The sequence below is a fragment of the Electrona antarctica genome, assembly GCF_951216825.1.
Source record: "Electrona antarctica genome assembly, contig: scaffold_43, whole genome shotgun sequence".
NCBI lineage: Eukaryota > Metazoa > Chordata > Actinopteri > Myctophiformes > Myctophidae > Electrona > Electrona antarctica.
Genome location: NW_027637030.1, coordinates 57240 through 129328, shown reverse-complemented (window position 1 = coordinate 129328; position 72089 = coordinate 57240).

Here is a 72089-nt window from a genome sequence, read left to right as displayed (position 1 = left end):
ATAGCCCATGGTCTCGAACGGCATGCTATAGTATTCCGTTTTGCATCATTTTTGAGGATTTGAAAAAAAGACGAAAATCACTCCGAGACCATGGGCTATAGCCCATCGTCTCGGAGTCATTTCCGTCTTTTTTTCAAATCCTTGTTTTTCATAATTTATGACCATGGCGATGGGCTATAGCCCATGGTCTCGAACGGCATACTATAGCATGCCGTTTTGCATCATCTTTGAGGATTTGAAAAAAAGACAAAAAATCACTCCGAGACCATGGGCTATAGCCCATCGTCTCGGAGTCATTTTCGTCTTTTTTTCAAATCCTCGTTTTTCATAATTTATGACCATGGCGATGGGCTATAGCCCATGGTCTCGAACGGCATACTATAGCATGCCGTTTTCCATCATTTTTGAGGATTTGAAAAAAAGACGAAAATCACTCCGAGACCATGGGCTATATATAGCCCATCGTCTCGGAGTCATTTTCGTCTTTTTTTCAAATCCTCGTTTTTCATCATTTATGACCATGGGGATGGGCTATAGCCCATGGTCTCGAACGGCATACTATAGCATGCCGTTTTCCATCATTTTTGAGGATTTGAAAAAAAGACGAAAATCACTCCGAGTCGAGACCATGGGCTATAGCCCATCGTCTCGGAGTCATTTTCGTCTTTTTTTCAAATCCTTGTTTTTCATCATTTATGACCATGGCGATGGGCTATAGCCCATGGTCTCGAACGGCATACTATAGCATGCCGTTTTCCATAATTTTTGAGGATTTGAAAAAAAGACGAAAATGACTCCGAGACCATGGGCTATAGCCCATCGTCTCGGAGTCATTTTCGTCTTTTTTTCAAATCCTCGTTTTTCATAATTTATGACCATGGCGATGGGCTATAGCCCATGGTCTCGAACGGCATACTATAGCATGCCGTTTTCCATCATTTTTGAGGATTTGAAAAAAAGACGAAAATCACACCGAGACCATGGGCTATATATAGCCCATCGTCTCGGAGTCATTTTCGTCTTTTTTTCAAATCCTCGTTTTTCATAATTTATGACCATGGCGATGGGCAGCCCAGTATCACAATTAAAAGTCAAACCTCGACTTTTTTACAGACCCCGGGAAAAGTCACCGTTTGACTTTTCAAAAGTCAAATACTGACTTTGCGATGGGCTATAGCCCATGGTCTCGAACGGCATACTATAGCATGCCGTTTTCCATCATTTTTGAGGATTTGAAAAAAAGACGAAAATGACTCCGAGACCATGGGCTATAGCCCATCGTCTCGGAGTCATTTTCGTCTTTTTTTCAAATCCTCGTTTTTCATCATTTATGACCATGGCGATGGGCTATAGCCCATGGTCTCGAACGGCATACTATAGCATGCCGTTTTCCATCATTTTTGAGGATTTGATAAAAAGGCGAAAATCACTCCGAGACCATGGGCTATAGCCCATCGTCTCGTAGTCATTTTCGTCTTTTTTTCAAATCCTTGTTTTTCATCATTTATGGCCATGGCGATGGGCTATAGCCCATGGTCTCGAACGGCATGCTATAGTATTCCGTTTTGCATCATTTTTGAGGATTTGAAAAAAAGACGAAAATCACTCCGAGACCATGGGCTATAGCCCATCGTCTCGGAGTCATTTTCGTCTTTTTTTCAAATCCTTGTTTTTCATAATTTATGACCATGGCGATGGGCTATAGCCCATGGTCTCGAACGGCATACTATAGCATGCCGTTTTGCATCATCTTTGAGGATTTGAAAAAAAGACAAAAAATCACTCCGAGACCATGGGCTATAGCCCATCGTCTCGGAGTCATTTTCGTCTTTTTTTCAAATCCTCGTTTTTCATAATTTATGACCATGGCGATGGGCTATAGCCCATGGTCTCGAACGGCATACTATAGCATGCCGTTTTCCATCATTTTTGAGGATTTGAAAAAAAGACGAAAATCACTCCGAGACCATGGGCTATATATAGCCCATCGTCTCGGAGTCATTTTCTTCTTTTTTTCAAATCCTCGTTTTTCATCATTTATGACCATGGGGATGGGCTATAGCCCATGGTCTCGAACGGCATACTATAGCATGCCGTTTTCCATCATTTTTGAGGATTTGAAAAAAAGACGAAAATCACTCCGAGTCGAGACCATGGGCTATAGCCCATCGTCTCGGAGTCATTTTCGTCTTTTTTTCAAATCCTCGTTTTTCATCATTTATGACCATGGGGATGGGCTATAGCCCATGGTCTCGAACGGCATACTATAGCATGCCGTTTTCCATCATTTTTGAGGATTTGAAAAAAAGACGAAAATCACTCCGAGTCGAGACCATGGGCTATAGCCCATCGTCTCGGAGTCATTTTCGTCTTTTTTTCAAATCCTTGTTTTTCATAATTTATGACCATGGCGATGGGCTATAGCCCATGGTCTCGAACGGCATACTATAGCATGCCGTTTTGCATCATCTTTGAGGATTTGAAAAAAAGACACAAAATCACTCCGAGACCATGGGCTATAGCCCATCGTCTCGGAGTCATTTTCGTCTTTTTTTCAAATCCTCGTTTTTCATAATTTATGACCATGGCGATGGGCTATAGCCCATGGTCTCGAACGGCATACTATAGCATGCCGTTTTCCATCATTTTTGAGGATTTGAAAAAAAGACGAAAATCACTCCGAGACCATGGGCTATATATAGCCCATCGTCTCGGAGTCATTTTCTTCTTTTTTTCAAATCCTCGTTTTTCATCATTTATGACCATGGGGATGGGCTATAGCCCATGGTCTCGAACGGCATACTATAGCATGCCGTTTTCCATCATTTTTGAGGATTTGAAAAAAAGACGAAAATCACTCCGAGTCGAGACCATGGGCTATAGCCCATCGTCTCGGAGTCATTTTCGTCTTTTTTTCAAATCCTCGTTTTTCATCATTTATGACCATGGGGATGGGCTATAGCCCATGGTCTCGAACGGCATACTATAGCATGCCGTTTTCCATCATTTTTGAGGATTTGAAAAAAAGACGAAAATCACTCCGAGTCGAGACCATGGGCTATAGCCCATCGTCTCGGAGTCATTTTCGTCTTTTTTTCAAATCCTTGTTTTTCATAATTTATGACCATGGCGATGGGCTATAGCCCATGGTCTCGAACGGCATACTATAGCATGCCGTTTTGCATCATCTTTGAGGATTTGAAAAAAAGACACAAAATCACTCCGAGACCATGGGCTATAGCCCATCGTCTCGGAGTCATTTTCGTCTTTTTTTCAAATCCTTGTTTTTCATAATTTATGACCATGGCGATGGGCTATAGCCCATGGTCTCGAACGTCATACTATAGCATGCCGTTTTCCATCATTTTTGAGGATTTGAAAAAAAGACGAAAATCACACCGAGACCATGGGCTATATATAGCCCATCGTCTCGGAGTCATTTTCGTCTTTTTTTCAAATCCTCGTTTTTCATAATTTATGACCATGGCGATGGGCAGCCCAGTATCACAATTAAAAGTCAAACCTCGACTTTTTGACAGACCCCGGGAAAAGTCACCGTTTGACTTTTCAAAAGTCAAATACTGACTTTGCGATGGGCTATAGCCCATGGTCTCGAACGGCATACTATAGCATGCCGTTTTCCATCATTTTTGAGGATTTGAAAAAAAGACGAAAATGACTCCGAGACCATGGGCTATAGCCCATCGTCTCGGAGTCATTTTCGTCTTTTTTTCAAATCCTCGTTTTTCATCATTTATGACCATGGCGATGGGCTATAGCCCATGGTCTCGAACGGCATACTATAGCATGCCGTTTTCCATCATTTTTGAGGATTTGAAAAAAAGACGAAAATCACTCCGAGACCATGGGCTATATATAGCCCATCGTCTTGGAGTCATTTTCGTCTTTTTTTCAAATCCTCGTTTTTCATAATTTATGACCATGGCGATGGGCAGCCCAGTATCACAATTAAAAGTCAAACCTCGACTTTTTGACAGACCCCGGGAAAAGTCACCGTTTGACTTTTCAAAAGACAAATACTGACTTTGCGATGGGCTATAGCCCATGGTCTCGAACGGCATACTATAGCATGCCGTTTTCCATCATTTTTGAGGATTTGAAAAAAAGACGAAAATGACTCCGAGACCATGGGCTATAGCCCATCGTCTCGGAGTCATTTTCGTCTTTTTTTCAAATCCTCGTTTTTCATCATTTATGACCATGGCGATGGGCTATAGCCCATGGTCTCGAACGGCATACTATAGCATGCCGTTTTCCATCATTTTTGAGGATTTGAAAAAAAGACGAAAATCACTCCGAGACCATGGGCTATATATAGCCCATCGTCTTGGAGTCATTTTCGTCTTTTTTTCAAATCCTCGTTTTTCATAATTTATGACCATGGCGATGGGCAGCCCAGTATCACAATTAAAAGTCAAACCACGACTTTTTGACAGACCCCGGGAAAAGTCACCGTTTGACTTTTCAAAAGTAAAATACTGACTTTGCGATGGGCTATAGCCCATGGTCTCGAACGGCATACTATAGCATGTCGTTTTCCATCATTTTTGAGGATTTGAAAAAAAGACGAAAATGACTCCGAGACCATGGGCTATAGCCCATCGTCTCGGAGTCATTTTCGTATTTTTTTCAAATCCTCGTTTTTCATCATTTATGACCATGGCGATGGGCTATAGCCCATGGTCTCGAACGGCATACTATAGCATGCCGTTTTCCATCATTTTTGAGGATTTGAAAAAAAGACGAAAATCACTCCGAGACCATGGGCTATATATAGCCCATCGTCTTGGAGTCATTTTCGTCTTTTTTTCAAATCCTCGTTTTTCATAATTTATGACCATGGCGATGGGCAGCCCAGTATCACAATTAAAAGTCAAACCTCGACTTTTTGACAGACCCCGGGAAAAGTCACCGTTTGACTTTTCAAAAGTCAAATACTGACTTTGCGATGGGCTATAGCCCATGGTCTCGAACGGCATACTATAGCATGCCGTTTTCCATCATTTTTGAGGATTTGAAAAAAAGACGAAAATGACTCCGAGACCATGGGCTATAGCCCATCGTCTCGGAGTCATTTTCGTCTTTTTTTCAAATCCTCGTTTTTCATAATTTATGACCATGGCGATGGGCTATAGCCCATGGTCTCGAACGGCATACTATAGCATGCCGTTTTCCATCATTTTTGAGGATTTGAAAAAAAGACGAAAATCACTCCGAGACCATGGGCTATATATAGCCCATCGTCTTGGAGTCATTTTCGTCTTTTTTTCAAATCCTCGTTTTTCATAATTTATGACCATGGCGATGGGCAGCCCAGTATCAAAATTAAAAGTCAAACCTCGACTTTTTGACAGACCCCGGGAAAAGTCACCGTTTGACTTTTCAAAAGTCAAATACTGACTTTGCGATGGGCTATAGCCCATGGTCTCGAACGGCATACTATAGCATGCCGTTTTCCATCATTTTTGAGGATTTGAAAAAAAGACGAAAATGACTCCGAGACCATGGGCTATAGCCCATCGTCTCGGAGTCATTTTCGTCTTTTTTTCAAATCCTCGTTTTTCATAATTTATGACCATGGCGATGGGCTATAGCCCATGGTCTCGAACGGCATGCTATAGTATTCCGTTTTGCATCATTTTTGAGGATTTGAAAAAAAGACGAAAATCACTCCGAGACCATGGGCTATAGCCCATCGTCTCGGAGTCATTTTCGTCTTTTTTTCAAATCCTTGTTTTTCATAATTTATGACCATGGCGATGGGCTATAGCCCATGGTCTCGAACGGCATACTATAGCATGCCGTTTTGCATCATCTTTGAGGATTTGAAAAAAAGACAAAAAATCACTCCGAGACCATGGGCTATAGCCCATCGTCTCGGAGTCATTTTCGTCTTTTTTTCAAATCCTCGTTTTTCATAATTTATGACCATGGCGATGGGCTATAGCCCATGGTCTCGAACGGCATACTATAGCATGCCGTTTTCCATCATTTTTGAGGATTTGAAAAAAAGACGAAAATCACTCCGAGACCATGGGCTATATATAGCCCATCGTCTCGGAGTCATTTTCTTCTTTTTTTCAAATCCTCGTTTTTCATCATTTATGACCATGGGGATGGGCTATAGCCCATGGTCTCGAACGGCATACTATAGCATGCCGTTTTCCATCATTTTTGAGGATTTGAAAAAAAGACGAAAATCACTCCGAGTCGAGACCATGGGCTATAGCCCATCGTCTCGGAGTCATTTTCGTCTTTTTTTCAAATCCTCGTTTTTCATCATTTATGACCATGGGGATGGGCTATAGCCCATGGTCTCGAACGGCATACTATAGCATGCCGTTTTCCATCATTTTTGAGGATTTGAAAAAAAGACGAAAATCACTCCGAGTCGAGACCATGGGCTATAGCCCATCGTCTCGGAGTCATTTTCGTCTTTTTTTCAAATCCTTGTTTTTCATAATTTATGACCATGGCGATGGGCTATAGCCCATGGTCTCGAACGGCATACTATAGCATGCCGTTTTGCATCATCTTTGAGGATTTGAAAAAAAGACACAAAATCACTCCGAGACCATGGGCTATAGCCCATCGTCTCGGAGTCATTTTCGTCTTTTTTTCAAATCCTCGTTTTTCATAATTTATGACCATGGCGATGGGCTATAGCCCATGGTCTCGAACGGCATACTATAGCATGCCGTTTTCCATCATTTTTGAGGATTTGAAAAAAAGACGAAAATCACTCCGAGACCATGGGCTATATATAGCCCATCGTCTCGGAGTCATTTTCTTCTTTTTTTCAAATCCTCGTTTTTCATCATTTATGACCATGGGGATGGGCTATAGCCCATGGTCTCGAACGGCATACTATAGCATGCCGTTTTCCATCATTTTTGAGGATTTGAAAAAAAGACGAAAATCACTCCGAGTCGAGACCATGGGCTATAGCCCATCGTCTCGGAGTCATTTTCGTCTTTTTTTCAAATCCTCGTTTTTCATCATTTATGACCATGGGGATGGGCTATAGCCCATGGTCTCGAACGGCATACTATAGCATGCCGTTTTCCATCATTTTTGAGGATTTGAAAAAAAGACGAAAATCACTCCGAGTCGAGACCATGGGCTATAGCCCATCGTCTCGGAGTCATTTTCGTCTTTTTTTCAAATCCTTGTTTTTCATAATTTATGACCATGGCGATGGGCTATAGCCCATGGTCTCGAACGGCATACTATAGCATGCCGTTTTGCATCATCTTTGAGGATTTGAAAAAAAGACACAAAATCACTCCGAGACCATGGGCTATAGCCCATCGTCTCGGAGTCATTTTCGTCTTTTTTTCAAATCCTTGTTTTTCATAATTTATGACCATGGCGATGGGCTATAGCCCATGGTCTCGAACGGCATACTATAGCATGCCGTTTTCCATCATTTTTGAGGATTTGAAAAAAAGACGAAAATCACACCGAGACCATGGGCTATATATAGCCCATCGTCTCGGAGTCATTTTCGTCTTTTTTTCAAATCCTCGTTTTTCATAATTTATGACCATGGCGATGGGCAGCCCAGTATCACAATTAAAAGTCAAACCTCGACTTTTTGACAGACCCCGGGAAAAGTCACCGTTTGACTTTTCAAAAGTCAAATACTGACTTTGCGATGGGCTATAGCCCATGGTCTCGAACGGCATACTATAGCATGCCGTTTTCCATCATTTTTGAGGATTTGAAAAAAAGACGAAAATGACTCCGAGACCATGGGCTATAGCCCATCGTCTCGGAGTCATTTTCGTCTTTTTTTCAAATCCTCGTTTTTCATCATTTATGACCATGGCGATGGGCTATAGCCCATGGTCTCGAACGGCATACTATAGCATGCCGTTTTCCATCATTTTTGAGGATTTGAAAAAAAGACGAAAATCACTCCGAGACCATGGGCTATATATAGCCCATCGTCTTGGAGTCATTTTCGTCTTTTTTTCAAATCCTCGTTTTTCATAATTTATGACCATGGCGATGGGCAGCCCAGTATCACAATTAAAAGTCAAACCTCGACTTTTTGACAGACCCCGGGAAAAGTCACCGTTTGACTTTTCAAAAGTCAAATACTGACTTTGCGATGGGCTATAGCCCATGGTCTCGAACGGCATACTATAGCATGCCGTTTTCCATCATTTTTGAGGATTTGAAAAAAAGACGAAAATGACTCCGAGACCATGGGCTATAGCCCATCGTCTCGGAGTCATTTTCGTCTTTTTTTCAAATCCTCGTTTTTCATCATTTATGACCATGGCGATGGGCTATAGCCCATGGTCTCGAACGGCATACTATAGCATGCCGTTTTCCATCATTTTTGAGGATTTGAAAAAAAGACGAAAATCACTCCGAGACCATGGGCTATATATAGCCCATCGTCTTGGAGTCATTTTCGTCTTTTTTTCAAATCCTCGTTTTTCATAATTTATGACCATGGCGATGGGCAGCCCAGTATCACAATTAAAAGTCAAACCACGACTTTTTGACAGACCCCGGGAAAAGTCACCGTTTGACTTTTCAAAAGTCAAATACTGACTTTGCGATGGGCTATAGCCCATGGTCTCGAACGGCATACTATAGCATGCCGTTTTCCATCATTTTTGAGGATTTGAAAAAAAGACGAAAATGACTCCGAGACCATGGGCTATAGCCCATCGTCTCGGAGTCATTTTCGTATTTTTTTCAAATCCTCGTTTTTCATCATTTATGACCATGGCGATGGGCTATAGCCCATGGTCTCGAACGGCATACTATAGCATGCCGTTTTCCATCATTTTTGAGGATTTGAAAAAAAGACGAAAATCACTCCGAGACCATGGGCTATATATAGCCCATCGTCTTGGAGTCATTTTCGTCTTTTTTTCAAATCCTCGGTTTTCATAATTTATGACCATGGCGATGGGCAGCCCAGTATCACAATTAAAAGTCAAACCTCGACTTTTTGACAGACCCCGGGAAAAGTCACCGTTTGACTTTTCAAAAGTCAAATACTGACTTTGCGATGGGCTATAGCCCATGGTCTCGAACGGCATACTATAGCATGCCGTTTTCCATCATTTTTGAGGATTTGAAAAAAAGACGAAAATGACTCCGAGACCATGGGCTATAGCCCATCGTCTCGGAGTCATTTTCGTCTTTTTTTCAAATCCTCGTTTTTCATAATTTATGACCATGGCGATGGGCTATAGCCCATGGTCTCGAACGGCATACTATAGCATGCCGTTTTCCATCATTTTTGAGGATTTGAAAAAAAGACGAAAATCACTCCGAGACCATGGGCTATATATAGCCCATCGTCTTGGAGTCATTTTCGTCTTTTTTTCAAATCCTCGTTTTTCATAATTTATGACCATGGCGATGGGCAGCCCAGTATCAAAATTAAAAGTCAAACCTCGACTTTTTGACAGACCCCGGGAAAAGTCACCGTTTGACTTTTCAAAAGTCAAATACTGACTTTGCGATGGGCTATAGCCCATGGTCTCGAACGGCATACTATAGCATGCCGTTTTCCATCATTTTTGAGGATTTGAAAAAAAGACGAAAATGACTCCGAGACCATGGGCTATAGCCCATCGTCTCGGAGTCATTTTCGTCTTTTTTTCAAATCCTCGTTTTTCATAATTTATGACCATGGCGATGGGCTATAGCCCATGGTCTCGAACGGCATACTATAGCATGCCGTTTTCCATCATTTTTGAGGATTTGAAAAAAAGACGAAAATCACTCCGAGACCATGGGCTATATATAGCCCATCGTCTTGAAGTCATTTTCGTCTTTTTTTCAAATCCTCGTTTTTCATAATTTATGACCATGGCGATGGGCAGCCCAGTATCACAATTAAAAGTCAAACCTCGACTTTTTGACAGACCCCGGGAAAAGTCACCGTTTGACTTTTCAAAAGTCAAATACTGACTTTGCGATGGGCTATAGCCCATGGTCTCGAACGGCATACTATAGCATGCCGTTTTCCATCATTTTTGAGGATTTGAAAAAAAGACGAAAATGACTCCGAGACCATGGGCTATAGCCCATCGTCTCGGAGTCATTTTCGTCTTTTTTTCAAATCCTCGTTTTTCATCATTTATGACCATGGCGATGGGCTATAGCCCATGGTCTCGAACGGCATACTATAGCATGCCGTTTTCCATCATTTTTGAGGATTTGAAAAAAAGACGAAAATCACTCCGAGACCATGGGCTATATATAGCCCATCGTCTTGGAGTCATTTTCGTCTTTTTTTCAAATCCTCGTTTTTCATAATTTATGACCATGGCGATGGGCAGCCCAGTATCACAATTAAAAGTCAAACCTCGACTTTTTGACAGACCCCGGGAAAAGTCACCGTTTGACTTTTCAAAAGTCAAATACTGACTTTGCGATGGGCTATAGCCCATGGTCTCGAACGGCATACTATAGCATGCCGTTTTCCATCATTTTTGAGGATTTGAAAAAAAGACGAAAATGACTCCGAGACCATGGGCTATAGCCCATCGTCTCGGAGTCATTTTCGTCTTTTTTTCAAATCCTCGTTTTTCATAATTTATGACCATGGCGATGGGCAGCCCAGTATCACAATTAAAAGTCAAACCTCGACTTTTTGACAGACCCCGGGAAAAGTCACCGTTTGACTTTTCAAAAGTCAAATACTGACTTTGCGATGGGCTATAGCCCATGGTCTCGAACGGCATACTATAGCATGCCGTTTTCCATCATTTTTGAGGATTTGAAAAAAAGACGAAAATGACTCCGAGACCATGGGCTATAGCCCATCGTCTCGGAGTCATTTTCGTCTTTTTTTCAAATCCTCGTTTTTCATCATTTATGACCATGGCGATGGGCTATAGCCCATGGTCTCGAACGGCATACTATAGCATGCCGTTTTCCATCATTTTTGAGGATTTGAAAAAAAGACGAAAATCACTCCGAGACCATGGGCTATATATAGCCCATCGTCTTGGAGTCATTTTCGTCTTTTTTTCAAATCCTCGTTTTTCATAATTTATGACCATGGCGATGGGCAGCCCAGTATCACAATTAAAAGTCAAACCTCGACTTTTTGACAGACCCCGGGAAAAGTCACCGTTTGACTTTTCAAAAGTCAAATACTGACTTTGCGATGGGCTATAGCCCATGGTCTCGAACGGCATACTATAGCATGCCGTTTTCCATCATTTTTGAGGATTTGAAAAAAAGACGAAAATGACTCCGAGACCATGGGCTATAGCCCATCGTCTCGGAGTCATTTTCGTCTTTTTTTCAAATCCTCGTTTTTCATAATTTATGACCATGGCGATGGGCAGCCCAGTATCACAATTAAAAGTCAAACCTCGACTTTTTGACAGACCCCGGGAAAAGTCACCGTTTGACTTTTCAAAAGTAAAATACTGACTTTGCGATGGGCTATAGCCCATGGTCTCGAACGGCATACTATAGCATGCCGTTTTCCATCATTTTTGAGGATTTGAAAAAAAGACGAAAATGACTCCGAGACCATGGGCTATAGCCCATCGTCTCGGAGTCATTTTCGTCTTTTTTTCAAATCCTCGTTTTTCATAATTTATGACCATGGCGATGGGCAGCCCAGTATCACAATTAAAAGTCAAACCTCGACTTTTTGACAGACCCCGGGAAAAGTCACCGTTTGACTTTTCAAAAGTAAAATACTGACTTTGCGATGGGCTATAGCCCATGGTCTCGAACGGCATACTATAGCATGCCGTTTTCCATCATTTTTGAGGATTTGAAAAAAAGACGAAAATGACTCCGAGACCATGGGCTATAGCCCATCGTCTCGGAGTCATTTTCGTCTTTTTTTCAAATCCTCGTTTTTCATCATTTATGACCATGGCGATGGGCTATAGCCCATGGTCTCGAACGGCATACTATAGCATGCCGTTTTCCATCATTTTTGAGGATTTGAAAAAAAGACGAAAATCACTCCGAGACCATGGGCTATATATAGCCCATCGTCTTGGAGTCATTTTCGTCTTTTTTTCAAATCCTCGTTTTTCATAATTTATGACCATGGCGATGGGCAGCCCAGTATCACAATTAAAAGTCAAACCTCGACTTTTTGACAGACCCCGGGAAAAGTCACCGTTTGACTTTTCAAAAGTCAAATACTGACTTTGCGATGGGCTATAGCCCATGGTCTCGAACGGCATACTATAGCATGCCGTTTTCCATCATTTTTGAGGATTTGAAAAAAAGACGAAAATGACTCCGAGACCATGGGCTATAGCCCATCGTCTCGGAGTCATTTTCGTCTTTTTTTCAAATCCTCGTTTTTCATAATTTATGACCATGGCGATGGGCTATAGCCCATGGTCTCGAACGGCATACTATAGCATGCCGTTTTCCATCATTTTTGAGGATTTGAAAAAAAGACGAAAATCACTCCGAGACCATGGGCTATATATAGCCCATCGTCTTGGAGTCATTTTCGTCTTTTTTTCAAATCCTCGTTTTTCATAATTTATGACCATGGCGATGGGCAGCCCAGTATCACAATTAAAAGTCAAACCTCGACTTTTTGACAGACCCCGGGAAAAGTCACCGTTTGACTTTTCAAAAGTCAAATACTGACTTTGCGATGGGCTATAGCCCATGGTCTCGAACGGCATACTATAGCATGCCGTTTTCCATCATTTTTGAGGATTTGAAAAAAAGACGAAAATGACTCCGAGACCATGGGCTATAGCCCATCGTCTCGGAGTCATTTTCGTCTTTTTTTCAAATCCTCGTTTTTCATCATTTATGACCATGGCGATGGGCTATAGCCCATGGTCTCGAACGGCATACTATAGCATGCCGTTTTCCATCATTTTTGAGGATTTGAAAAAAAGACGAAAATCACTCCGAGATCATGGGCTATATATAGCCCATCGTCTTGGAGTCATTTTCGTCTTTTTTTCAAATCCTCGTTTTTCATAATTTATGACCATGGCGATGGGCAGCCCAGTATCACAATTAAAAGTCAAACCTCGACTTTTTGACAGACCCCGGGAAAAGTCACCGTTTGACTTTTCAAAAGTCAAATACTGACTTTGCGATGGGCTATAGCCCATGGTCTCGAACGGCATACTATAGCATGCCGTTTTCCATCATTTTTGAGGATTTGAAAAAAAGACGAAAATGACTCCGAGACCATGGGCTATAGCCCATCGTCTCGGAGTCATTTTCGTCTTTTTTTCAAATCCTCGTTTTTCATAATTTATGACCATGGCGATGGGCTATAGCCCATGGTCTCGAACGGCATACTATAGCATGCCGTTTTCCATCATTTTTGAGGATTTGAAAAAAAGACGAAAATCACTCCGAGACCATGGGCTATATATAGCCCATCGTCTTGGAGTCATTTTCGTCTTTTTTTCAAATCCTCGTTTTTCATAATTTATGACCATGGCGATGGGCAGCCCAGTATCACAATTAAAAGTCAAACCTCGACTTTTTGACAGACCCCGGGAAAAGTCACCGTTTGACTTTTCAAAAGTCAAATACTGACTTTGCGATGGGCTATAGCCCATGGTCTCGAACGGCATACTATAGCATGCCGTTTTCCATCATTTTTGAGGATTTGAAAAAAAGACGAAAATGACTCCGAGACCATGGGCTATAGCCCATCGTCTCGGAGTCATTTTCGTCTTTTTTTCAAATCCTCGTTTTTCATAATTTATGACCATGGCGATGGGCTATAGCCCATGGTCTCGAACGGCATACTATAGCATGCCGTTTTCCATCATTTTTGAGGATTTGAAAAAAAGACGAAAATCACTCCGAGACCATGGGCTATATATAGCCCATCGTCTTGGAGTCATTTTCGTCTTTTTTTCAAATCCTCGTTTTTCATAATTTATGACCATGGCGATGGGCAGCCCAGTATCACAATTAAAAGTCAAACCTCGACTTTTTGACAGACCCCGGGAAAAGTCACCGTTTGACTTTTCAAAAGTCAAATACTGACTTTGCGATGGGCTATAGCCCATGGTCTCGAACGGCATACTATAGCATGCCGTTTTCCATCATTTTTGAGGATTTGAAAAAAAGACGAAAATGACTCCGAGACCATGGGCTATAGCCCATCGTCTCGGAGTCATTTTCGTCTTTTTTTCAAATCCTCGTTTTTCATAATTTATGACCATGGCGATGGGCTATAGCCCATGGTCTCGAACGGCATACTATAGCATGCCGTTTTCCATCATTTTTGAGGATTTGAAAAAAAGACGAAAATCACTCCGAGACCATGGGCTATATATAGCCCATCGTCTTGGAGTCATTTTCGTCTTTTTTTCAAATCCTCGTTTTTCATAATTTATGACCATGGCGATGGGCAGCCCAGTATCACAATTAAAAGTCAAACCTCGACTTTTTGACAGACCCCGGGAAAAGTCACCGTTTGACTTTTCAAAAGTCAAATACTGACTTTGCGATGGGCTATAGCCCATGGTCTCGAACGGCATACTATAGCATGCCGTTTTCCATCATTTTTGAGGATTTGAAAAAAAGACGAAAATGACTCCGAGACCATGGGCTATAGCCCATCGTCTCGGAGTCATTTTCGTCTTTTTTTCAAATCCTCGTTTTTCATCATTTATGACCATGGCGATGGGCTATAGCCCATGGTCTCGAACGGCATACTATAGCATGCCGTTTTCCATCATTTTTGAGGATTTGAAAAAAAGACGAAAATCACTCCGAGACCATGGGCTATATATAGCCCATCGTCTTGGAGTCATTTTCGTCTTTTTTTCAAATCCTCGTTTTTCATAATTTATGACCATGGCGATGGGCAGCCCAGTATCACAATTAAAAGTCAAACCTCGACTTTTTGACAGACCCCGGGAAAAGTCACCGTTTGACTTTTCAAAAGTCAAATACTGACTTTGCGATGGGCTATAGCCCATGGTCTCGAACGGCATACTATAGCATGCCGTTTTCCATCATTTTTGAGGATTTGAAAAAAAGACGAAAATGACTCCGAGACCATGGGCTATAGCCCATCGTCTCGGAGTCATTTTCGTCTTTTTTTCAAATCCTCGTTTTTCATAATTTATGACCATGGCGATGGGCTATAGCCCATGGTCTCGAACGGCATACTATAGCATGCCGTTTTCCATCATTTTTGAGGATTTGAAAAAAAGACGAAAATCACTCCGAGACCATGGGCTATATATAGCCCATCGTCTTGGAGTCATTTTCGTCTTTTTTTCAAATCCTCGTTTTTCATAATTTATGACCATGGCGATGGGCAGCCCAGTATCACAATTAAAAGTCAAACCTCGACTTTTTGACAGACCCCGGGAAAAGTCACCGTTTGACTTTTCAAAAGTCAAATACTGACTTTGCGATGGGCTATAGCCCATGGTCTCGAACGGCATACTATAGCATGCCGTTTTCCATCATTTTTGAGGATTTGAAAAAAAGACGAAAATGACTCCGAGACCATGGGCTATAGCCCATCGTCTCGGAGTCATTTTCGTCTTTTTTTCAAATCCTCGTTTTTCATAATTTATGACCATGGCGATGGGCTATAGCCCATGGTCTCGAACGGCATACTATAGCATGCCGTTTTCCATCATTTTTGAGGATTTGAAAAAAAGACGAAAATCACTCCGAGACCATGGGCTATATATAGCCCATCGTCTTGGAGTCATTTTCGTCTTTTTTTCAAATCCTCGTTTTTCATAATTTATGACCATGGCGATGGGCAGCCCAGTATCACAATTAAAAGTCAAACCTCGACTTTTTGACAGACCCCGGGAAAAGTCACCGTTTGACTTTTCAAAAGTCAAATACTGACTTTGCGATGGGCTATAGCCCATGGTCTCGAACGGCATACTATAGCATGCCGTTTTCCATCATTTTTGAGGATTTGAAAAAAAGACGAAAATGACTCCGAGACCATGGGCTATATATAGCCCATCGTCTCGGAGTCATTTTCGTCTTTTTTTCAAATCCTCGTTTTTCATAATTTATGACCATGGCGATGGGCAGCCCAGTATCACAATTAAAAGTCAAACCTCGACTTTTTGACAGACCCCGGGAAAAGTCACCGTTTGACTTTTCAAAAGTCAAATACTGACTTTGCGATGGGCTATAGCCCATGGTCTCGAACGGCATACTATAGCATGCCGTTTTCCATCATTTTTGAGGATTTGAAAAAAAGACGAAAATGACTCCGAGACCATGGGCTATAGCCCATCGTCTCGGAGTCATTTTCGTCTTTTTTTCAAATCCTCGTTTTTCATAATTTATGACCATGGCGATGGGCTATAGCCCATGGTCTCGAACGGCATACTATAGCATGCCGTTTTCCATCATTTTTGAGGATTTGAAAAAAAGACGAAAATCACTCCGAGACCATGGGCTATATATAGCCCATCGTCTTGGAGTCATTTTCGTCTTTTTTTCAAATCCTCGTTTTTCATAATTTATGACCATGGCGATGGGCAGCCCAGTATCACAATTAAAAGTCAAACCTCGACTTTTTGACAGACCCCGGGAAAAGTCACCGTTTGACTTTTCAAAAGTCAAATACTGACTTTGCGATGGGCTATAGCCCATGGTCTCGAACGGCATACTATAGCATGCCGTTTCCATCATTTTTGAGGATTTGAAAAAAAGACGAAAATGACTCCGAGACCATGGGCTATATCCCATCGTCTCGGAGTCATTTTCGTCTTTTTTTCAAATCCTCGTTTTTCATAATTTATGACCATGACGATGGGCTATAGCCCATGGTCTCGAACGGCATACTATAGCATGCCGTTTTCCATCATTTTTGAGGATTTGAAAAAAAGACGAAAATCACTCCGAGACCATGGGCTATATATAGCCCATCGTCTTGGAGTCATTTTCGTCTTTTTTTCAAATCCTCGTTTTTCATAATTTATGACCATGGCGATGGGCAGCCCAGTATCACAATTAAAAGTCAAACCTCGACTTTTTGACAGACCCCGGGAAAAGTCACCGTTTGACTTTTCAAAAGTCAAATACTGACTTTGCGATGGGCTATAGCCCATGGTCTCGAACGGCATACTATAGCATGCCGTTTTCCATAATTTTTGAGGATTTGAAAAAAAGACGAAAATGACTCCGAGACCATGGGCTATAGCCCATCGTCTCGGAGTCATTTTCGTCTTTTTTTCAAATCCTCGTTTTTCATCATTTATGACCATGGCGATGGGCTATAGCCCATGGTCTCGAACGGCATACTATAGCATGCCGTTTTCCATCATTTTTGAGGATTTGATAAAAAGGCGAAAATCACTCCGAGACCATGGGCTATAGCCCATCGTCTCGTAGTCATTTTCGTCTTTTTTTCAAATCCTTGTTTTTCATCATTTATGGCCATGGCGATGGGCTATAGCCCATGGTCTCGAACGGCATGCTATAGTATTCCGTTTTGCATCATTTTTGAGGATTTGAAAAAAAGACGAAAATCACTCCGAGACCATGGGCTATAGCCCATCGTCTCGGAGTCATTTTCGTCTTTTTTTCAAATCCTAGTTTTTCATAATTTATGACCATGGCGATGGGCTATAGCCCATGGTCTCGAACGGCATACTATAGCATGCCGTTTTCCATCATTTTTGAGGATTTGAAAAAAAGACGAAAATCACTCCGAGACCATGGGCTATATATAGCCCATCGTCTCGGAGTCATTTTCTTCTTTTTTTCAAATCCTCGTTTTTCATCATTTATGACCATGGGGATGGGCTATAGCCCATGGTCTCGAACGGCATACTATAGCATGCCGTTTTCCATCATTTTTGAGGATTTGAAAAAAAGACGAAAATCACTCCGAGTCGAGACCATGGGCTATAGCCCATCGTCTCGGAGTCATTTTCGTCTTTTTTTCAAATCCTTGTTTTTCATAATTTATGACCATGGCGATGGGCTATAGCCCATGGTCTCGAACGGCATACTATAGCATGCCGTTTTGCATCATCTTTGAGGATTTGAAAAAAAGACACTAAATCACTCCGAGACCATGGGCTATAGCCCATCGTCTCGGAGTCATTTTCGTCTTTTTTTCAAATCCTCGTTTTTCATAATTTATGACCATGGCGATGGGCTATAGCCCATGGTCTCGAACGGCATACTATAGCATGCCGTTTTCCATCATTTTTGAGGATTTGAAAAAAAGACGAAAATCACACCGAGACCATGGGCTATATATAGCCCATCGTCTCGGAGTCATTTTCGTCTTTTTTTCAAATCCTCGTTTTTCATAATTTATGACCATGGCGATGGGCAGCCCAGTATCACAATTAAAAGTCAAACCTCGACTTTTTGACAGACCCCGGGAAAAGTCACCGTTTGACTTTTCAAAAGTCAAATACTGACTTTGCTATAGCCCATCGTCTCGGAGTCATTTTCGTCTTTTTTTCAAATCCTCGTTTTTCATAATTTATGACCATGGCGATGGGCTATAGCCCATGGTCTCGAACGGCATACTATAGCATGCCGTTTTCCATCATTTTTGAGGATTTGAAAAAAAGACGAAAATCACTCCGAGACCATGGGCTATATATAGCCCATCGTCTTGGAGTCATTTTCGTCTTTTTTTCAAATCCTCGTTTTTCATAATTTATGACCATGGCGATGGGCAGCCCAGTATCACAATTAAAAGTCAAACCTCGACTTTTTGACAGACCCCGGGAAAAGTCACCGTTTGACTTTTCAAAAGTCAAATACTGACTTTGCGATGGGCTATAGCCCATGGTCTCGAACGGCATACTATAGCATGCCGTTTTCCATCATTTTTGAGGATTTGAAAAAAAGACGAAAATGACTCCGAGACCATGGGCTATATATAGCCCATCGTCTCGGAGTCATTTTCGTCTTTTTTTCAAATCCTCGTTTTTCATAATTTATGACCATGGCGATGGGCAGCCCAGTATCACAATTAAAAGTCAAACCTCGACTTTTTGACAGACCCCGGGAAAAGTCACCGTTTGACTTTTCAAAAGTCAAATACTGACTTTGCGATGGGCTATAGCCCATGGTCTCGAACGGCATACTATAGCATGCCGTTTTCCATCATTTTTGAGGATTTGAAAAAAAGACGAAAATGACTCCGAGACCATGGGCTATAGCCCATCGTCTCGGAGTCATTTTCGTCTTTTTTTCAAATCCTCGTTTTTCATAATTTATGACCATGGCGATGGGCTATAGCCCATGGTCTCGAACGGCATACTATAGCATGCCGTTTTCCATCATTTTTGAGGATTTGAAAAAAAGACGAAAATCACTCCGAGACCATGGGCTATATATAGCCCATCGTCTTGGAGTCATTTTCGTCTTTTTTTCAAATCCTCGTTTTTCATAATTTATGACCATGGCGATGGGCAGCCCAGTATCACAATTAAAAGTCAAACCTCGACTTTTTGACAGACCCCGGGAAAAGTCACCGTTTGACTTTTCAAAAGTCAAATACTGACTTTGCGATGGGCTATAGCCCATGGTCTCGAACGGCATACTATAGCATGCCGTTTCCATCATTTTTGAGGATTTGAAAAAAAGACGAAAATGACTCCGAGACCATGGGCTATATCCCATCGTCTCGGAGTCATTTTCGTCTTTTTTTCAAATCCTCGTTTTTCATAATTTATGACCATGACGATGGGCTATAGCCCATGGTCTCGAACGGCATACTATAGCATGCCGTTTTCCATCATTTTTGAGGATTTGAAAAAAAGACGAAAATCACTCCGAGACCATGGGCTATATATAGCCCATCGTCTTGGAGTCATTTTCGTCTTTTTTTCAAATCCTCGTTTTTCATAATTTATGACCATGGCGATGGGCAGCCCAGTATCACAATTAAAAGTCAAACCTCGACTTTTTGACAGACCCCGGGAAAAGTCACCGTTTGACTTTTCAAAAGTCAAATACTGACTTTGCGATGGGCTATAGCCCATGGTCTCGAACGGCATGCTATAGTATTCCGTTTTGCATCATTTTTGAGGATTTGAAAAAAAGACGAAAATCACTCCGAGACCATGGGCTATAGCCCATCGTCTCGGAGTCATTTTCGTCTTTTTTTCAAATCCTTGTTTTTCATAATTTATGACCATGGCGATGGGCTATAGCCCATGGTCTCGAACGGCATACTATAGCATGCCGTTTTCCATCATTTTTGAGGATTTGAAAAAAAGACGAAAATCACTCCGAGACCATGGGCTATATATAGCCCATCGTCTCGGAGTCATTTTCTTCTTTTTTTCAAATCCTCGTTTTTCATCATTTATGACCATGGGGATGGGCTATAGCCCATGGTCTCGAACGGCATACTATAGCATGCCGTTTTCCATCATTTTTGAGGATTTGAAAAAAAGACGAAAATCACTCCGAGTCGAGACCATGGGCTATAGCCCATCGTCTCGGAGTCATTTTCGTCTTTTTTTCAAATCCTTGTTTTTCATAATTTATGACCATGGCGATGGGCTATAGCCCATGGTCTCGAACGGCATACTATAGCATGCCGTTTTGCATCATCTTTGAGGATTTGAAAAAAAGACACTAAATCACTCCGAGACCATGGGCTATAGCCCATCGTCTCGGAGTCATTTTCGTCTTTTTTTCAAATCCTCGTTTTTCATAATTTATGACCATGGCGATGGGCTATAGCCCATGGTCTCGAACGGCATACTATAGCATGCCGTTTTCCATCATTTTTGAGGATTTGAAAAAAAGACGAAAATCACACCGAGACCATGGGCTATATATAGCCCATCGTCTCGGAGTCATTTTCGTCTTTTTTTCAAATCCTCGTTTTTCATAATTTATGACCATGGCGATGGGCAGCCCAGTATCACAATTAAAAGTCAAACCTCGACTTTTTGACAGACCCCGGGAAAAGTCACCGTTTGACTTTTCAAAAGTCAAATACTGACTTTGCTATAGCCCATCGTCTCGGAGTCATTTTCGTCTTTTTTTCAAATCCTCGTTTTTCATAATTTATGACCATGGCGATGGGCTATAGCCCATGGTCTCGAACGGCATACTATAGCATGCCGTTTTCCATCATTTTTGAGGATTTGAAAAAAAGACGAAAATCACTCCGAGACCATGGGCTATATATAGCCCATCGTCTTGGAGTCATTTTCGTCTTTTTTTCAAATCCTCGTTTTTCATAATTTATGACCATGGCGATGGGCAGCCCAGTATCACAATTAAAAGTCAAACCTCGACTTTTTGACAGACCCCGGGAAAAGTCACCGTTTGACTTTTCAAAAGTCAAATACTGACTTTGCGATGGGCTATAGCCCATGGTCTCGAACGGCATACTATAGCATGCCGTTTTCCATCATTTTTGAGGATTTGAAAAAAAGACGAAAATGACTCCGAGACCATGGGCTATAGCCCATCGTCTCGGAGTCATTTTCGTCTTTTTTTCAAATCCTCGTTTTTCATAATTTATGACCATGGCGATGGGCTATAGCCCATGGTCTCGAACGGCATACTATAGCATGCCGTTTTCCATCATTTTTGAGGATTTGAAAAAAAGACGAAAATCACTCCGAGACCATGGGCTATATATAGCCCATCGTCTTGGAGTCATTTTTGTCTTTTTTTCAAATCCTCGTTTTTCATAATTTATGACCATGGCGATGGGCAGCCCAGTATCACAATTAAAAGTCAAACCTCGACTTTTTGACAGACCCCGGGAAAAGTCACCGTTTGACTTTTCAAAAGTCAAATACTGACTTTGCGATGGGCTATAGCCCATGGTCTCGAACGGCATACTATAGCATGCCGTTTTCCATCATTTTTGAGGATTTGAAAAAAAGACGAAAATGACTCCGAGACCATGGGCTATAGCCCATCGTCTCGGAGTCATTTTCGTCTTTTTTTCAAATCCTCGTTTTTCATCATTTATGACCATGGCGATGGGCTATAGCCCATGGTCTCGAACGGCATACTATAGCATGCCGTTTTCCATCATTTTTGAGGATTTGATAAAAAGGCGAAAATCACTCCGAGACCATGGGCTATAGCCCATCGTCTCGTAGTCATTTTCGTCTTTTTTTCAAATCCTTGTTTTTCATCATTTATGGCCATGGCGATGGGCTATAGCCCATGGTCTCGAACGGCATGCTATAGTATTCCGTTTTGCATCATTTTTGAGGATTTGAAAAAAAGACGAAAATCACTCCGAGACCATGGGCTATAGCCCATCGTCTCGGAGTCATTTTCGTCTTTTTTTCAAATCCTTGTTTTTCATAATTTATGACCATGGCGATGGGCTATAGCCCATGGTCTCGAACGGCATACTATAGCATGCCGTTTTGCATCATCTTTGAGGATTTGAAAAAAAGACAAAAAATCTCTCCGAGACCATGGGCTATAGCCCATCGTCTCGGAGTCATTTTCGTCTTTTTTTCAAATCCTCGTTTTTCATAATTTATGACCATGGCGATGGGCTATAGCCCATGGTCTCGAACGGCATACTATAGCATGCCGTTTTCCATCATTTTTGAGGATTTGAAAAAAAGACGAAAATCACTCCGAGACCATGGGCTATATATAGCCCATCGTCTCGGAGTCATTTTCTTCTTTTTTTCAAATCCTCGTTTTTCATCATTTATGACCATGGGTGTCGAGTTTATTCCGTGAGTGCCGGCCCAGCTTATATTTGTAACTTCATGTTGTGTCATTTATGTATAGAATGTTGGTGCTATTATGAAGTTCACTGCCTATACAGTAAATACTCTGTGTTATATAAGAACAGAGATCCTCTTATCAACCAATTACAGTATGTCTCAGGGATGTAGATATTAATACAGCTAATTGGGGGGTAAATGTGTTACCAATACTATATACCAGGAATGCGAGTTCATACTAGGACATGATGTGGGGATAGGAAGTGTCGGGTGACAGAGGAAGGGGCGAGCTATACCAGGGCACGATGTGTTCATTCACTCTTTCAGAAACAATGTAGCAAACGGGATGACGCGTTTAAGTAAGTCCTTTTAATGTGTTATATGTTCGTTAAATGCTCTAAATTCAGTCATAAATGATGCATCTATGCAGTCGCTATATCTGTGAATTAATAGTATGTATCTTGTGTTTCTCTTGTTGTGTTTGCAGTTATTACCTAAACGCCACAGTCTCAGATTCCTTTGTTGTAATGATCATCTGCTATTGTACTAGATCTAACACGGGCCAGACAAGGCAAATAAGGCTTTATACTGTACACAAGTTTAGTAGAAGTATGTTTGTACGTGTGTGAGTGTGTTATGAGATAATAGTAATAAAATGGCCAAAATCAAGTGATTGTTTACGGGCATTATTGCAACGTCGAGGCTATGTATGTTTGAGTAATATAAATGTTACAAGTGGTGTGTGTTAAATCACAGTTACCAGACCTGTTTGTTATAACCCCTTTGCGGAGGGTCTGAATCAGTAATTAAGCAAAGCTATGGAACAGCAAAGTTTAGTTATATCCGTACAGTAATAATTAATTGCGGTGTAACTCACCAGTAATAATTAATTGCAGTGTAACTCACCAGTAATAATTAATTGCGGTGTAACCCACCAGTAATAATTAACCGTGTGTAATCACCGGTGAGTAATAATTCATTGCGGTGTAACCCACCGACGGATTGCTGAAGCAACGGTACTTAATTCACCGTGGCTAAGTAATACGAGCATTGTGTGATCCACATGCTAATGAAAGCCATTGGCCCGTGTTAGCTTAGCTGTTAGCTTAGCTACTACGTGAGCAATGGTGGTTGTCTGCTGTTAGCGTGACGCTAGCTGAGAAGCAAGACAACAAAGGGACGGCCATCCAGCGTTTGCGGAGCATCGCTGACCCGTCATCGATCGCCGTGTCCAAGGACCAGCGACCGAAACCCGTAGGCTGCCGGAGGTAGCTGATATCTGCGGGAATCATCCGTGCCGTATTGAGGTGACCTGAGTTGACTCGGGAAAGGATGCTAGTAGCGTGATCCTGCTGCTAAGGAGGTTGTGCCCTGGGTGCTAGGAAGCATCCGGTTTTGCCGACCTAAATAAAGAGTTTCAGTGCCCACATGAGTGCTTGTGCATTGGGGGGAATATCGCTGGAATTGTGTGTTGCAGAAAGGAACTGTGCATTGACTTTGGGGGGTATACCAGACCAAGCTAAATTGTAAACAAGCAAGGAGCTAGCCACCTTCCCATTGACATTGCATTGTGCCTAGCAACCAACTAGCATTAGGCTAACGGTGGCTAACTGGCTGACTGACGCTAATGCTAAGCTAAAGGAGGTTAACTCCAGTTGGATGTTGTTGGGGCTAGCCTAGCCAATGCTAACGCTGATAGCATAGGAATTGGGGCTACCGCATTGTGTATGTTTCACAGCACGACTGGCCGCCAGGGAGGAACGCCGGACCGGCCATCTTGAGAGACAAGGTTGGTGGGGGGGGCGAGCGAGTAGCCATTTCGTGTAACCATGGCAGCCTTAGCTGTGTTAAAGAAAGCGCGCGCGTCGAGCCAAGGCGCGTTAACAAGGTTAACGACCAAAGCCAAAAGTACGGCTGCCCATAAGTCCGAAAGTGAACTTAAGGCTTTACTGAAAGACATGGATATAGGTTTTGATGAGCTTCTAACTTGTAGCACGGATTATACAAGTGCAATGGTAGAGGCTGATGAAAACGCTGTGGACATAGCTGTTGTTAGTACGAGACTCGATGCCGCAAAGATGTCCTATCTTTTGGCTCGGACAGAATTGCAGGAAAACTTATGGAAGCGGTTCATAGATGAGTCTGTGCAGCGCGCCCTCAAGTGGGTGGCAGAGGCGGCAGATAGAGCGCGTCCTGACCGTTACGAAGAACAGGATATTAACCTAAGTCTTATTTACGGGCTAGAGGGTGTAATTGATCGATCATTAACAGACATGCAGACGTTATTAAACTCTTGGGAAGGTTGCATTTCTGACGGGAATTTGGCCAAGGTATTAGCTGAGGTATATGCCTTGAAAGCACGTAAGAGTGCCAACCTCCAGGATTTAAAGCACAAAGGCGAAATAATAATAGAAATGAAAGAGGAAATTAAACAAGAAAGTGTACCTCTCGCCGTTGACAATGGAGGAAAGAAGTCAGCCGGTAGCAAGCTGGCTGCTCAGCCTATGAAATTACCCCAATTCAGTGGGGAACGCATGTCATACTTCAGATGGAAGAGACAGTGGCATAGGATTTATGCACTCTTTGACAATCCTGGATGGGGTGATGACATGCGTTACCAGCTACTGATTGATTCTATTGATAAAAGGATAAATGATGAATTAAGGCTTGATTATTGCCAGACTTCAGATGAGGTCTACCAGAAATTAGAACTCCACTATGGAAACGTAGGACAGATTGTCAAGGAGATTATAATGAAGTTGGAAAGTGTGCCCGCTGTAAGCACTGGCCAGCCAAAGGAGACATTAAATCTTGTTAGATTAATAGAGCAATCGGTTCTAGATCTAGCGGATCTTAATGCTGGCGACGTCATTCAAAATCAGCTCGTCATTCACAATTTGGAGGCTAAATTGCCGCCAGAAATGCAAGAACGGTGGCTTGTGATGCGTTGTAATCCAAATAATAATATTGATAGCCAAAACAGGTTCCCGCATTTCATTGCCTTCTTACGCGAGCATACAAAGGTGCTCGTTGAACAAGAACAATTAAATGCAAAAGGCATAGGGACCAAACGAAGTGATCCGAGCCCACGTAGCCGTAATAATGACCGACAGAATGACAAGCCGGGGAACGGGGCGCGCGAGAAGCGTGCGTCGACAAGGGCTACGTTTAGCGGCGAGGAGGCGCGGGGTTCGTGCGTAATCTGCGGAGAGAGCGATCACTCAGGGGCATTGTTCCGTTGTAAAATATTCATGAAAGCTAACGTCGAAGGCCGGCGAGCGTATGCGAAGAAACATAAAGCATGCTTTAAGTGTTTATATCTACATGACGGCCAATGCAGAGTGCGCAATGACAATTTCCTGTGTAGGTTAAGTGAGTGCAAAAGGGACGGCTCGTCGCCTCCTCATAATTTCAAGTTGTGCCCCAAAGCGCGTCCACGAAACGGGGATAGTAGCACTAATAATAATAGTGACAGCGCGAGAGGGGGGGCTAGTAGCGTGGGGAGGGACTCACGTGGGCCTACACATGAAATTGAACTTAAGCTTGCTGAGGCCGAGTTGACGCCAAAGCAACTAGCTATAGTGCGCAAAGCTTACACAAACAATACAGCCACGACAGGCTGCACTGAGGGCGGAGAGTTGCCTGCTCTGATGATGACGCTGGAAGTAACCACGAAAAGTGGTGATTGGGTGGGGGCTTTGATAGACCTCGCCTCTGATACAAATTATATCACCCACAAAGCTGCAGACAGGCTCGGGCTGAAAGGAAGACCTGTCACTCTGAGCGTGCAGGGCGTTGGGGGGATGAAAAAGACATTCAAGACGAAAAAATACTCCATTAAGTTGAAGACAATGGGGGAGAAGGGCTCTTCTCCACTGGACCATGACATGACTTGTTATGGTCTGGATGAGATTGCAAAGATCAATTGTCCAGTTAATCCTAGGCGCATTGCAGATCTTTTTCCGGGCACCGATCCGGAGGAGTTGCGACGTCCACTGGAATTGGAAATACTTATCAGTGCGCGTGAGGGTCGTTTAGCCCCACAGCGGTTGGCTAGATGTGGAGATTTGGTACTTTGGTCGGGGATTTTGGGTAAGACGGTTAGCGGATGTCATCCGTCTCTATTCGACGCCAGTGAAATGGTCACAGGACAGTGGGCGTCAACCCATTTTGCTCTTTCAATGAGAGGTGGAGCCGTTGAAATTAACGCTGCTACTTGCCATACTGACACCAGCGCGGCACTGTCTTGGTGGCGTTGGGACAGTATTGGGGCGGCATGCGATCCCCTGTGTGGGGGTTGTCGTTGTGGAAAATGCGCCCCTGGTGGAAAAGAGATGTCTCTCGCTGACGAGAGAGAAATGGAGATTGTCAAGAGGGGCCTGACTTTTAAGACAAGCAACGCTCACAGCGATGAGTCGCATTGGGACGCGAGCTATCCTTGGAAAGAGGACCCGTCTACTTTACCGAATAACAGAGCGGCGGTTGAGGCCACGTTCTTAAAGTCTGAGAAACGTCTCAGGCGAGATCCCGTGTGGTACCAGGCCTATGCTAGCCAGGTGCATGAGATGCTCAAAAGAGGTGCTGCTGTCAAGCTGTCTAAAGCTGCCATGGACATGTGGGACGGGGCTGTTTGGTGGATCAACCATCTTATGGCACCGAACCCACACTCAGTTTCCACGCCAGTTAGGATAGTCTGGGACAGTAGTCAAGAATTCCGGGGCGTGAGTTTGAACAGTATCCTGCTAAAGGGGCCAGATGTTTTGAACCCGATCCGAGCAGTGTTGCTGCGTTTCAGGGAAGGGGAACACGCCGCCATTGGCGACGTAAGCAAAATGTACCACTCCGTTTGGCTAGAAGAGCGGGAGGTACATTTGCACCGGTTCCTATGGAGAGACTCAGTTGACAGCAAGATTGAAGACTATGCAGTTGTACGGGTCAATATGGGAGACCGTCCAGCGGGTAGCATAGCTCAAATAGCGATGCGCGAGACAGCGTATCTACCTCAGTTCACCCACATGGTTGACGAGAGGGACGTAATCGTGGAGAACGCTTACGTAGACGACATTTTTCTATCTCACAACTGCCCCCAGAGGCTGGAGAAGGTACTGGCGGGGGTTAAAACCATTCTGGCTACCGGGGGGTTTCACCTAAAGCCCTGGGTACGGTCAGGCCAAAGTGGGAGGGAAGGAGATGGAGAAATGAAACCAGAGACTATGTTGTTTCCGAATCAGATGAGAGAGGAGGACAATAAGGCTCTGGGGGTTGGTTACCATGTGAAGGAGGACAGCCTCTTCATCATGGTTGCCATAAACTTTTCCGCCAGGAAAAAGAAAGTGCGGAGCGAGGAAAACCTTGCTCTGGAGGAGGTGGCGGAGAAGACGCCAGATCCTCTGACTCGGCGTATGTTGCTGAGTCAAGTAGCGGGGCTGTATGATCCCATTGGCCTTGTGACGCCTCTGAAACAGAAAGGCGTTATTCTAGTCAGGAGGGCGTTCCAAGAGGCGGGGTCATTGACCAAAGACACTTGGGATCAACCGTTGTCTAGCGATCTCCGCGTGAGAGCGGTTGAACTTTTTGAGGAATACGCAAAGCTGAGTGCAATCACGTTCCCTAGGTGTATCACTCCGCCCGGATGGGTGGGGAAACCCTGGGGCATCACCTTCTCCGACGGGAGCTCAGAGTCCTACGGAGCGGTGCTCTACCTGCGGTGGGAAACTGCTAGCGGGGTGGAGACCCGTCTGGTGGAGTCAAAGGCCAAGTTGGCTCCTCTAGACCAAAAGGGCGATGCAGTGAAAGCTGAAATCTGCGGTGCTGTCTTTGCCGCACGACTGAAAGGGTACGTGCTGAAGCATAGCAGGCTGACAATCGAGAAGTGGTATCACTTTGTCGACAGCCAGACAGTGCTGGGTGCCATTCAAAGGGACAGTTATGGGTTCCAAACGTTCTTCGCTAATAGGGTTGGGGAAATCCAGAAGGCGGGGCCTGTGACTGACTGGTGGTGGGTTCCCGGGGTGGAAAATGTAGCTGATCTAGTCACGAGGGGGGGTTCTCCTGAGCAATTAGACAGTGATTCCCTGTGGCAAAAAGGACCAGAGTTCCTAGCCAGACCAGTCGACCAATGGTCTATGAAGTCTGCTGCTGAGGTGGCTGCTTCATCGCGGGAAATCGTGAGTACATTGCAGAGAAAAGTGTTCAAAATGAAAGCATTCTCTGCTGCTGTTACTAGATCCCAAACTAAGAACCAGGGGTCCGCGCCACTGCCGGACAGTGGCGGGTCCTCACCAGTCAGTGGCAGATCTTCACCAGACAATGGGGGGTCTCCAGCGGTCAGCAGGGGTCCTTCACCAGTCAGTGATGGGGGTTCTGTGGCAGCATCTAATGACGAAACTGAACAGCTGTGGGGGTCAGGCCTTGTGAACCAAATGGACTTGGCTAGATGCGGCACACTGTCAAAACTCTGCGGGGCAGTTGGCTACGTCCGCAGAGTGTTGCACGGCCACGGAGGCTTATTCAAGTCCGGCAGTCGTGTACAGTGGGGGGCGGTGCTCTCTGTCGGAGAGCGGGACACAGCATTTAAGGAGCTGTGCCTTGCCGCCCAAGAGGGAATTTCTTTCCCGACAACGACACTAAACCGTCTTGTAGTTAGTAAGAACGACAAGACAGGTCTCTTGCTATGCCGAGGCCGGGTTCAGACCGTTGACCAAGAAAGCCAGGGCGTGCCCATCATTCCTTACGAGGCACGACTCAGCACACTACTGTGTGAGGAGGCCCATCGTGCAAACCACGAGGGCGTGGCTGGGACACTCCTGCGAGTCAGGAAGAAAGCCTGGGTGGTTCAGGGGCCAAGGGTCGCACGTAAGGTGATCGACTCTTGCCTGTTTTGTCGCAAACGGGGGGCTAAGCTATCCAGTCAAGTGATGGCTAATCTTCCTACAGTGCGCACAAGTCCAGCAGCTCCGTTCGAGTACACAACGCTGGATTTGTTCGGTCCTTACACTGTCAGGGGCACTGTGAAGCGACGCATTAAGAGAAAAGTCTGGGGCGTGGTCTTCAGTTGCATGGCCTCACGGGCTGTCCATGCAGACCTAGTTGAGGACTTGTCTACAGAAGGCTTTCTGCAGACCTACCAGCGATTCACTGCTCTGAGAGGCCATCCAAAAAAGTTGTGGTCTGATCAGGGTACGAACTTTGTTGGCGCGAGACCAGCATTGGAGGATCTATACAAGTTCCTAGGGGACATTGACAAGGAGCAGATCCAGCAAAGAGCAGCAGTTGCAGGGACCGACTGGGCATGGGAGTTTAGCCCAGCGGACTCACCGCATCGGAACGGGGCGGCCGAAGCTGCCGTCCATGTTCTGAAAAGGGCGTTGAGCAGCGTCGGCGACACCGATGATCTGTCGGCGTTGGAGTTCCAGACTCTACTCTACCTTGCTGCTAACCTGGCCAACGAAAGACCCATCGGAGCCAGAACTCAGGTCGACGAGGATTCCGTGGACATCATCACTCCCAACTCTCTGCTGTTGGGGCGGGCAGGGCCCAGGGGAGACATCCTGGGCTTTGACTTCCCTAGCTACCCGTACAGTCGTCTTCGGGCGGTCCAGCGCGAGGTGGACAAGTTCTGGAAGCGGTGGAGCCAGCTGGCGGGCCCTCATCTCTTCATCCGAGAGAAATGGCACGTTCCAGCACGGAATGTGGCCGTCGGCGACCTGGTGTGGGTCGCGGACCAGAATGCTCTACGAGGTCGATTCCGGATGGGTCGTGTCGTGGAGGTGAATCCAGATAACCAGGGTGTCGTCAGGGACGTAAAGGTGCGGACATGTCCAAGTCTGCCCATCAGTTGGTCGCAGGTGGTGAAAGACGTGGTGGCATGGCCATCCGTCATCCTCCATCGTGATGTGCGGCGGCTGGTTGTCCTAATCCCGGTTGAAGATCAGTAAATTAGACTAGAAAGTCCTCTTGAGAAATACCCTAACGAACTCTTCCATATGCATGCAGCGCGAGTAAGACTAGTCAGTGGGTATTTACTTGAGGCAGCTGGGTGATGGGGCATACTTGTCACTCAGTAAGGAGCAAAGCGGTGGTGCCTACCTCCTACAGTCAGATTGAGATCAAAATTAATTCAGTGCATGAAAGTAAACTAGGTTTATTATTTCATAAGTTCAGCTGGTGAGTGCCATCCGGAGGCGTTCATCGATTAGAAGCATGATTGATATACTTATTTTTTATTTTTGTTTGAATGTTTTTGTTTGCAAATGATTGTGGGGAATCTATTTAGCCTACTGGGTTTATTTCAAACCGTAGCCTAAAAGTGGGAGGTGTCGAGTTTATTCCGTGAGTGGGATCATTATAATATTAAGTGCCGGCCCAGCTTATATTTGTAACTTCATGTTGTGTCATTTATGTATAGAATGTTGGTGCTATTATGAAGTTCACTGCCTATACAGTAAATACTCTGTGTTATATAAGAACAGAGATCCTCTTATCAACCAATTACAGTATGTCTCAGGGATGTAGATATTAATACAGCTAATTGGGGGGTAAATGTGTTACCAATACTATATACCAGGAATGCGAGTTCATACTAGGACATGATGTGGGGTGACAGAGGAAGGGGCGAGCTATACCAGGGCACGATGTGTTCATTCACTCTTTCAGAAACAATGTAGCAAACGGGATGACGCGTTTAAGTAAGTCCTTTTAATGTGTTATATGTTCGTTAAATGCTCTAAATTCAGTCATAAATGATGCATCTATGCAGTCGCTATATCTGTGAATTAATAGTATGTATCTTGTGTTTCTCTTGTTGTGTTTGCAGTTATTACCTAAACGCCACAGTCTCAGATTCCTTTGTTGTAATGATCATCTGCTATTGTACTAGATCTAACACGGGCCAGACAAGGCAAATAAGGCTTTATACTGTACACAAGTTTAGTAGAAGTATGTTTGTACGTGTGTGAGTGTGTTATGAGATAATAGTAATAAAATGGCCAAAATCAAGTGATTGTTTACGGGCATTATTGCAACGTCGAGGCTATGTATGTTTGAGTAATATAAATGTTACAAGTGGTGTGTGTTAAATCACAGTTACCAGACCTGTTTGTTATAACCCCTTTGCGGAGGGTCTGAATCAGTAATTAAGCAAAGCTATGGAACAGCAAAGTTTAGTTATATCCGTACAATGGGGATGGGCTATAGCCCATGGTCTCGAACGGCATACTATAGCATGCCGTTTTCCATCATTTTTGAGGATTTGAAAAAAAGACGAAAATCACTCCGAGTCGAGACCATGGGCTATAGCCCATCGTCTCGGAGTCATTTTCGTCTTTTTTTCAAATCCTTGTTTTTCATAATTTATGACCATGGCGATGGGCTATAGCCCATGGTCTCGAACGGCATACTATAGCATGCCGTTTTCCATCATTTTTGAGGATTTGAAAAAAAGACGAAAATCACACCGAGACCATGGGCTATATATAGCCCATCGTCTCGGAGTCATTTTCGTCTTTTTTTCAAATCCTCGTTTTTCATAATTTATGACCATGGCGATGGGCAGCCCAGTATCACAATTAAAAGTCAAACCTCGACTTTTTGACAGACCCCGGGAAAAGTCACCGTTTGACTTTTCAAAAGTCAAATACTGACTTTGCGATGGGCTATAGCCCATGGTCTCGAACGGCATACTATAGCATGCCGTTTTCCATCATTTTTGAGGATTTGAAAAAAAGACGAAAATGACTCCGAGACCATGGGCTATAGCCCATCGTCTCGGAGTCATTTTCGTCTTTTTTTCAAATCCTCGTTTTTCATAATTTATGACCATGGCGATGGGCTATAGCCCATGGTCTCGAACGGCATACTATAGCATGCCGTTTTCCATCATTTTTGAGGATTTGAAAAAAAGACGAAAATCACACCGAGACCATGGGCTATATATAGCCCATCGTCTCGGAGTCATTTTCGTCTTTTTTTCAAATCCTCGTTTTTCATAATTTATGACCATGGCGATGGGCAGCCCAGTATCACAATTAAAAGTCAAACCTCGACTTTTTGACAGACCCCGGGAAAAGTCACCGTTTGACTTTTCAAAAGTCAAATACTGACTTTGCGATGGGCTATAGCCCATGGTCTCGAACGGCATACTATAGCATGCCGTTTTCCATCATTTTTGAGGATTTGAAAAAAAGACGAAAATGACTCCGAGACCATGGGCTATAGCCCATCGTCTCGGAGTCATTTTCGTCTTTTTTTCAAATCCTCGTTTTTCATAATTTATGACCATGGCGATGGGCTATAGCCCATGGTCTCGAACGGCATACTATAGCATGCCGTTTTCCATCATTTTTGAGGATTTGAAAAAAAGACGAAAATCACTCCGAGACCATGGGCTATATATAGCCCATCGTCTTGGAGTCATTTTTGTCTTTTTTTCAAATCCTCGTTTTTCATAATTTATGACCATGGCGATGGGCAGCCCAGTATCACAATTAAAAGTCAAACCTCGACTTTTTGACAGACCCCGGGAAAAGTCACCGTTTGACTTTTCAAAAGTCAAAGACTGACTTTGCGATGGGCTATAGCCCATGGTCTCGAACGGCATACTATAGCATGCCGTTTTCCATCATTTTTGAGGATTTGAAAAAAAGACGAAAATGACTCCGAGACCATGGGCTATAGCCCATCGTCTCGGAGTCATTTTCGTCTTTTTTTCAAATCCTCGTTTTTCATAATTTATGACCATGGCGATGGGCTATAGCCCATGGTCTCGAACGGCATACTATAGCATGCCGTTTTCCATCATTTTTGAGGATTTGAAAAAAAGACGAAAATCACTCCGAGACCATGGGCTATATATAGCCCATCGTCTTGGAGTCATTTTCGTCTTTTTTTCAAATCCTCGTTTTTCATAATTTATGACCATGGCGATGGGCAGCCCAGTATCACAATTAAAAGTCAAACCTCGACTTTTTGACAGACCCCGGGAAAAGTCACCGTTTGACTTTTCAAAAGTCAAATACTGACTTTGCGATGGGCTATAGCCCATGGTCTCGAACGGCATACTATAGCATGCCGTTTTCCATCATTTTTGAGGATTTGAAAAAAAGACGAAAATGACTCCGAGACCATGGGCTATAGCCCATCGTCTCGGAGTCATTTTCGTCTTTTTTTCAAATCCTCGTTTTTCATAATTTATGACCATGGCGATGGGCTATAGCCCATGGTCTCGAACGGCATACTATAGCATGCCGTTTTCCATCATTTTTGAGGATTTGAAAAAAAGACGAAAATCACTCCGAGACCATGGGCTATATATAGCCCATCGTCTTGGAGTCATTTTTGTCTTTTTTTCAAATCCTCGTTTTTCATAATTTATGACCATGGCGATGGGCAGCCCAGTATCACAATTAAAAGTCAAACCTCGACTTTTTGACAGACCCCGGGAAAAGTCACCGTTTGACTTTTCAAAAGTCAAATACTGACTTTGCGATGGGCTATAGCCCATGGTCTCGAACGGCATACTATAGCATGCCGTTTTCCATCATTTTTGAGGATTTGAAAAAAAGACGAAAATGACTCCGAGACCATGGGCTATAGCCCATCGTCTCGGAGTCATTTTCGTATTTTTTTTAAATCCTCGTTTTTCATAATTTATGACCATGGCGATGGGCTATAGCCCATGGTCTCGAACGGCATACTATAGCATGCCGTTTTCCATCATTTTTGAGGATTTGAAAAAAAGACGAAAATCACTCCGAGACCATGGGCTATATATAGCCAATCGTCTTGGAGTCATTTTCGTCTTTTTTTCAAATCCTCGTTTTTCATAATTTATGACCATGGCGATGGGCTATAGCCCATGGTCTCGAACGGCATACTATAGTATGCCGTTTTCCATCATTTTTGAGGATTTGAAAAAAAGACGAAAATCACTCCGAGACCATGGGCTATATATAGCCCATCGTCTTGGAGTCATTTTCGTCTTTTTTTCAAATCCTCGTTTTTCATAATTTATGACCATGGCGATGGGCAGCCCAGTATCACAATTAAAAGTCAAACCTCGACTTTTTGACAGACCCCGGGAAAAGTCACCGTTTGACTTTTCAAAAGTCAAATACTGACTTTGCGATGGGCTATAGCCCATGGTCTCGAACGGCATACTATAGCATGCCGTTTTCCATCATTTTTGAGGATTTGAAAAGTCAAACCTCGACTTTTTGACAGACCCCGGGAAAAGTCACCGTTTGACTTTTCAAAAGTCAAATACTGACTTTGCGATGGGCTATAGCCCATGGTCTCGAACGGCATACTATAGCATGCCGTTTTCCATCATTTTTGAGGATTTGAAAAAAAGACGAAAATGACTCCGAGACCATGGGCTATAGCCCATCGTCTCGGAGTAATTTTCGTCTTTTTTTCAAATCCTCGTTTTTCATAATTTATGACCATGGCGATGGGCTATAGCCCATGGTCTCGAACGGCATACTATAGCATGCCGTTTTCCATCATTTTTGAGGATTTGAAAAAAAGACGAAAATCACTCCGAGACCATGGGCTATATATAGCCCATCGTCTTGGAGTCATTTTCGTCTTTTTTTCAAATCCTCGTTTTTCATAATTTATGACCATGGCGATGGGCAGCCCAGTATCACAATTAAAAGTCAAACCTCGACTTTTTGACAGACCCCGGGAAAAGTCACCGTTTGACTTTTCAAAAGTCAAATACTGACTTTGCGATGGGCTATAGCCCATGGTCTCGAACGGCATACTATAGCATGCCGTTTTCCATCATTTTTGAGGATTTGAAAAAAAGAGGAAAATGACTCCGAGACCATGGGCTATAGCCCATCGTCTCGGAGTCATTTTCGTCTTTTTTTCAAATCCTCGTTTTTCATAATTTATGACCATGGCGATGGGCTATAGCCCATGGTCTCGAACGGCATACTATAGCATGCCGTTTTCCATCATTTTTGAGGATTTGAAAAAAAGACGAAAATCACTCCGAGACCATGGGCTATATATAGCCCATCGTCTTGGAGTCATTTTTGTCTTTTTTTCAAATCCTCGTTTTTCATAATTTATGACCATGGCGATGGGCAGCCCAGTATCACAATTAAAAGTCAAACCTCGACTTTTTGACAGACCCCGGGAAAAGTCACCGTTTGACTTTTCAAAAGTCAAATACTGACTTTGCGATGGGCTATAGCCCATGGTCTCGAACGGCATACTATAGCATGCCGTTTTCCATCATTTTTGAGGATTTGAAAAAAAGACGAAAATGACTCCGAGACCATGGGCTATAGCCCATCGTCTTGGAGTCATTTTTGTCTTTTTTTCAAATCCTCGTTTTTCATAATTTATGACCATGGCGATGGGCTATAGCCCATGGTCTCGAACGGCATACTATAGCATGCCGTTTTCCATCATTTTTGAGGATTTGAAAAAAAGACGAAAATCACTCCGAGACCATGGGCTATATATAGCCCATCGTCTTGGAGTCATTTTTGTCTTTTTTTCAAATCCTCGTTTTTCATAATTTATGACCATGGCGATGGGCTATAGCCCATGGTCTCGAACGGCATACTATAGCATGCCGTTTTCCATCATTTTTGAGGATTTGAAAAAAAGACGAAAATGACTCCGAGACCATGGGCTATAGCCCATCGTCTTGGAGTCATTTTTGTCTTTTTTTCAAATCCTCGTTTTTCATAATTTATGACCATGGCGATGGGCTATAGCCCATGGTCTCGAACGGCATACTATAGCATGCCGTTTTCCATCATTTTTGAGGATTTGAAAAAAAGACGAAAATCACTCCGAGACCATGGGCTATATATAGCCCATCGTCTTGGAGTCATTTTCGTCTTTTTTTCAAATCCTCGTTTTTCATAATTTATGACCATGGCGATGGGCAGCCCAGTATCACAATTAAAAGTCAAACCTCGACTTTTTGACAGACCCCGGGAAAAGTCACCGTTTGACTTTTCAAAAGTCAAATACTGACTTTGCGATGGGCTATAGCCCATGGTCTCGAACGGCATACTATAGCATGCCGTTTTCCATCATTTTTGAGGATTTGAAAAAAAGACGAAAATGACTCCGAGACCATGGGCTATAGCCCATCGTCTCTGAGTCATTTTCGTCTTTTTTTCAAATCCTCGTTTTTCATAATTTATGACCATGGCGATGGGCTATAGCCCATGGTCTCGAACGGCATACTATAGCATGCCGTTTTCCATCATTTTTGAGGATTTGAAAAAAAGACGAAAATCACTCCGAGACCATGGGCTATATATAGCCCATCGTCTTGGAGTCATTTTCGTCTTTTTTTCAAATCCTCGTTTTTCATAATTTATGACCATGGCGATGGGCAGCCCAGTATCACAATTAAAAGTCAAACCTCGACTTTTTGACAGACCCCGGGAAAAGTCACCGTTTGACTTTTCAAAAGTCAAATACTGACTTTGCGATGGGCTATAGCCCATGGTCTCGAACGGCATACTATAGCATGCCGTTTTCCATCATTTTTGAGGATTTGAAAAAAAGACGAAAATGACTCCGAGACCATGGGCTATAGCCCATCGTCTCGGAGTCATTTTCGTCTTTTTTTCAAATCCTCGTTTTTCATAATTTATGACCATGGCGATGGGCTATAGCCCATGGTCTCGAACGGCATACTATAGCATGCCGTTTTCCATCATTTTTGAGGATTTGAAAAAAAGACGAAAATCACTCCGAGACCATGGGCTATATATAGCCCATCGTCTTGGAGTCATTTTCGTCTTTTTTTCAAATCCTCGTTTTTCATAATTTATGACCATGGCGATGGGCAGCCCAGTATCACAATTAAAAGTCAAACCTCGACTTTTTGACAGACCCCGGGAAAAGTCACCGTTTGACTTTTCAAAAGTCAAATACTGACTTTGCGATGGGCTATAGCCCATGGTCTCGAACGGCATACTATAGCATGCCGTTTTCCATCATTTTTGAGGATTTGAAAAAAAGACGAAAATGACTCCGAGACCATGGGCTATAGCCCATCGTCTCGGAGTCATTTTAGTCTTTTTTTCAAATCCTCGTTTTTCATAATTTATGACCATGGCGATGGGCTATAGCCCATGGTCTCGAACGGCATACTATAGCATGCCGTTTTCCATCATTTTTGAGGATTTGAAAAAAAGACGAAAATCACTCCGAGACCATGGGCTATATATAGCCCATCGTCTTGGAGTCATTTTCGTCTTTTTTTCAAATCCTCGTTTTTCATAATTTATGACCATGGCGATGGGCAGCCCAGTATCACAATTAAAAGTCAAACCTCGACTTTTTGACAGACCCCGGGAAAAGTCACCGTTTGACTTTTCAAAAGTCAAATACTGACTTTGCGATGGGCTATAGCCCATGGTCTCGAACGGCATACTATAGCATGCCGTTTTCCATCATTTTTGAGGATTTGAAAAAAAGACGAAAATGACTCCGAGACCATGGGCTATAGCCCATCGTCTCGGAGTCATTTTAGTCTTTTTTTCAAATCCTCGTTTTTCATAATTTATGACCATGGCGATGGGCTATAGCCCATGGTCTCGAACGGCATACTATAGCATGCCGTTTTCCATCATTTTTGAGGATTTGAAAAAAAGACGAAAATCACTCCGAGACCATGGGCTATATATAGCCCATCGTCTTGGAGTCATTTTTGTCTTTTTTTCAAATCCTCGTTTTTCATAATTTATGACCATGGCGATGGGCAGCCCAGTATCACAATTAAAAGTCAAACCTCGACTTTTTGACAGACCCCGGGAAAAGTCACCGTTTGACTTTTCAAAAGTCAAATACTGACTTTGCGATGGGCTATAGCCCATGGTCTCGAACGGCATACTATAGCATGCCGTTTTCCATCATTTTTGAGGATTTGAAAAAAAGACGAAAATGACTCCGAGACCATGGGCTATAGCCCATCGTCTCGGAGTCATTTTCGTCTTTTTTTCAAATCCTCGTTTTTCATAGTTTATGACCATGGCGATGGGCTATAGCCCATGGTCTCGAACGGCATACTATAGCATGCCGTTTTCCATCATTTTTGAGGATTTGAAAAAAAGACGAAAATCACTCCGAGACCATGGGCTATATATAGCCCATCGTCTTGGAGTCATTTTTGTCTTTTTTTCAAATCCTCGTTTTTCATAATTTATGACCATGGCGATGGGCTATAGCCCATGGTCTCGAACGGCATACTATAGCATGCCGTTTTCCATCATTTTTGAGGATTTGAAAAAAAGACGAAAATGACTCCGAGACCATGGGCTATAGCCCATCGTCTCGGAGTCATTTTAGTCTTTTTTTCAAATCCTCGTTTTTCATAATTTATGACCATGGCGATGGGCTATAGCCCATGGTCTCGAACGGCATACTATAGCATGCCGTTTTCCATCATTTTTGAGGATTTGAAAAAAAGACGAAAATCACTCCGAGACCATGGGCTATATATAGCCCATCGTCTTGGAGTCATTTTTGTCTTTTTTTCAAATCCTCGTTTTTCATAATTTATGACCATGGCGATGGGCAGCCCAGTATCACAATTAAAAGTCAAACCTCGACTTTTTGACAGACCCCGGGAAAAGTCACCGTTTGACTTTTCAAAAGTCAAATACTGACTTTGCGATGGGCTATAGCCCATGGTCTCGAACGGCATACTATAGCATGCCGTTTTCCATCATTTTTGAGGATTTGAAAAAAAGACGAAAATGACTCCGAGACCATGGGCTATAGCCCATCGTCTCGGAGTCATTTTCGTCTTTTTTTCAAATCCTCGTTTTTCATAGTTTATGACCATGGCGATGGGCTATAGCCCATGGTCTCGAACGGCATACTATAGCATGCCGTTTTCCATCATTTTTGAGGATTTGAAAAAAAGACGAAAATCACTCCGAGACCATGGGCTATATATAGCCCATCGTCTTGGAGTCATTTTTGTCTTTTTTTCAAATCCTCGTTTTTCATAATTTATGACCATGGCGATGGGCTATAGCCCATGGTCTCGAACGGCATACTATAGCATGCCGTTTTCCATCATTTTTGAGGATTTGAAAAAAAGACGAAAATCACTCCGAGACCATGGGCTATATATAGCCCATCGTCTTGGAGTCATTTTCGTCTTTTTTTCAAATCCTCGTTTTTCATAATTTATGACCATGGCGATGGGCAGCCCAGTATCACAATTAAAAGTCAAACCTCGACTTTTTGACAGACCCCGGGAAAAGTCACCGTTTGACTTTTCAAAAGTCAAATACTGACTTTGCGATGGGCTATAGCCCATGGTCTCGAACGGCATACTATAGCATGCCGTTTTCCATCATTTTTGAGGATTTGAAAAAAAGACGAAAATCACTCCGAGACCATGGGCTATATATAGCCCATCGTCTTGGAGTCATTTTCGTATTTTTTTCAAATCCTCGTTTTTCATAATTTATGACCATGGCGATGGGCAGCCCAGTATCACAATTAAAAGTCAAACCTCGACTTTTTGACAGACCCCGGGAAAAGTCACCGTTTGACTTTTCAAAAGTCAAATACTGACTTTGCGATGGGCTATAGCCCATGGTCTCGAACGGCATACTATAGCATGCCGTTTTCCATCATTTTTGAGGATTTTAAAAAAAGACGAAAATGACTCCGAGACCATGGGCTATAGCCCATCGTCTCGGAGTCATTTTCGTCTTTTTTTCAAATCCTCGTTTTTCATAATTTATGACCATGGCGATGGGCTATAGCCCATGGTCTCGAACGGCATACTATAGCATGCCGTTTTCCATCATTTTTGAGGATTTGAAAAAAAGACGAAAATCACTCCGAGACCATGGGCTATATATAGCCCATCGTCTTGGAGTCATTTTCGTCTTTTTTTCAAATCCTCGTTTTTCATAATTTATGTCCATGGCGATGGGCAGCCCAGTATCACAATTAAAAGTCAAACCTCGACTTTTTGACAGACCCCGGGAAAAGTCACCGTTTGACTTTTCAAAAGTCAAATACTGACTTTGCGATGGGCTATAGCCCATGGTCTCGAACGGCATACTATAGCATGCCGTTTTCCATCATTTTTGAGGATTTGAAAAAAAGACGAAAATGACTCCGAGACCATGGGCTATAGCCCATCGTCTCGGAGTCATTTTCGTCTTTTTTTCAAATCCTCGTTTTTCATAATTTATGACCATGGCGATGGGCTATAGCCCATGGTCTCGAACGGCATACTATAGCATGCCGTTTTCCATCATTTTTGAGGATTTGAAAAAAAGACGAAAATCACTCCGAGACCATGGGCTATATATAGCCCATCGTCTTGGAGTCATTTTCGTCTTTTTTTCAAATCCTCGTTTTTCATAATTTATGACCATGGCGATGGGCAGCCCAGTATCACAATTAAAAGTCAAACCTCGACTTTTTGACAGACCCCGGGAAAAGTCACCGTTTGACTTTTCAAAAGTCAAATACTGACTTTGCGATGGGCTATAGCCCATGGTCTCGAACGGCATACTATAGCATGGCGTTTTCCATCATTTTTGAGGATTTGAAAAGTCAAACCTCGACTTTTTGACAGACCCCGGGAAAAGTCACCGTTTGACTTTTCAAAAGTCAAATACTGACTTTGCGATGGGCTATAGCCCATGGTCTCGAACGGCATACTATAGCATGCCGTTTTCCATCATTTTTGAGGATTTGAAAAAAAGACGAAAATGACTCCGAGACCATGGGCTATAGCCCATCGTCTCGGAGTCATTTTCGTCTTTTTTTCAAATCCTCGTTTTTCATAATTTATGACCATGGCGATGGGCTATAGCCCATGGTCTCGAACGGCATACTATAGCATGCCGTTTTCCATCATTTTTGAGGATTTGAAAAAAAGACAAAAATCACTCCGAGACCATGGGCTATATATAGCCAATCGTCTTGGAGTCATTTTCGTCTTTTTTTCAAATCCTCGTTTTTCATAATTTATGACCATGGCGATGGGCTATAGCCCATGGTCTCGAACGGCATACTATAGCATGCCGTTTTCCATCATTTTTGAGGATTTGAAAAAAAGACGAAAATCACTCCGAGACCATGGGCTATATATAGCCCATCGTCTTGGAGTCATTTTCGTCTTTTTTTCAAATCCTCGTTTTTCATAATTTATGACCATGGCGATGGGCAGCCCAGTATCACAATTAAAAGTCAAACCTCGACTTTTTGACAGACCCCGGGAAAAGTCACCGTTTGACTTTTCAAAAGTCAAATACTGACTTTGCGATGGGCTATAGCCCATGGTCTCGAACGGCATACTATAGCATGCCGTTTTCCATCATTTTTGAGGATTTGAAAAGTCAAACCTCGACTTTTTGACAGACCCCGGGAAAAGTCACCGTTTGACTTTTCAAAAGTCAAATACTGACTTTGCGATGGGCTATAGCCCATGGTCTCGAACGGCATACTATAGCATGCCGTTTTCCATCATTTTTGAGGATTTGAAAAAAAGACGAAAATGACTCCGAGACCATGGGCTATAGCCCATCGTCTCGGAGTCATTTTCGTCTTTTTTTCAAATCCTCATTTTTCATAATTTATGACCATGGCGATGGGCTATAGCCCATGGTCTCGAACGGCATACTATAGCATGCCGTTTTCCATCATTTTTGAGGATTTGAAAAAAAGACGAAAATCACTCCGAGACCATGGGCTATATATAGCCAATCGTCTTGGAGTCATTTTCGTCTTTTTTTCAAATCCTCGTTTTTCATAATTTATGACCATGGCGATGGGCTATAGCCCATGGTCTCGAACGGCATACTATAGCATGCCGTTTTCCATCATTTTTGAGGATTTGAAAAAAAGACGAAAATCACTCCGAGACCATGGGCTATATATAGCCCATCGTCTTGGAGTCATTTTCGTCTTTTTTTCAAATCCTCGTTTTTCATAATTTATGACCATGGCGATGGGCAGCCCAGTATCACAATTAAAAGTCAAACCTCGACTTTTTGACAGACCCCGGGAAAAGTCACCGTTTGACTTTTCAAAAGTCAAATACTGACTTTGCGATGGGCTATAGCCCATGGTCTCGAACGGCATACTATAGCATGCCGTTTTCCATCATTTTTGAGGATTTGAAAAGTCAAACCTCGACTTTTTGACAGACCCCGGGAAAAGTCACCGTTTGACTTTTCAAAAGTCAAATACTGACTTTGCGATGGGCTATAGCCCATGGTCTCGAACGGCATACTATAGCATGCCGTTTTCCATCATTTTTGAGGATTTGAAAAAAAGACGAAAATCACTCCGAGACCATGGGCTATATATAGCCCATCGTCTTGGAGTCATTTTCGTCTTTTTTTCAAATCCTCGTTTTTCATAATTTATGACCATGGCGATGGGCAGCCCAGTATCACAATTAAAAGTCAAACCTCGACTTTTTGACAGACCCCGGGAAAAGTCACCGTTTGACTTTTCAAAAGTCAAATACTGACTTTGCGATGGGCTATAGCCCATGGTCTCGAACGGCATACTATAGCATGCCGTTTTCCATCATTTTTGAGGATTTGAAAAAAAGACGAAAATGACTCCGAGACCATGGGCTATAGCCCATCGTCTCGGAGTCATTTTCGTCTTTTTTTCAAATCCTCGTTTTTCATAATTTATGACCATGGCGATGGGCTATAGCCCATGGTCTCGAACGGCATACTATAGCATGCCGTTTTCCATCATTTTTGAGGATTTGAAAAAAAGACGAAAATCACTCCGAGACCATGGGCTATATATAGCCCATCGTCTTGGAGTCATTTTTGTCTTTTTTTCAAATCCTCGTTTTTCATAATTTATGACCATGGCGATGGGCAGCCCAGTATCACAATTAAAAGTCAAACCTCGACTTTTTGACAGACCCCGGGAAAAGTCACCGTTTGACTTTTCAAAAGTCAAATACTGACTTTGCGATGGGCTTTAGCCCATGGTCTCGAACGGCATACTATAGCATGCCGTTTTCCATCATTTTTGAGGATTTGAAAAGTCAAACCTCGACTTTTTGACAGACCCCGGGAAAAGTCACCATTTGACTTTTCAAAAGTCAAATACTGACTTTGCGATGGGCTATAGCCCATGGTCTCGAACGGCATACTATAGCATGCCGTTTTCCATCATTTTTGAGGATTTGAAAAAAAGACGAAAATGACTCCGAGACCATGGGCTATAGCCCATCGTCTCGGAGTCATTTTCGTCTTTTTTTCAAATCCTCGTTTTTCATAGTTTATGACCATGGCGATGGGCTATAGCCCATGGTCTCGAACGGCATACTATAGCATGCCGTTTTCCATCATTTTTGAGGATTTGAAAAAAAGACGAAAATCACTCCGAGACCATGGGCTATATATAGCCCATCGTCTTGGAGTCATTTTTGTCTTTTTTTCAAATCCTCGTTTTTCATAATTTATGACCATGGCGATGGGCTATAGCCCATGGTCTCGAACGGCATACTATAGCATGCCGTTTTCCATCATTTTTGAGGATTTGAAAAAAAGACGAAAATGACTCCGAGACCATGGGCTATAGCCCATCGTCTCGGAGTCATTTTAGTCTTTTTTTCAAATCCTCGTTTTTCATAATTTATGACCATGGCGATGGGCTATAGCCCATGGTCTCGAACGGCATACTATAGCATGCCGTTTTCCATCATTTTTGAGGATTTGAAAAAAAGACGAAAATCACTCCGAGACCATGGGCTATATATAGCCCATCGTCTTGGAGTCATTTTTGTCTTTTTTTCAAATCCTCGTTTTTCATAATTTATGACCATGGCGATGGGCAGCCCAGTATCACAATTAAAAGTCAAACCTCGACTTTTTGACAGACCCCGGGAAAAGTCACCGTTTGACTTTTCAAAAGTCAAATACTGACTTTGCGATGGGCTATAGCCCATGGTCTCGAACGGCATACTATAGCATGCCGTTTTCCATCATTTTTGAGGATTTGAAAAAAAGACGAAAATGACTCCGAGACCATGGGCTATAGCCCATCGTCTCGGAGTCATTTTCGTCTTTTTTTCAAATCCTCGTTTTTCATAGTTTATGACCATGGCGATGGGCTATAGCCCATGGTCTCGAACGGCATACTATAGCATGCCGTTTTCCATCATTTTTGAGGATTTGAAAAAAAGACGAAAATCACTCCGAGACCATGGGCTATATATAGCCCATCGTCTTGGAGTCATTTTTGTCTTTTTTTCAAATCCTCGTTTTTCATAATTTATGACCATGGCGATGGGCTATAGCCCATGGTCTCGAACGGCATACTATAGCATGCCGTTTTCCATCATTTTTGAGGATTTGAAAAAAAGACGAAAATCACTCCGAGACCATGGGCTATATATAGCCCATCGTCTTGGAGTCATTTTCGTCTTTTTTTCAAATCCTCGTTTTTCATAATTTATGACCATGGCGATGGGCAGCCCAGTATCACAATTAAAAGTCAAACCTCGACTTTTTGACAGACCCCGGGAAAAGTCACCGTTTGACTTTTCAAAAGTCAAATACTGACTTTGCGATGGGCTATAGCCCATGGTCTCGAACGGCATACTATAGCATGCCGTTTTCCATCATTTTTGAGGATTTGAAAAAAAGACGAAAATCACTCCGAGACCATGGGCTATATATAGCCCATCGTCTTGGAGTCATTTTCGTATTTTTTTCAAATCCTCGTTTTTCATAATTTATGACCATGGCGATGGGCAGCCCAGTATCACAATTAAAAGTCAAACCTCGACTTTTTGACAGACCCCGGGAAAAGTCACCGTTTGACTTTTCAAAAGTCAAATACTGACTTTGCGATGGGCTATAGCCCATGGTCTCGAACGGCATACTATAGCATGCCGTTTTCCATCATTTTTGAGGATTTGAAAAAAAGACGAAAATGACTCCGAGACCATGGGCTATAGCCCATCGTCTCGGAGTCATTTTCGTCTTTTTTTCAAATCCTCGTTTTTCATAATTTATGACCATGGCGATGGGCTATAGCCCATGGTCTCGAACGGCATACTATAGCATGCCGTTTTCCATCATTTTTGAGGATTTGAAAAAAAGACGAAAATCACTCCGAGACCATGGGCTATATATAGCCCATCGTCTTGGAGTCATTTTCGTCTTTTTTTCAAATCCTCGTTTTTCATAATTTATGTCCATGGCGATGGGCAGCCCAGTATCACAATTAAAAGTCAAACCTCGACTTTTTGACAGACCCCGGGAAAAGTCACCGTTTGACTTTTCAAAAGTCAAATACTGACTTTGCGATGGGCTATAGCCCATGGTCTCGAACGGCATACTATAGCATGCCGTTTTCCATCATTTTTGAGGATTTGAAAAAAAGACGAAAATGACTCCGAGACCATGGGCTATAGCCCATCGTCTCGGAGTCATTTTCGTCTTTTTTTCAAATCCTCGTTTTTCATAATTTATGACCATGGCGATGGGCTATAGCCCATGGTCTCGAACGGCATACTATAGCATGCCGTTTTCCATCATTTTTGAGGATTTGAAAAAAAGACGAAAATCACTCCGAGACCATGGGCTATATATAGCCCATCGTCTTGGAGTCATTTTTGTCTTTTTTTCAAATCCTCGTTTTTCATAATTTATGACCATGGCGATGGGCAGCCCAGTATCACAATTAAAAGTCAAACCTCGACTTTTTGACAGACCCCGGGTGTGGAAATATCCAGGATATTGGGATGTGTTAATGTTTAATAAATATGTTGTGGAAGTGACAGTGACATGCACCTAAGCTCAAAGCTGCCTAGGACCCCTGGCAGACCCCTGGCAGCTGCTGGAGGAACAAGATAAGAGTGTGAATTCCGACACCCTGCGGGGGTAGTAATGTTGCCCACTGCCGGTGAAGAGCAACAACATGTCCCAATGACTGTGTTTAACTATAAAACATTATGCCTGCATTATCTAAGGTGGAGATGTCCAGTGCCTAAAAGGAATGTAAATTAATGTGTTAAACCCTAAACTCTCATAAACCAGTTGAGAGTAGAGTGGGGAAATAGACCATTCCCCCAGCCCATGTAATTACCATACCATGGCTACAGTAAACCTCACAGCAGGGTGCTCCGGCCATGTGCTAGCACATGGCAGGTAATACTTCCTGGTTTTAAACCAATAGTAAGGTTGGCTATAAACCAACCACAGGAAGGAGCACCAGCAGCCAATGATGCCAAGTTGGTACGGAACCGCCCACAGGGCGGGCTCCACTGAACAGAGATTTTATAAACCCTGCGTGGGGCTCTAGCAGTCAGATTCCAAACCAACTACGAAGGATCCACACCTCATGTAACCACATGGACATGATGAACAACAACTCACATTAGACCAATGGTAATTATTGATACATAATGCAAACTATTAATAATCAATGAATAATGTGTTATCCATGTGTTGTAACCTGCCTGTAATTGACGAATGCTATGTATATCTCTGTCTCATTTATGCAGGTTTTTTACCTAAACGAAACTAAACAAACCTAACTAACGTCTAACCTAAACAGGGTTAAAACTAACCCTTAAACCAATCCTAGATAATTAGTTAATGTGTTTAAATGTATGTTTGTTAAACGACAATAAAAGTATAAAAGACACTTGGGTTATATTATTTAGACAGTTTGAGTAAAGACATACTCTTTTGTGCAGTTGTGGCCTTTCAGTAGGCGTAGCTATGGACCATGATGCTATCAACTTAGCAAGTTAAATCGTGGATAGCTATAGATCTGAACACCGGGAAAAGTCACCGTTTGACTTTTCAAAAGTCAAATACTGACTTTGCGATGGGCTATAGCCCATGGTCTCGAACGGCATACTATAGCATGCCGTTTTCCATCATTTTTGAGGATTTGAAAAAAAGACGAAAATGACTCCGAGACCATGGGCTATAGCCCATCGTCTCGGAGTCATTTTCGTCTTTTTTTCAAATCCTCGTTTTTCATAATTTATGACCATGGCGATGGGCTATAGCCCATGGTCTCGAACGGCATACTATAGCATGCCGTTTTCCATCATTTTTGAGGATTTGAAAAAAAGACGAAAATCACTCCGAGACCATGGGCTATATATAGCCAATCGTCTTGGAGTCATTTTCGTCTTTTTTTCAAATCCTCGTTTTTCATAATTTATGACCATGGCGATGGGCTATAGCCCATGGTCTCGAACGGCATACTATAGCATGCCGTTTTCCATCATTTTTGAGGATTTGAAAAAAAGACGAAAATCACTCCGAGACCATGGGCTATATATAGCCCATCGTCTTGGAGTCATTTTCGTCTTTTTTTCAAATCCTCGTTTTTCATAATTTATGACCATGGCGATGGGCAGCCCAGTATCACAATTAAAAGTCAAACCTCGACTTTTTGACAGACCCCGGGAAAAGTCACCGTTTGACTTTTCAAAAGTCAAATACTGACTTTGCGATGGGCTATAGCCCATGGTCTCGAACGGCATACTATAGCATGCCGTTTTCCATCATTTTTGAGGATTTGAAAAGTCAAACCTCGACTTTTTGACAGACCCCGGGAAAAGTCACCGTTTGACTTTTCAAAAGTCAAATACTGACTTTGCGATGGGCTATAGCCCATGGTCTCGAACGGCATACTATAGCATGCCGTTTTCCATCATTTTTGAGGATTTGAAAAAAAGACGAAAATGACTCCGAGACCATGGGCTATAGCCCATCGTCTCGGAGTCATTTTCGTCTTTTTTTCAAATCCTCGTTTTTCATAATTTATGACCATGGCGATGGGCTATAGCCCATGGTCTCGAACGGCATACTATAGCATGCCGTTTTCCATCATTTTTGAGGATTTGAAAAAAAGACGAAAATCACTCCGAGACCATGGGCTATATATAGCCCATCGTCTTGGAGTCATTTTCGTCTTTTTTTCAAATCCTCGTTTTTCATAATTTATGACCATGGCGATGGGCAGCCCAGTATCACAATTAAAAGTCAAACCTCGACTTTTTGACAGACCCCGGGAAAAGTCACCGTTTGACTTTTCAAAAGTCAAATACTGACTTTGCGATGGGCTATAGCCCATGGTCTCGAACGGCATACTATAGCATGCCGTTTTCCATCATTTTTGAGGATTTGAAAAGTCAAACCTCGACTTTTTGACAGACCCCGGGAAAAGTCACCGTTTGACTTTTCAAAAGTCAAATACTGACTTTGCGATGGGCTATAGCCCATGGTCTCGAACGGCATACTATAGCATGCCGTTTTCCATCATTTTTGAGGATTTGAAAAAAAGACGAAAATGACTCCGAGACCATGGGCTATAGCCCATCGTCTCGGAGTCATTTTCGTCTTTTTTTCAAATCCTCATTTTTCATAATTTATGACCATGGCGATGGGCTATAGCCCATGGTCTCGAACGGCATACTATAGCATGCCGTTTTCCATCATTTTTGAGGATTTGAAAAAAAGACGAAAATCACTCCGAGACCATGGGCTATATATAGCCAATCGTCTTGGAGTCATTTTCGTCTTTTTTTCAAATCCTCGTTTTTCATAATTTATGACCATGGCGATGGGCTATAGCCCATGGTCTCGAACGGCATACTATAGCATGCCGTTTTCCATCATTTTTGAGGATTTGAAAAAAAGACGAAAATCACTCCGAGACCATGGGCTATATATAGCCCATCGTCTTGGAGTCATTTTCGTCTTTTTTTCAAATCCTCGTTTTTCATAATTTATGACCATGGCGATGGGCAGCCCAGTATCACAATTAAAAGTCAAACCTCGACTTTTTGACAGACCCCGGGAAAAGTCACCGTTTGACTTTTCAAAAGTCAAATACTGACTTTGCGATGGGCTATAGCCCATGGTCTCGAACGGCATACTATAGCATGCCGTTTTCCATCATTTTTGAGGATTTGAAAAGTCAAACCTCGACTTTTTGACAGACCCCGGGAAAAGTCACCGTTTGACTTTTCAAAAGTCAAATACTGACTTTGCGATGGGCTATAGCCCATGGTCTCGAACGGCATACTATAGCATGCCGTTTTCCATCATTTTTGAGGATTTGAAAAAAAGACGAAAATCACTCCGAGACCATGGGCTATATATAGCCCATCGTCTTGGAGTCATTTTCGTCTTTTTTTCAAATCCTCGTTTTTCATAATTTATGACCATGGCGATGGGCAGCCCAGTATCACAATTAAAAGTCAAACCTCGACTTTTTGACAGACCCCGGGAAAAGTCACCGTTTGACTTTTCAAAAGTCAAATACTGACTTTGCGATGGGCTATAGCCCATGGTCTCGAACGGCATACTATAGCATGCCGTTTTCCATCATTTTTGAGGATTTGAAAAAAAGACGAAAATGACTCCGAGACCATGGGCTATAGCCCATCGTCTCGGAGTCATTTTCGTCTTTTTTTCAAATCCTCGTTTTTCATAATTTATGACCATGGCGATGGGCTATAGCCCATGGTCTCGAACGGCATACTATAGCATGCCGTTTTCCATCATTTTTGAGGATTTGAAAAAAAGACGAAAATCACTCCGAGACCATGGGCTATATATAGCCCATCGTCTTGGAGTCATTTTTGTCTTTTTTTCAAATCCTCGTTTTTCATAATTTATGACCATGGCGATGGGCAGCCCAGTATCACAATTAAAAGTCAAACCTCGACTTTTTGACAGACCCCGGGAAAAGTCACCGTTTGACTTTTCAAAAGTCAAATACTGACTTTGCGATGGGCTTTAGCCCATGGTCTCGAACGGCATACTATAGCATGCCGTTTTCCATCATTTTTGAGGATTTGAAAAGTCAAACCTCGACTTTTTGACAGACCCCGGGAAAAGTCACCATTTGACTTTTCAAAAGTCAAATACTGACTTTGCGATGGGCTATAGCCCATGGTCTCGAACGGCATACTATAGCATGCCGTTTTCCATCATTTTTGAGGATTTGAAAAAAAGACGAAAATGACTCCGAGACCATGGGCTATAGCCCATCGTCTCGGAGTCATTTTCGTCTTTTTTTCAAATCCTCGTTTTTCATAATTTATGACCATGGCGATGGGCTATAGCCCATGGTCTCGAACGGCATACTATAGCATGCCGTTTTCCATCATTTTTGAGGATTTGAAAAAAAGACGAAAATCACTCCGAGACCATGGGCTATATATAGCCCATCGTCTTGGAGTCATTTTCGTCTTTTTTTCAAATCCTCGTTTTTCATAATTTATGACCATGGCGATGGGCAGCCCAGTATCACAATTAAAAGTCAAACCTCGACTTTTTGACAGACCCCGGGAAAAGTCACCGTTTGACTTTTCAAAAGTCAAATACTGACTTTGCGATGGGCTATAGCCCATGGACTCGAACGGCATACTATAGCATGCCGTTTTCCATCATTTTTGAGGATTTGAAAAGTCAAACCTCGACTTTTTGACAGACCCCGGGAAAAGTCACCGTTTGACAATTCAAAAGTAAAATACTGACTTTGCGATGGGCTATAGCCCATGGTCTCGAACGGCATACTATAGCATGCCGTTTTCCATCATTTTTGAGGATTTGAAAAAAAGACGAAAATGACTCCGAGACCATGGGCTATAGCCCATCGTCTCGGAGTCATTTTCGTCTTTTTTTCAAATCCTCGTTTTTCATAATTTATGACCATGGCGATGGGCTATAGCCCATGGTCTCGAACGGCATACTATAGCATGCCGTTTTCCATCATTTTTGAGGATTTGAAAAAAAGACGAAAATCACTCCGAGACCATGGGCTATATATAGCCAATCGTCTTGGAGTCATTTTCGTCTTTTTTTCAAATCCTCGTTTTTCATAATTTATGACCATGGCGATGGGCTATAGCCCATGGTCTCGAACGGCATACTATAGCATGCCGTTTTCCATCATTTTTGAGGATTTGAAAAAAAGACGAAAATCACTCCGAGACCATGGGCTATATATAGCCCATCGTCTTGGAGTCATTTTCGTCTTTTTTTCAAATCCTTGTTTTTCATAATTTATGACCATGGCGATGGGCAGCCCAGTATCACAATTAAAAGTCAAACCTCGACTTTTTGACAGACCCCGGGAAAAGTCACCGTTTGACTTTTCAAAAGTCAAATACTGACTTTGCGATGGGCTATAGCCCATGGTCTCGAACGGCATACTATAGCATGCCGTTTTCCATCATTTTTGAGGATTTGAAAAGTCAAACCTCGACTTTTTGACAGACCCCGGGAAAAGTCACCGTTTGACTTTTCAAAAGTCAAATACTGACTTTGCGATGGGCTATAGCCCATGGTCTCGAACGGCATACTATAGCATGCCGTTTTCCATCATTTTTGAGGATTTGAAAAAAAGACGAAAATGACTCCGAGACCATGGGCTATAGCCCATCGTCTCGGAGTCATTTTCGTCTTTTTTTCAAATCCTCGTTTTTCATAATTTATGACCATGGCGATGGGCAGCCCAGTATCACAATTAAAAGTCAAACCTCGACTTTTTGACAGACCCCGGGAAAAGTCACCGTTTGACTTTTCAAAAGTCAAATACTGACTTTGCGATGGGCTATAGCCCATGGTCTCGAACGGCATACTATAGCATGCCGTTTTCCATCATTTTTGAGGATTTGAAAAAAAGACGAAAATGACTCCGAGACCATGGGCTATAGCCCATCGTCTCGGAGTCATTTTCGTCTTTTTTTCAAATCCTCGTTTTTCATAATTTATGACCATGGCGATGGGCTATAGCCCATGGTCTCGAACGGCATACTATAGCATGCCGTTTTCCATCATTTTTGAGGATTTGAAAAAAAGACGAAAATCACTCCGAGACCATGGGCTATATATAGCCCATCGTCTTGGAGTCATTTTTGTCTTTTTTTCAAATCCTCGTTTTTCATAATTTATGACCATGGCGATGGGCAGCCCAGTATCACAATTAAAAGTCAAACCTCGACTTTTTGACAGACCCCGGGAAAAGTCACCGTTTGACTTTTCAAAAGTCAAATACTGACTTTGCGATGGGCTTTAGCCCATGGTCTCGAACGGCATACTATAGCATGCCGTTTTCCATCATTTTTGAGGATTTGAAAAGTCAAACTTCGACTTTTTGACAGACCCCGGGAAAAGTCACCATTTGACTTTTCAAAAGTAAAATACTGACTTTGCGATGGGCTATAGCCCATGGTCTCGAACGGCATACTATAGCATGCCGTTTTCCATCATTTTTGAGGATTTGAAAAGTCAAACCTCGACTTTTTGACAGACCCCGGGAAAAGTCACCGTTTGACTTTTCAAAAGTCAAATACTGACTTTGCGATGGGCTATAGCCCATGGTCTCGAACGGCATACTATAGCATGCCGTTTTCCATCATTTTTGAGGATTTGAAAAAAAGACGAAAATGACTCCGAGACCATGGGCTATAGCCCATCGTCTCGGAGTCATTTTCGTCTTTTTTTCAAATCCACGTTTTTCATAATTTATGACCACGGCGATGGGCTATAGCCCATGGTCTCGAACGGCATACTATAGCATGCCGTTTTCCATCATTTTTGAGGATTTGAAAAAAAGACGAAAATCACTCCGAGACCATGGGCTATATATAGCCCATCGTCTTGGAGTCATTTTCGTCTTTTTTTCAAATCCTCGTTTTTCATAATTTATGACCATGGCGATGGGCAGCCCAGTATCACAATTAAAAGTCAAACCTCGACTTTTTGACAGACCCCGGGAAAAGTCACCGTTTGACTTTTCAAAAGTCAAATACTGACTTTGCGATGGGCTATAGCCCATGGTCTCGAACGGCATACTATAGCATGCCGTTTTCCATCATTTTTGAGGATTTGAAAAGTCAAACCTCGACTTTTTGACAGACCCCGGGAAAAGTCACCGTTTGACTTTTCAAAAGTCAAATACTGACTTTGCGATGGGCTATAGCCCATGGTCTCGAACGGCATACTATAGCATGCCGTTTTCCATCATTTTTGAGGATTTGAAAAAAAGACGAAAATGACTCCGAGACCATGGGCTATAGCCTATCGTCTCGGAGTCATTTTCGTCTTTTTTTCAAATCCTCGTTTTTCATAATTTATGACCATGGCGATGGGCTATAGCCCATGGTCTCGAACGGCATACTATAGCATGCCGTTTTCCATCATTTTTGAGGATTTGAAAAAAAGACGAAAATCACTCCGAGACCATGGGCTATATATAGCCCATCGTCTTGGAGTCATTTTCGTCTTTTTTTCAAATCCTCGTTTTTCATAATTTATGACCATGGCGATGGGCAGCCCAGTATCACAATTAAAAGTCAACCCTCGACTTTTTGACAGACCCCGGGAAAAGTCACCGTTTGACTTTTCAAAAGTCAAATACTGACTTTGCGATGGGCTATAGCCCATGGTCTCGAACGGCATACTATAGCATGCCGTTTTCCATCATTTTTGAGGATTTGAAAAAAAGACGAAAATGACTCCGAGACCATGGGCTATAGCCCATCGTCTCGGAGTCATTTTCGTCTTTTTTTCAAATCCTCGTTTTTCATAATTTATGACCATGGCGATGGGCTATAGCCCATGGTCTCGAACGGCATACTATAGCATGCCGTTTTCCATCATTTTTGAGGATTTGAAAAAAAGACGAAAATCACTCCGAGACCATGGGCTATATATAGCCCATCGTCTTGGAGTCATTTTCGTCTTTTTTTCAAATCCTCGTTTTTCATAATTTATGACCATGGCGATGGGCAGCCCAGTATCACAATTAAAAGTCAAACCTCGACTTTTTGACAGACCCCGGGAAAAGTCACCGTTTGACTTTTCAAAAGTCAAATACTGACTTTGCGATGGGCTATAGCCCATGGTCTCGAACGGCATACTATAGCATGCCGTTTTCCATCATTTTTGAGGATTTGAAAAGTCAAACCTCGACTTTTTGACAGACCCCGGGAAAAGTCACCGTTTGACTTTTCAAAAGTCAAATACTGACTTTGCGATGGGCTATAGCCCATGGTCTCGAACGGCATACTATAGCATGCCGTTTTCCATCATTTTTGAGGATTTGAAAAAAAGACGAAAATGACTCCGAGACCATGGGCTATAGCCCATCGTCTCGGAGTCATTTTCGTCTTTTTTTCAAATCCTCGTTTTTCATCATTTATGACCATGGCGATGGGCTATAGCCCATGGTCTCGAACGGCATACTATAGCATGCCGTTTTCCATCATTTTTGAGGATTTGAAAAAAAGACGAAAATCACTCCGAGACCATGGGCTATATATAGCCCATCGTCTTGGAGTCATTTTCGTCTTTTTTTCAAATCCTCGTTTTTCATAATTTATGACCATGGCGATGGGCAGCCCAGTATCACAATTAAAAGTCAAACCTCGACTTTTTGACAGACCCCGGGAAAAGTCACCGTTTGACTTTTCAAAAGTCAAATACTGACTTTGCGATGGGCTATAGCCCATGGTCTCGAACGGCATACTATAGCATGCCGTTTTCCATCATTTTTGAGGATTTGAAAAAAAGACGAAAATCACTCCGAGACCATGGGCTATATATAGCCCATCGTCTTGGAGTCATTTTCGTCTTTTTTTCAAATCCTCGTTTTTCATAATTTATGACCATGGCGATGGGCAGCCCAGTATCACAATTAAAAGTCAAACCTCGACTTTTTGACAGACCCCGGGAAAAGTCACCGTTTGACTTTTCAAAAGTCAAATACTGACTTTGCGATGGGCTATAGCCCATGGTCTCGAACGGCATACTATAGCATGCCGTTTTCCATCATTTTTGAGGATTTGAAAAAAAGACGAAAATGACTCCGAGACCATGGGCTATAGCCTATCGTCTCGGAGTCATTTTCGTCTTTTTTTCAAATCCTCATTTTTCATAATTTATGACCATGGCGATGGGCTATAGCCCATGGTCTCGAACGGCATACTATAGCATGCCGTTTTCCATCATTTTTGAGGATTTGAAAAAAAGACGAAAATCACTCCGAGACCATGGGCTATATATAGCCCATCGTCTTGGAGTCATTTTCGTCTTTTTTTCAAATCCTCGTTTTTCATAATTTATGACCATGGCGATGGGCAGCCCAGTATCACAATTAAAAGTCAAACCTCGACTTTTTGACAGACCCCGGGAAAAGTCACCGTTTGACTTTTCAAAAGTCAAATACTGACTTTGCGATGGGCTATAGCCCATGGTCTCGAACGGCATACTATAGCATGCCGTTTTCCATCATTTTTGAGGATTTGAAAAGTCAAACCTCGACTTTTTGACAGACCCCGGGAAAAGTCACCGTTTGACTTTTCAAAAGTCAAATACTGACTTTGCGATGGGCTATAGCCCATGGTCTCGAACGGCATACTATAGCATGCCGTTTTCCATCATTTTTGAGGATTTGAAAAAAAGACGAAAATGACTCCGAGACCATGGGCTATAGCCTATCGTCTCGGAGTCATTTTCGTCTTTTTTTCAAATCCTCGTTTTTCATAATTTATGACCATGGCGATGGGCTATAGCCCATGGTCTCGAACGGCATACTATAGCATGCCGTTTTCCATCATTTTTGAGGATTTGAAAAAAAGACGAAAATCACTCCGAGACCATGGGCTATATATAGCCCATCGTCTTGGAGTCATTTTCGTCTTTTTTTCAAATCCTCGTTTTTCATAATTTATGACCATGGCGATGGGCAGCCCAGTATCACAATTAAAAGTCAACCCTCGACTTTTTGACAGACCCCGGGAAAAGTCACCGTTTGACTTTTCAAAAGTCAAATACTGACTTTGCGATGGGCTATAGCCCATGGTCTCGAACGGCATACTATAGCATGCCGTTTTCCATCATTTTTGAGGATTTGAAAAAAAGACGAAAATGACTCCGAGACCATGGGCTATAGCCCATCGTCTCGGAGTCATTTTCGTCTTTTTTTCAAATCCTCGTTTTTCATAATTTATGACCATGGCGATGGGCTATAGCCCATGGTCTCGAACGGCATACTATAGCATGCCGTTTTCCATCATTTTTGAGGATTTGAAAAAAAGACGAAAATCACTCCGAGACCATGGGCTATATATAGCCCATCGTCTTGGAGTCATTTTCGTCTTTTTTTCAAATCCTCGTTTTTCATAATTTATGACCATGGCGATGGGCAGCCCAGTATCACAATTAAAAGTCAAACCTCGACTTTTTGACAGACCCCGGGAAAAGTCACCGTTTGACTTTTCAAAAGTCAAATACTGACTTTGCGATGGGCTATAGCCCATGGTCTCGAACGGCATACTATAGCATGCCGTTTTCCATCATTTTTGAGGATTTGAAAAAAAGACGAAAATGACTCCGAGACCATGGGCTATAGCCTATCGTCTCGGAGTCATTTTCGTCTTTTTTTCAAATCCTCATTTTTCATAATTTATGACCATGGCGATGGGCTATAGCCCATGGTCTCGAACGGCATACTATAGCATGCCGTTTTCCATCATTTTTGAGGATTTGAAAAAAAGACGAAAATCACTCCGAGACCATGGGCTATATATAGCCCATCGTCTTGGAGTCATTTTCGTCTTTTTTTCAAATCCTCGTTTTTCATAATTTATGACCATGGCGATGGGCAGCCCAGTATCACAATTAAAAGTCAAACCTCGACTTTTTGACAGACCCCGGGAAAAGTCACCGTTTGACTTTTCAAAAGTCAAATACTGACTTTGCGATGGGCTATAGCCCATGGTCTCGAACGGCATACTATAGCATGCCGTTTTCCATCATTTTTGAGGATTTGAAAAGTCAAACCTCGACTTTTTGACAGACCCCGGGAAAAGTCACCGTTTGACTTTTCAAAAGTCAAATACTGACTTTGCGATGGGCTATAGCCCATGGTCTCGAACGGCATACTATAGCATGCCGTTTTCCATAATTTTTGAGGATTTGAAAAAAAGACGAAAATGACTCCGAGACCATGGGCTATAGCCCATCGTCTCGGAGTCATTTTCGTCTTTTTTTCAAATCCTCGTTTTTCATAATTTATGACCATGGCGATGGGCTATAGCCCATGGTCTCGAACGGCATACTATAGCATGCCGTTTTACATCATTTTTGAGGATTTGAAAAAAAGACGAAAATCACTCCGAGACCATGGGCTATATATAGCCCATCGTCTTGGAGTCATTTTCGTCTTTTTTTCAAATCCTCGTTTTTCATAATTTATGACCATGGCGATGGGCAGCCCAGTATCACAATTAAAAGTCAAACCTCGACTTTTTGACAGACCCCGGGAAAAGTCACCGTTTGACTTTTCAAAAGTCAAATACTGACTTTGCGATGGGCTATAGCCCATGGTCTCGAACGGCATACTATAGCATGCCGTTTTCCATCATTTTTGAGGATTTGAAAAGTCAAACCTCGACTTTTTGACAGACCCCGGGAAAAGTCACCGTTTGACTTTTCAAAAGTCAAATACTGACTTTGCGATGGGCTATAGCCCATGGTCTCGAACGGCATACTATAGCATGCCGTTTTCCATCATTTTTGAGGATTTGAAAAAAAGACGAAAATGACTCCGAGACCATGGGCTATAGCCTATCGTCTCGGAGTCATTTTCGTCTTTTTTTCAAATCCTCGTTTTTCATAATTTATGACCATGGCGATGGGCTATAGCCCATGGTCTCGAACGGCATACTATAGCATGCCGTTTTCCATCATTTTTGAGGATTTGAAAAAAAGACGAAAATCACTCCGAGACCATGGGCTATATATAGCCCATCGTCTTGGAGTCATTTTCGTCTTTTTTTCAAATCCTCGTTTTTCATAATTTATGACCATGGCGATGGGCAGCCCAGTATCACAATTAAAAGTCAAACCTCGACTTTTTGACAGACCCCGGGAAAAGTCACCGTTTGACTTTTCAAAAGTCAAATACTGACTTTGCGATGGGCTATAGCCCATGGTCTCGAACGGCATACTATAGCATGCCGTTTTCCATCATTTTTGAGGATTTGAAAAGTCAAACCTCGACTTTTTGACAGACCCCGGGAAAAGTCACCGTTTGACTTTTCAAAAGTCAAATACTGACTTTGCGATGGGCTATAGCCCATGGTCTCGAACGGCATACTATAGCATGCCGTTTTCCATCATTTTTGAGGATTTGAAAAGTCAAACCTCGACTTTTTGACAGACCCCGGGAAAAGTCACCGTTTGACTTTTCAAAAGTCAAATACTGCCTTTGCGATGGGCTATAGCCCATGGTCTCGAACGGCATACTATAGCATGCCGTTTTCCATCATTTTTGAGGATTTGAAAAAAAGACGAAAATGACTCCGAGACCATGGGCTATAGCCCATCGTCTCGGAGTCATTTTCGTCTTTTTTTCAAATCCTCGTTTTTCATAATTTATGACCATGGCGATGGGCTATAGCCCATGGTCTCGAACGGCATACTATAGCATGCCGTTTTCCATCATTTTTGAGGATTTGAAAAAAAGACGAAAATCACTCCGAGACCATGGGCTATATATAGCCCATCGTCTTGGAGTCATTTTCGTCTTTTTTTCAAATCCTCGTTTTTCATAATTTATGACCATGGCGATGGGCAGCCCAGTATCACAATTAAAAGTCAAACCTCGACTTTTTGACAGACCCCGGGAAAAGTCACCGTTTGACTTTTCAAAAGTCAAATACTGACTTTGCGATGGGCTATAGCCCATGGTCTCGAACGGCATACTATAGCATGCCGTTTTCCATCATTTTTGAGGATTTGAAAAGTCAAACCTCGACTTTTTGACAGACCCCGGGAAAAGTCACCGTTTGACTTTTCAAAAGTCAAAAACTGACTTTGCGATGGGCTATAGCCCATGGTCTCGAACGGCATACTATAGCATGCCGTTTTCCATCATTTTTGAGGATTTGAAAAAAAGATGAAAATGACTCCGAGACCATGGGCTATAGCCCATCGTCTCGGAGTCATTTTCGTCTTTTTTTCAAATCCTCGTTTTTCATAATTTATGACCATGGCGATGGGCTATAGCCCATGGTCTCGAACGGCATACTATAGCATGCCGTTTTCCATCATTTTTGAGGATTTGAAAAAAAGACGAAAATCACTCCGAGACCATGGGCTATATATAGCCCATCGTCTTGGAGTCATTTTCGTCTTTTTTTCAAATCCTCGTTTTTCATAATTTATGACCATGGCGATGGGCAGCCCAGTATCACAATTAAAAGTCAAACCTCGACTTTTTGACAGACCCCGGGAAAAGTCACCGTTTGACTTTTCAAAAGTCAAATACTGACTTTGCGATGGGCTATAGCCCATGGTCTCGAACGGCATACTATAGCATGCCGTTTTCCATCATTTTTGAGGATTTGAAAAGTCAAACCTCGACTTTTTGACAGACCCCGGGAAAAGTCACCGTTTGACTTTTCAAAAGTCAAATACTGACTTTGCGATGGGCTATAGCCCATGGTCTCGAACGGCATACTATAGCATGCCGTTTTCCATCATTTTTGAGGATTTGAAAAAAAGACGAAAATGACTCCGAGACCATGGGCTATAGCCCATCGTCTCGGAGTCATTTTCGACTTTTTTTCAAATCCTCGTTTTTCATAATTTATGACCATGGCGATGGGCTATAGCCCATGGTCTCGAACGGCATACTATAGCATGCCGTTTTCCATCATTTTTGAGGATTTGAAAAAAAGACGAAAATCACTCAAAAGTCAAATACTGACTTTGCGATGGGCTATAGCCCATGGTCTCGAACGGCATACTATAGCATGCCGTTTTCCATCATTTTTGAGGATTTGAAAAGTCAAACCTCGACTTTTTGACAGACCCCGGGAAAAGTCACCGTTTGACTTTTCAAAAGTCAAATACTGACTTTGCGATGGGCTATAGCCCATGGTCTCGAACGGCATACTATAGCATGCCGTTTTCCATCATTTTTGAGGATTTGAAAAAAAGACGAAAATGACTCCGAGACCATGGGCTATAGCCCATCGTCTCGGAGTCATTTTCGTCTTTTTTTCAAATCCTCGTTTTTCATAATTTATGACCATGGCGATGGGCTATAGCCCATGGTCTCGAACGGCATACTATAGCATGCCGTTTTCCATCATTTTTGAGGATTTGAAAAAAAGACGAAAATCACTCCGAGACCATGGGCTATATATAGCCCATCGTCTTGGAGTCATTTTCGTCTTTTTTTCAAATCCTCGTTTTCATAATTTATGACCATGGCGATGGGCAGCCCAGTATCACAATTAAAAGTCAAACCTCGACTTTTTGACAGACCCCGGGAAAAGTCACCGTTTGACTTTTCAAAAGTCAAATACTGACTTTGCGATGGGCTATAGCCCATGGTCTCGAACGGCATACTATAGCATGCCGTTTTCCATCATTTTTGAGGATTTGAAAAAAAGACGAAAATGACTCCGAGACCATGGGCTATAGCCCATCGTCTCGGAGTCATTTTCGTCTTTTTTTCAAATCCTCGTTTTTCATAATTTATGACCATGGCGATGGGCTATAGCCCATGGTCTCGAACGGCATACTATAGCATGCCGTTTTCCATCATTTTTGAGGATTTGAAAAAAAGACGAAAATCACTCCGAGACCATGGGCTATATATAGCCCATCGTCTTGGAGTCATTTTCGTCTTTTTTTCAAATCCTCGTTTTTCATAATTTATGACCATGGCGATGGGCAGCCCAGTATCACAATTAAAAGTCAAACCTCGACTTTTTGACAGACCCCGGGAAAAGTCACCGTTTGACTTTTCAAAAGTCAAATACTGACTTTGCGATGGGCTATAGCCCATGGTCTCGAACGGCATACTATAGCATGCCGTTTTCCATCATTTTTGAGGATTTGAAAAAAAGACGAAAATGACTCCGAGACCATGGGCTATAGCCTATCGTCTCGGAGTCATTTTCGTCTTTTTTTCAAATCCTCGTTTTTCATAATTTATGACCATGGCGATGGGCTATAGCCCATGGTCTCGAACGGCATACTATAGCATGCCGTTTTCCATCATTTTTGAGGATTTGAAAAAAAGACGAAAATCACTCCGAGACCATGGGCTATATATAGCCCATCGTCTTGGAGTCATTTTCGTCTTTTTTTCAAATCCTCGTTTTTCATAATTTATGACCATGGCGATGGGCAGCCCAGTATCACAATTAAAAGTCAAACCTCGACTTTTTGACAGACCCCGGGAAAAGTCACCGTTTGACTTTTCAAAAGTCAAATACTGACTTTGCGATGGGCTATAGCCCATGGTCTCGAACGGCATACTATAGCATGCCGTTTTCCATCATTTTTGAGGATTTGAAAAAAAGACGAAAATGACTCCGAGACCATGGGCTATAGCCCATCGTCTCGGAGTCATTTTCGTCTTTTTTTCAAATCCTCGTTTTTCATAATTTATGACCATGGCGATGGGCTATAGCCCATGGTCTCGAACGGCATACTATAGCATGCCGTTTTCCATCATTTTTGAGGATTTGAAAAAAAGACGAAAATCACTCCGAGACCATGGGCTATATATAGCCCATCGTCTTGGAGTCATTTTCGTCTTTTTTTCAAATCCTCGTTTTTCATAATTTATGACCATGGCGATGGGCAGCCCAGTATCACAATTAAAAGTCAAACCTCGACTTTTTGACAGACCCCGGGAAAAGTCACCGTTTGACTTTTCAAAAGTCAAATACTGACTTTGCGATGGGCTATAGCCCATGGTCTCGAACGGCATACTATAGCATGCCGTTTTCCATCATTTTTGAGGATTTGAAAAAAAGACGAAAATGACTCCGAGACCATGGGCTATAGCCCATCGTCTCGGAGTCATTTTCGTCTTTTTTTCAAATCCTCGTTTTTCATAATTTATGACCATGGCGATGGGCTATAGCCCATGGTCTCGAACGGCATACTATAGCATGCCGTTTTCCATCATTTTTGAGGATTTGAAAAAAAGACGAAAATCACTCCGAGACCATGGGCTATATATAGCCCATCGTCTTGGAGTCATTTTCGTCTTTTTTTCAAATCCTCGTTTTTCATAATTTATGACCATGGCGATGGGCAGCCCAGTATCACAATTAAAAGTCAAACCTCGACTTTTTGACAGACCCCGGGAAAAGTCACCGTTTGACTTTTCAAAAGTCAAATACTGACTTTGCGATGGGCTATAGCCCATGGTCTCGAACGGCATACTATAGCATGCCGTTTTCCATCATTTTTGAGGATTTGAAAAAAAGACGAAAATGACTCCGAGACCATGGGCTATAGCCCATCGTCTCGGAGTCATTTTCGTCTTTTTTTCAAATCCTCGTTTTTCATAATTTATGACCATGGCGATGGGCTATAGCCCATGGTCTCGAACGGCATACTATAGCATGCCGTTTTCCATCATTTTTGAGGATTTGAAAAAAAGACGAAAATCACTCCGAGACCATGGGCTATATATAGCCCATCGTCTTGGAGTCATTTTCGTCTTTTTTTCAAATCCTCGTTTTTCATAATTTATGACCATGGCGATGGGCAGCCCAGTATCACAATTAAAAGTCAAACCTCGACTTTTTGACAGACCCCGGGAAAAGTCACCGTTTGACTTTTCAAAAGTCAAATACTGACTTTGCGATGGGCTATAGCCCATGGTCTCGAACGGCATACTATAGCATGCCGTTTTCCATCATTTTTGAGGATTTGAAAAAAAGACGAAAATGACTCCGAGACCATGGGCTATAGCCCATCGTCTCGGAGTCATTTTCGTCTTTTTTTCAAATCCTCGTTTTTCATAATTTATGACCATGGCGATGGGCTATAGCCCATGGTCTCGAACGGCATACTATAGCATGCCGTTTTCCATCATTTTTGAGGATTTGAAAAAAAGACGAAAATCACTCCGAGACCATGGGCTATATATAGCCCATCGTCTTGGAGTCATTTTCGTCTTTTTTTCAAATCCTCGTTTTTCATAATTTATGACCATGGCGATGGGCAGCCCAGTATCACAATTAAAAGTCAAACCTCGACTTTTTGACAGACCCCGGGAAAAGTCACCGTTTGACTTTTCAAAAGTCAAATACTGACTTTGCGATGGGCTATAGCCCATGGTCTCGAACGGCATACTATAGCATGCCGTTTTCCATCATTTTTGAGGATTTGAAAAAAAGACGAAAATGACTCCGAGACCATGGGCTATAGCCCATCGTCTCGGAGTCATTTTCGTCTTTTTTTCAAATCCTCGTTTTTCATAATTTATGACCATGGCGATGGGCTATAGCCCATGGTCTCGAACGGCATACTATAGCATGCCGTTTTCCATCATTTTTGAGGATTTGAAAAAAAGACGAAAATCACTCCGAGACCATGGGCTATATATAGCCCATCGTCTTGGAGTCATTTTCGTCTTTTTTTCAAATCCTCGTTTTTCATAATTTATGACCATGGCGATGGGCAGCCCAGTATCACAATTAAAAGTCAAACCTCGACTTTTTGACAGACCCCGGGAAAAGTCACCGTTTGACTTTTCAAAAGTCAAATACTGACTTTGCGATGGGCTATAGCCCATGGTCTCGAACGGCATACTATAGCATGCCGTTTTCCATCATTTTTGAGGATTTGAAAAAAAGACGAAAATGACTCCGAGACCATGGGCTATAGCCCATCGTCTCGGAGTCATTTTCGTCTTTTTTTCAAATCCTCGTTTTTCATAATTTATGACCATGGCGATGGGCTATAGCCCATGGTCTCGAACGGCATACTATAGCATGCCGTTTTCCATCATTTTTGAGGATTTGAAAAAAAGATAAAAATCACTCCGAGACCATGGGCTATATATAGCCCATCGTCTTGGAGTCATTTTCGTCTTTTTTTCAAATCCTCGTTTTTCATAATTTATGACCATGGCGATGGGCAGCCCAGTATCACAATTAAAAGTCAAACCTCGACTTTTTGACAGACCCCGGGAAAAGTCACCGTTTGACTTTTCAAAAGTCAAATACTGACTTTGCGATGGGCTATAGCCCATGGTCTCGAACGGCATACTATAGCATGCCGTTTTCCATCATTTTTGAGGATTTGAAAAAAAGACGAAAATGACTCCGAGACCATGGGCTATAGCCCATCGTCTCGGAGTCATTTTCGTCTTTTTTTCAAATCCTCGTTTTTCATAATTTATGACCATGGCGATGGGCTATAGCCCATGGTCTCGAACGGCATACTATAGCATGCCGTTTTCCATCATTTTTGAGGATTTGAAAAAAAGACGAAAATCAATCCGAGACCATGGGCTATATATAGCCCATCGTCTTGGAGTCATTTTCGTCTTTTTTTCAAATCCTCGTTTTTCATAATTTATGACCATGGCGATGGGCAGCCCAGTATCACAATTAAAAGTCAAACCTCGACTTTTTGACAGACCCCGGGAAAAGTCACCGTTTGACTTTTCAAAAGTCAAATACTGACTTTGCGATGGGCTATAGCCCATGGTCTCGAACGGCATACTATAGCATGCCGTTTTCCATCATTTTTGAGGATTTGAAAAAAATACGAAAATGACTCCGAGACCATGGGCTATAGCCCATCGTCTCGGAGTCATTTTCGTCTTTTTTTCAAATCCTCGTTTTTCATAATTTATGACCATGGCCTTGGGCTATAGCCCATGGTCTCGAACGGCATACTATAGCATGCCGTTTTCCATCATTTTTGAGGATTTGAAAAAAAGACGAAAATCACTCCGAGACCATGGGCTATATATAGCCCATCGTCTTGGAGTCATTTTCGTCTTTTTTTCAAATCCTCGTTTTTCATAATTTATGACCATGGCGATGGGCAGCCCAGTATCACAATTAAAAGTCAAACCTCGACTTTTTGACAGACCCCGGGAAAAGTCACCGTTGGACTTTTCAAAAGTCAAATACTGACTTTGCGATGGGCTATAGCCCATGGTCTCGAACGGCATACTATAGCATGCCGTTTTCCATCATTTTTGAGGATTTGAAAAAAAGACGAAAATGACTCCGAGACCATGGGCTATAGCCCATCGTCTCGGAGTCATTTTCGTCTTTTTTTCAAATCCTCGTTTTTCATAATTTATGACCATGGCGATGGGCTATAGCCCATGGTCTCGAACGGCATACTATAGCATGCCGTTTTCCATCATTTTTGAGGATTTGAAAAAAAGACGAAAATGACTCCGAGACCATGGGCTATAGCCCATCGTCTCGGAGTCATTTTCGTCTTTTTTTCAAATCCTCGTTTTTCATAATTTATGACCATGGCGATGGGCTATAGCCCATGGTCTCGAACGGCATACTATAGCATGCCGTTTTCCATCATTTTTGAGGATTTGAAAAAAAGACGAAAATCACTCCGAGACCATGGGCTATATATAGCCCATCGTCTTGGAGTCATTTTCGTCTTTTTTTCAAATCCTCGTTTTTCATAATTTATGACCATGGCGATGGGCAGCCCAGTATCACAATTAAAAGTCAAACCTCGACTTTTTGACAGACCCCGGGAAAAGTCACCGTTTGACTTTTCAAAAGTCAAATACTGACTTTGCGATGGGCTATAGCCCATGGTCTCGAACGGCATACTATAGCATGCCGTTTTCCATCATTTTTGAGGATTTGAAAAAAAGACGAAAATGACTCCGAGACCATGGGCTATAGCCCATCGTCTCGGAGTCATTTTCGTCTTTTTTTCAAATCCTCGTTTTTCATAATTTATGACCATGGCGATGGGCTATAGCCCATGGTCTCGAACGGCATACTATAGCATGCCGTTTTCCATCATTTTTGAGGATTTGAAAAAAAGACGAAAATCACTCCGAGACCATGGGCTATATATAGCCCATCGTCTTGGAGTCATTTTCGTCTTTTTTTCAAATCCTCGTTTTTCATAATTTATGACCATGGCGATGGGCAGCCCAGTATCACAATTAAAAGTCAAACCTCGACTTTTTGACAGACCCCGGGAAAAGTCACCGTTTGACTTTTCAAAAGTCAAATACTGACTTTGCGATGGGCTATAGCCCATGGTCTCGAACGGCATACTATAGCATGCCGTTTTCCATCATTTTTGAGGATTTGAAAAGTCAAACCTCGACTTTTTGACAGACCCCGGGAAAAGTCACCGTTTAATTTTTCAAAAGTCAAATACTGACTTTGCGATGGGCTATAGCCCATGGTCTCGAACGGCATACTATAGCATGCCGTTTTCCATCATTTTTGAGGATTTGAAAAAAAGACGAAAATCACTCCGAGACCATGGGCTATATATAGCCCATCGTCTTGGAGTCATTTTCGTCTTTTTTTCAAATCCTCGTTTTTCATAATTTATGACCATGGCGATGGGCAGCCCAGTATCACAATTAAAAGTCAAACCTCGACTTTTTGACAGACCCCGGGAAAAGTCACCGTTTGACTTTTCAAAAGTCAAATACTGACTTTGCGATGGGCTATAGCCCATGGTCTCGAACGGCATACTATAGCATGCCGTTTTCCATCATTTTTGAGGATTTGAAAAAAAGACGAAAATGACTCCGAGACCATGGGCTATAGCCCATCGTCTCGGAGTCATTTTCGTCTTTTTTTCAAATCCTCGTTTTTCATAATTTATGACCATGGCGATGGGCAGCCCAGTATCACAATTAAAAGTCAAACCTCGACTTTTTGACAGACCCCGGGAAAAGTCACCGTTTGACTTTTCAAAAGTCAAATACTGACTTTGCGATGGGCTATAGCCCATGGTCTCGAACGGCATACTATAGCATGCCGTTTTCCATCATTTTTGAGGATTTGAAAAAAAGGCGAAAATGACTCCGAGACCATGGGCTATAGCCCATCGTCTCGGAGTCATTTTCGTCTTTTTTTCAAATCCTCGTTTTTCATAATTTATGACCATGGCGATGGGCTATAGCCCATGGTCTCGAACGGCATACTATAGCATGCCGTTTTCCATCATTTTTGAGGATTTGAAAAAAAGACGAAAATCACTCCGAGACCATGGGCTATATATAGCCCATCGTCTTGGAGTCATTTTCGTCTTTTTTTCAAATCCTCGTTTTTCATAATTTATGACCATGGCGATGGGCAGCCCAGTATCACAATTAAAAGTCAAACCTCGACTTTTTGACAGACCCCGGGAAAAGTCACCGTTTGACTTTTCAAAAGTCAAATACTGACTTTGCGATGGGCTATAGCCCATGGTCTCGAACGGCATACTATAGCATGCCGTTTTCCATCATTTTTGAGGATTTGAAAAAAAGACGAAAATGACTCCGAGACCATGGGCTATAGCCCATCGTCTCGGAGTCATTTTCGTCTTTTTTTCAAATCCTCGTTTTTCATAATTTATGACCATGGCGATGGGCTATAGCCCATGGTCTCGAACGGCATACTATAGCATGCCGTTTTCCATCATTTTTGAGGATTTGAAAAAAAGACGAAAATCACTCCGAGACCATGGGCTATATATAGCCCATCGTCTTGGAGTCATTTTCGTCTTTTTTTCAAATCCTCGTTTTTCATAATTTATGACCATGGCGATGGGCAGCCCAGTATCACAATTAAAAGTCAAACCTCGACTTTTTGACAGACCCCGGGAAAAGTCACCGTTTGACTTTTCAAAAGTCAAATACTGACTTTGCGATGGGCTATAGCCCATGGTCTCGAACGGCATACTATAGCATGCCGTTTTCCATCATTTTTGAGGATTTGAAAAAAAGACGAAAATCACTCCGAGACCATGGGCTATATATAGCCCATCGTCTTGGAGTCATTTTCGTCTTTTTTTCAAATCCTCGTTTTTCATAATTTATGACCATGGCGATGGGCAGCCCAGTATCACAATTAAAAGTCAAACCTCGACTTTTTGACAGACCCCGGGAAAAGTCACCGTTTGACTTTTCAAAAGTCAAATACTGACTTTGCGATGGGCTATAGCCCATGGTCTCGAACGGCATACTATAGCATGCCGTTTTCCATCATTTTTGAGGATTTGAAAAAAAGGCGAAAATGACTCCGAGACCATGGGCTATAGCCCATCGTCTCGGAGTCATTTTCGTCTTTTTTTCAAATCCTCGTTTTTCATAATTTATGACCATGGCGATGGGCTATAGCCCATGGTCTCGAACGGCATACTATAGCATGCCGTTTTCCATCATTTTTGAGGATTTGAAAAAAAGACGAAAATCACTCCGAGACCATGGGCTATATATAGCCCATCGTCTTGGAGTCATTTTCGTCTTTTTTTCAAATCCTCGTTTTTCATAATTTATGACCATGGCGATGGGCAGCCCAGTATCACAATTAAAAGTCAAACCTCGACTTTTTGACAGACCCCGGGAAAAGTCACCGTTTGACTTTTCAAAAGTCAAATACTGACTTTGCGATGGGCTATAGCCCATGGTCTCGAACGGCATACTATAGCATGCCGTTTTCCATCATTTTTGAGGATTTGAAAAAAAGACGAAAATGACTCCGAGACCATGGGCTATAGCCCATCGTCTCGGAGTCATTTTCGTCTTTTTTTCAAATCCTCGTTTTTCATAATTTATGACCATGGCGATGGGCTATAGCCCATGGTCTCGAACGGCATACTATAGCATGCCGTTTTCCATCATTTTTGAGGATTTGAAAAAAAGACGAAAATCACTCCGAGACCATGGGCTATATATAGCCCATCGTCTTGGAGTCATTTTCGTCTTTTTTTCAAATCCTCGTTTTTCATAATTTATGACCATGGCGATGGGCAGCCCAGTATCACAATTAAAAGTCAAACCTCGACTTTTTGACAGACCCCGGGAAAAGTCACCGTTTGACTTTTCAAAAGTCAAATACTGACTTTGCGATGGGCTATAGCCCATGGTCTCGAACGGCATACTATAGCATGCCGTTTTCCATCATTTTTGAGGATTTGAAAAAAAGGCGAAAATGACTCCGAGACCATGGGCTATAGCCCATCGTCTCGGAGTCATTTTCGTCTTTTTTTCAAATCCTCGTTTTTCATAATTTATGACCATGGCGATGGGCTATAGCCCATGGTCTCGAACTGCATACTATAGCATGCCGTTTTCCATAATTTTTGAGGATTTGAAAAAAAGACGAAAATCACTCCGAGACCATGGGCTATATATAGCCCATCGTCTTGGAGTCATTTTCGTCTTTTTTTCAAATCCTCGTTTTTCATAATTTATGACCATGGCGATGGGCAGCCCAGTATCACAATTAAAAGTCAAACCTCGACTTTTTGACAGACCCCGGGAAAAGTCACCGTTTGACTTTTCAAAAGTCAAATACTGACTTTGCGATGGGCTATAGCCCATGGTCTCGAACGGCATACTATAGCATGCCGTTTTCCATCATTTTTGAGGATTTGAAAAAAAGACGAAAATGACTCCGAGACCATGGGCTATAGCCCATCGTCTCGGAGTCATTTTCGTCTTTTTTTCAAATCCTCGTTTTTCATAATTTATGACCATGGCGATGGGCTATAGCCCATGGTCTCGAACGGCATACTATAGCATGCCGTTTTCCATCATTTTTGAGGATTTGAAAAAAAGACGAAAATCACTCCGAGACCATGGGCTATATATAGCCCATCGTCTTGGAGTCATTTTCGTCTTTTTTTCAAATCCTCGTTTTTCATAATTTATGACCATGGCGATGGGCAGCCCAGTATCACAATTAAAAGTCAAACCTCGACTTTTTGACAGACCCCGGGAAAAGTCACCGTTTGACTTTTCAAAAGTCAAATACTGACTTTGCGATGGGCTATAGCCCATGGTCTCGAACGGCATACTATAGCATGCCGTTTTCCATCATTTTTGAGGATTTGAAAAAAAGACGAAAATCACTCCGAGACCATGGGCTATATATAGCCCATCGTCTTGGAGTCATTTTCGTCTTTTTTTCAAATCCTCGTTTTTCATAATTTATGACCATGGCGATGGGCAGCCCAGTATCACAATTAAAAGTCAAACCTCGACTTTTTGACAGACCCCGGGAAAAGTCACCGTTTGACTTTTCAAAAGTCAAATACTGACTTTGCGATGGGCTATAGCCCATGGTCTCGAACGGCATACTATAGCATGCCGTTTTCCATCATTTTTGAGGATTTGAAAAAAAGGCGAAAATGACTCCGAGACCATGGGCTATAGCCCATCGTCTCGGAGTCATTTTCGTCTTTTTTTCAAATCCTCGTTTTTCATAATTTATGACCATGGCGATGGGCTATAGCCCATGGTCTCGAACGGCATACTATAGCATGCCGTTTTCCATCATTTTTGAGGATTTGAAAAAAAGACGAAAATCACTCCGAGACCATGGGCTATATATAGCCCATCGTCTTGGAGTCATTTTCGTCTTTTTTTCAAATCCTCGTTTTTCATAATTTATGACCATGGCGATGGGCAGCCCAGTATCACAATTAAAAGTCAAACCTCGACTTTTTGACAGACCCCGGGAAAAGTCACCGTTTGACTTTTCAAAAGTCAAATACTGACTTTGCGATGGGCTATAGCCCATGGTCTCGAACGGCATACTATAGCATGCCGTTTTCCATCATTTTTGAGGATTTGAAAAAAAGACGAAAATGACTCCGAGACCATGGGCTATAGCCCATCGTCTCGGAGTCATTTTCGTCTTTTTTTCAAATCCTCGTTTTTCATAATTTATGACCATGGCGATGGGCTATAGCCCATGGTCTCGAACGGCATACTATAGCATGCCGTTTTCCATCATTTTTGAGGATTTGAAAAAAAGACGAAAATCACTCCGAGACCATGGGCTATATATAGCCCATCGTCTTGGAGTCATTTTCGTCTTTTTTTCAAATCCTCGTTTTTCATAATTTATGACCATGGCGATGGGCAGCCCAGTATCACAATTAAAAGTCAAACCTCGACTTTTTGACAGACCCCGGGAAAAGTCACCGTTTGACTTTTCAAAAGTCAAATACTGACTTTGCGATGGGCTATAGCCCATGGTCTCGAACGGCATACTATAGCATGCCGTTTTCCATCATTTTTGAGGATTTGAAAAAAAGGCGAAAATGACTCCGAGACCATGGGCTATAGCCCATCGTCTCGGAGTCATTTTCGTCTTTTTTTCAAATCCTCGTTTTTCATAATTTATGACCATGGCGATGGGCTATAGCCCATGGTCTCGAACGGCATACTATAGCATGCCGTTTTCCATCATTTTTGAGGATTTGAAAAAAAGACGAAAATCACTCCGAGACCATGGGCTATATATAGCCCATCGTCTTGGAGTCATTTTCGTCTTTTTTTCAAATCCTCGTTTTTCATAATTTATGACCATGGCGATGGGCAGCCCAGTATCACAATTAAAAGTCAAACCTCGACTTTTTGACAGACCCCGGGAAAAGT